Source organism: Grampus griseus (assembly GCF_964374135.1).
Source record: "Grampus griseus genome assembly, chromosome: 10".
Classification (NCBI taxonomy): Eukaryota; Metazoa; Chordata; class Mammalia; order Artiodactyla; family Delphinidae; genus Grampus; species Grampus griseus.
In genome coordinates, this window is record NC_139004.1 from 40,235,408 (window position 1) to 40,304,900 (window position 69,493).

The window sequence follows — 69,493 nt, forward strand, 5'->3', positions numbered from 1 at the left end:
CACAAAGCACCGAGTTGATCTCCCTGTGCTATGCGGCTGCTTCCCACTAGCTATCTATTTTACATTTGGTAGTGTATATATGCCACTCTCTCACTTCGTCCCAGCTTACCCTTCCCCCTTCCCAGGTCCTCAAGTCCATTCTCTACGTCTGCGTCTTTATTCCTGCCCTGCCCCTAGGTTCATTAGAACCATTTAAAAAATTTTTTTTAGATTCCATATATGTGTTAGCATACGGTATTTGTTTTTCTCTGTCTGACTTATTCACTCTGTATGACAGACTCTAGGTTCATCCACCTCACTACAAATAACTCAATTTCCTTTCTTTTTATGGCTGAGTAATATTCCATTGTATATATGTGCCACATCTTCTCGCAGGCTTTTAACGAGGGCTGCCAGAGGCGCGGAGAAGCGGGACTCTGCCGGTGCCCCCTTGCACCAGAAAGACTGTATCCCGGTATCCATCTCCGCAAGAGCGCTAGGAGCGCTCAGGCCCCACCCACCTGTGGGCCGGAAGCTATGATTGGCTCTCTGGAACGCCAATCAGAGCTCGGCGCTCTGAGTGGGGCGGGGGGAACGCAGCCCTGCCCTCCTGCTTGAACCGGGCCTGGGGGGCTGTCTGTGCTCTCCCGGAGGAGCCGTTTCCCTGGAGTCCCTTAGTGCGGTCCCGTGGTGACCTGAGATGTCCGGCCACACCTCAGTTCCCCACGCACCTGCTCACCGCTGCGGCAGGGCCCGTGAAAGGAGCAGGAGGGGGATTTCTAGTAGCGTTAGCGGGTTCCAGATGCCACTGCATGAAACAGCAACCTAGACCCTAAGTCCACTCCAGCTGACTTGGTAAATGTGAATCTTGACTAGCCCTGGAGTCTTCCCCATAGGCAGGTGGAAAAGAGGGACGTCAGCTGCCCCTGTACAGAAAAACTGAAATCGCAGGTACCATGGATGTGGAAATGTGGGGTCCTGGGAATCCTCAGCACTGATCACGCTCCGAAGTCCACTCCCAAGCCACATCCACGACCCTGAAAGCCTGTATGTATCTGTGTGTGTGTGTGTGTATATATATATATTAGTGGACTGGAATAAATAAGATATAAATATATAATATAAACGTATATAATATTTATATAAAATACATTTATATATAATATATAGTAATATATAAAATATATAGTAATATATGTAGTAACATGTAAAACATGTAGTAATGTGTAGTAATTATAAAAATGTATATGAAAAATATGTTTACATATGTGTATATAAATATAGTGGAATGGAATAGAATACAATAGAATAGAAAATACCAGCCTGCTCCACAGATAGTGAGTGTAACATTAGTTTCATGAAATGTTTCAGTTAAATATATTTGTGTGTGTGTATTAGCAGATATATATATATATATACATACATACATATATATATATAAAAAACATTTAAAAAAAATGTTTGAAAAGCACGGAGCCCTCTCCCTGAATTGAACTCCTGGTGCCCTTGCTCCCAAAGTAACCAAGAGGCCCTCTCCCTCTGAGCCCTACCCCCACCACCCTTAGACTCATCCTTAAGGAAAGGAGCCCTCAGCCAGAGTGACCTTCCTTCAGGACATAGCAGGTTATGGAAAGGGGCTGTGCTCTTTCTTTCTGAAAATAGCTGCTGTCTGGGGTTCCACATGATGATCAGCTCATCATTTTTCAGTTACATCAAATCCTTCATTTTAATAATCATCTGCAGAAAAAATTGAATTGATCATTGACTATCTTCACACAAAAGAAACTCAAACCCTAATTGCTACATCAGTAAGTTGTACCAAACACTTAAAGAAACAACAATTCTAATCCTACAGAAGTTCTTACAGAATATAAAAAGAGGATATATCCCCTACTTATTTTAGGAGGCTTGTAATAACCTTTATACTAAAAATTTGACAGACAGTACAAAAAAGGAAATTTATAAGTCAATCTCACTCGTGGATATAGATACAAAAACCCTAAACACACAGTTCACATGGACTTTCACACAGGTAGAATAAATCTCACACTCAAATAAAAGGAGAAATCATTAACTTCTTGGAAAAACTAGAGATTGTTCTACTGTACTTTCCTTCCAAGGAAAAGAAAGAAAAAAATACATTCCATCTAGAAGAGAAAAAAAAATCACACAACTTTCCTATGTTTCCTTTAAAGAAATATTTTGGGGTGGGGGGTTGTGGATCTCTTACTGAGGAAAAGCAACCTGTTGGAACCTCTGTGTTCTGCATCGTGTACTTAAACCCAGGCTGGGTTATTCTCAACTCTCTCTATGGAGACACTCTCCATCTCAGCCTCATTTCTCACAAAGAATCCCTCACTTAGAATCAGATGAATTTTTAACACAACCAACTTAGAAAGATGAATGATAGAACATGTGCTGGAATTACAGTTGTTCTTCTACTCCAGTGGTTCTCAAAATGTGGTCTTTGGATCAGCAGCTTTTGAAATGTATTTAAAAGGTTAATTCTTAGGTCTGAACCCCAAACTTCTGAATCTGACACTCTGGATGTGGGACCCAGAAATCTGCATTTTAACACGCCTTCCAGGGGATTCCGATGCATTCAAGTTTGGGAATGCCTGCTTGGATTCAACTGCTAGTACTCTCACAGATAAGAGTGCACCTGGACCCATACCAGTGACATCTGGCAAAAACCTTTAGACAAAAATCAACAACAAAAGAAAATCCCATAATTTTCTTACTTTCTAATAGCTCTGGATTTTCAGTACAAATAATTCTTTAACAACAAAGTTTTGAGCTAGCTAGGGAAAGATCACGGAGGCAGAGAGGCTCCTATTGAGGTCAAAATAGAGATTTGTCTTACTTGATATTTTTAGAACTAAAAACATTTTTTTTTAATTGTTGGCTTATTTTTAGGCTCAGCATGGAATCGCCCTCCTTATGGTTCTACTCTCTGCTTGGTTCACTCATTGAACAGTCTTTCATTCTTTGTTTAATAAAAAGTCCAGTAGAGTCATTTATTCTGTGTGTGTGAGAAGAGGAAAATGCCAATGATGCTTTTTCTCATTTGACAGAAGAAATTCGCAAGTAATTTTAGCTTCCTGCAGATGGAGATGTTAACAATATTATCACTAGAGCTTACATTATCAAGAAAGTTGAGTGGTCAGGATTACAGATGTTTTATAGGTTAAGGGGTATTTTATCCAGTCTTGTCCAAAGTCTTTGATATATAGGGGTTTGACAACTTGTCTTTGTTAGATGTATCATTTACAAAGACAGTGTTATGTTAAAAAAATGCATTCATCATTCTCCCCAGCTTTGCGAGCAGAAAATAACATCTTTTCCTTATTATCTTACAGAGATTTTTGTCACCTGCGTCTTAAGGCTAAGAACTGAAATTCCATCTTTGGCATTGAGTTAAAAAGAGGTAAACCCTTCTAGAGAGTCAAATATTATACTGTGAAATGGAAAATGGCTTAGTGGGGTTACTTAGGCAGAGAATTTGGGACTTTTTAACAACAGCCAAAAGGAAAGAAAGAAAGAAAAAGAAAGGAAGGAAGGAGGGAAGAAAGAAAGAAAGAAAGAGAGAGAAAGAACGAAAGGAAGGAAGAACATAGAAGCATAGGAAAGGAAAAAAACAAGCTTTCATTATGTATAGGTGATATGATTGTCTACAGAAAAAATACCAAAAAAATCTGAGATATAAGAATTAATAATATTTTAGCAAGGTGGTTGGATAAATACACAAAAAAATCAATTGCACTTTTCTATCAAAACAACAAAAAAAAAGGGATATGTGATAAAATGGTCTCTTTTAATAGCAAACTTACAGTAATCAGAAATAAATTCTCAGAAAGAAAAGACAAACAAATTGTCTCATTTCAAAACACAAGAACAGGGCTTCCTTGGTGGCGCAGTGGTTGAGAGTCCGCCTGCCAATGCAGGGGACACGGGTTCATGCCCCGGTCCGCGAAGATCCCACATGCCACGGAGCAGCTGGGTCCATGAACCATGGCCGCTGAGCCTGCGCGTCCGGAGCCTGTGCTTCGCAACGGGAGAGGCCACAACAGTGAGAGGCCCACGTACCACAAAAAAACAAACAAAAAAACCCCACAAGAACATAAGGTTTCTAATGTTATTGTTAAATTATTATCTTTAAGATGATTTAATACACAATTCATTGTTAATTTCCTTTTGCTGCCCAACATCTGCTAATTTCCTTTTTGTGCATTCATGTTTTGGTTGTTCATTTGCTAAGCAGGACTTAGAAGAAGGAAAGTGGCCAGATTCTCTGCCTCTTCTGAATGAGATTTTCACAGCGTTTTAAGTGAACATATACTTATTGCATGCACATTTAAAATATAAATGATCATGATTAGTAATGATATTTGATGACCTTTGTTCCCGTACAAACACGGGACGCGTGTATGTGCTTTTCTTTTCCTTAAGTGAAATCTTTTCATAAGACTTTGAATCTGATTTAAGTAGCTCTGAATTTGAATGTGCTCTCAAATATTTACTAAACCATCATTATTAAGCATATACTTTGTGTGCAGTGTAATAAGTCTCTTGGAATGTAAATGTGAATAACATGTAATCCCTGCTCTTAAGGAAACGAACGTCTAATAGAGGAGGCAAATATGTTGATAAGTGATTATAATAGACTCTAATGCTATACTGTTATATGGTAGTTATGTTATAATGACCCTGGGAGCCTCTTACAAGATTGACTGTAGCTTGGACAATCCTTCACCAAGAAAAAAAAAAAAAAAAAAAAAGAAAAGACATGCAAGATTTAAATGGGGAAAACTAAAAACATTGAAAGGGAATTCTCTGGTGGCCCAGTGCTTAAGAATCCGCCTGCCAACATGTATACAATGGAATATTACTCAGCCATAAAAAGAAACAAAATTGAGTTATTTGTAGTGAGGTGGATGGACCTAGAGTCTGTCATACAGAGTGAAATAAGTCAGAAAGAGAAAAATAAATACCGTATGCTAACACATATATATGGAATCTAAAAAAAAAAAGGGTCTGAGGAGATATATCCAAAATATATAAAGAACTGTTTGTCAATTTTGTTTATCTTTTCAAAGAACCAGTTCTTAGTCTCATTAATCTTCTCTTTTTTTAAAGTCTCTATTTCATTTATTTCTGCTCTAATCTTTATCTCCTCTCCTCTACTAACTTTGGGTTTTATTTGTCCTTCTTTTTCTAATTCCTTTAGGTGTAAGAGTAGGTTGTTTATTTGAGATTTTTCTTGTTTCTTGGGGTTAGGCCTATATCGCTATGAACTTCCCCCTTAGGACTGCTTTTTCTGTGTCCCATAGATTTTGGACAGTTGTGTTTCTATTTTCACTTGTCTCAAGGTATTTTTTGACTTCCTTCTTGATTTCTTCATTGACCCATTGGTTGTTTAGTAGCATGTAGTTTAGTCTCCATGTGTTTGTGTTTTTTGCAGTTTTTTCCACAGTATTTTAAAATATTTATTTATTTGTTTATTATGGCTGTGACAGGTCTTAGTTGCGGCATGCAGGATCTTTGCTGCCGTGTGAGGTATCTTTAGTTGCGGCATGCATGTGGGATCTAGTTCCCTGACCAGGGATCGAACCTGGGTCCACTGCATTGGGAGCTCAGAGTCTTAGCCATGTACTACCAGGGAAGTTCCTGTAGTTGATTTCTAGTTTTATACTGTTGTCCCAAAAGATGCTTGATATGATTTCAACCATCTTAAATCTATTGTTTTGTGGCCTAATATGCCAGTCTGGAGAATTTTCCACGTGCAATTGAAAAGAATCTGTGTCCTGCTGAATTTTGATGGAATGGGCAAAGCAACTAGGCAGAGACATAAGGGTCAGTGATGCGATGAGTCAAGCATGTTGGAGATTAGGTAACGATGCATCCACAGCCCACTTGTGGATGTTCATCCTTCAGATACATATCCTCCTTTTTTTTTTTTTTTTTTTTTTTTTTGCAGTACGCGGGCCTGTCACTGTTGTGGCCTCTCCCGTTGCAAAGCACAGGCTCCGGACGCGCAGGCTCAGCGGCCACGGCTCACGGGCCTAGCCGCTCTGCGGCATGTGGGATCTTCCCGGACCGGGGCACGAACCCGTGTTCCCTGCATCGGCAGGCGGACTCTCAACCACTGGGCCACCAGGGATGCCCACATATCCTCCTTTTATCCAGGGAGACTTAAGGAGAGGAATGTGTACAGATCCAGCGTATATTTCTGCAATTTCACTTCAGCTAAGAAAAAAGAGTGTATATCTTTATTATCAGTGTGTGTATCTCTTCTCAAGTTTCCATCATTCCTACCATAATGCTTCTCAAGTTTCCATCATTCCTACCATAATGCACCGCAATTGTTCACTTTCAGTAGGAGTACATCTCAGGCCCATTTTCAGAAAATCAGATTACAGGAGAACATAACCAGGAAAGCATTACTCAAAAGAGCAGATACCTATCATCTGGTGTTCATGGAGCAATTAAACCTCAGACTGATCTACTTAATAAATATTTGTAGCTGCAAATGGGCTACAGCCTTTGATTTTTGGCTTAATAAGTATTTCTTTTTGCCCTTCAGGTTCAGACTAATATTGATTGTAATTCTCTACTACCACCTAGTGGAAAATCCATCCATTAAAAAAAAAGGTCCCATTTTTTGTTTCTTAAAATTCCACAGTAAATACCTGATCATGTTATAAAATATCTTGTTATAAAAAGTTCCAACCATATAGAAGAGTGTAAAAAGGGTAAAAGGTCTCCTTTTATCACTCCCCTCTCTCCATTTCGCTCTGCTTCCCAAAGGTAACTGTGCATTGTAGCCTGTATCCTGCTAGGACATTCCCTGTATATTCAGGTATACAGCAGGAAAAATTCTAAGACATCAACTAAGGATTGTTTTGTCTTTCTGCTATAGAGACAGATAAGGCATTTTACCCTTCATGCCTTGGGTGGCCACAGCAAAACAATGATGATCGAAAGGTTAAGCTCTTGAGCTTCAAATTTACCTTTGAAAACTATGGTAGAAGCAAGATGAGTGAAAGGCCTAGATTAGTAAATATCTGGTCAATGCTTATGCCATAAGTGGTAGATTTGGGAAGGACTCCTGATGAAGTTAGGGCCGGTTTTCTTGCCTGGAGTTGATACAGAATCCAGGCTTTGCACCCTGTAATCCTTCTAAACTGTGTCACAGATGTTTTTGTTTTACTTTAGTTTACATAATTTAAATTTAAAAAAACCTGATCTACTAAATTAGGAGGCAAAAAAGGAAACAGGATATTTGATTGTGCTATGCTTGACCTATGACCTACTTGGTTTTCTATTGCCAAAGCCCACAAACTCCACAACTGAAATTTCTGATCTCATTTTGTGGTTTTTAATAAACTTTTTGGAGGTGTAATTTACATAAAACCAATGGAAACATTTAAAGCAGGGTTCCCCAACCTCTGGGCCACGGACCTGTAGCGGTCCGTGGCCTGTTAGGAACCGGGCCACACAGCAGGAGGTGAGTGGCAGGCAAGCGAGGCAAGCTTCATCTGTGTTTACAGCTGCTCCCCATCACTCGAATTACCACCTGAGCTCCGCCTCCTGTCAGATCAGCGGCAGCGTTAGATTCTCATAGGAGCGTGAAACCTACTGTGAACTGCGCATGCGAGGGATCGAGGTTGCGCGCTCCTTATGAGAATCTAATGCCTGATGATCTGAGGTGGAGCTGAGGCGGTGATGCTAGCGCTGGGGAGCGGCTGCAAATACAGACTATCATTAGCAGAGACCATAATAAATCAATTGCTTTCAGACTCATATCAAAACCCTACCAGTGAGTGGCAAGTGAAAAGAAGCTCAGGGCTCTCATTGATTCTGCATTACGGTGAGTTGTATAATTATTTCATTATACATTACAATGTAATAATAATAGAAATAAACTGCACAATAAATGTAAGGCACTTGAATCATCCCCAAACCATCCCCCCTGCTCCCGTCTGTGGAAAAAAATTGTCTTCCATGAATCTGGTACCTAGTGCCAAAAAGGTTGGGGACCGCTGATTTAAAGTATTCAGTTTGATGAGTTTTGACAAATGTATACACTGTGTAACCACCACCCCAATTGATACATAGAACATTTTTCATGTCTCAAAAAGTTTCTCCTTGCCCTTTTGCAGTAACTCTCCACTCTAGACACCTACTAATTTGATTTCTATCACTTTAAATTGATTTTGGGGAAAAAAAAAGAAAAGGATTTGTTCCCCGTTCTCAGATTTTTTTTTTTTTTTTTTTTTTTTTTTTTGGTCACTGCCATGGGGCATGCAGGATCTTAGTTCCCTGACCAGGGATCAAACCCGTGCCCCCTGCAGTGGAAGCACAGAGTCTTAACCACTGGACCATCAGGGAAGCCCCTCATTTTGCTGTCTTAATTTCTGGGAAGAAAACCTAAATGTAAACATATGTATTTAATCTAATTAACACAGGACATGCTTTTATTCTGTAAACTGTTAGCTCTTGTGGTCTTTAGACAATGCTGCAAATCATTGACTTAGTTACTCCACTTACTTTCTCAGTAAAAATTAAAACTTTCACCTCTGAAAAACTTCTAAGGTCAATAGTGGTTATTATGTTCAACTTCGTAGTCTTACCTAAATGATTTTATAAGTTTGGACTAATTTAAATTGAGTTAAGTAAGAAATGACTTTTGATTACCTGCAACATTCTTTAAAAAAATTTTATTTTGTTTTAATTTATTTACCTTTGGCTGCGTTGGGTCTTTCTTGCTGCACGCAGGCTTTCTCTAGTTGCAGTGAGCTCGGGCTCTAGAGCGCAGGCTCAGTAGTTGTGGAGCACGGGCTTAGTTGCTCCGCGGCATGTGGGATCTTCCTGGACCAGGGCTCAAACCCGTGTCCCCTGAATTGGCAGGCGGATTCTTAACCACTGAGCCACCAGGGAAGCCCCACCTACAACATTCTTAAAAGAAATAATAATTCATAGAGACAAAGAAAAAAATACTGAATCACCAAAAAATACTGAATCAGCTTCTATGTATATATACTCTTGTCCATATTTACTTTTTGCAAAACTAAAATAAGATGGTAAACTCAAGTCCATTGACAAATGAATGAATAAAGAAGATGTGGTGTATATATATATATATATATATATTTACACAATGGAATATTACTCAGCCATAAAAAAGAATGAAATAATGCTATTTACAGCAACATGGATGAACCTAGAGATTATCATACTAAGTGAAGTAAGTCAGACAGAGAAAGACAAATATCATATGATATCACTTATATGTGGAATCTAAAAAAAATGATACAAATGAACTTATTTACAAAACAGACTCACAGATATAGAAAACAAACTTTTATGGTTACCAAAGGGGAAAGGTTGGGGGGAAGGATAAATTAGGAATTTGGGTGTAACATATACATACAGTACTATATTTAGAATGGATAACCAACAAGGACCTACTGTGTACCACAAGGAACTATACTCAATATTTTGTAATAACCTATATGGGAAAAGAAGATGAAAAGGAATATATATATATATATATATTTACATATATATGTAAAACTGAGTCACTTTGCTGTATACCTGAAACTAACACAACATTGTAAATCAACTATACTTCAATAAGAAAAGATGGTAAACTCAATGTGGTATACACATTAGTGTATTGTATTAATAAGATTAATTATATTTTAAAGCTAAAGTTGAAAGCTTTAAATAATATTGTCATCTAACTATACACATATTTGAAACACACACATAATGATGACTTAAAATTAATAAGCAAAAAAAGAGAGGGGCTTCTCTGGTGGCGCAGTGGTTGAGAGTGCGCCTGCCGGTGCTGGGGACGCGGGTTCGTGCCCCGGTCCGGGAAGATCCCACATGCTGCGGAGCGGCTGGGCCCGTGAGCCATGGCCGCTGAGCCTGCGCGTCCGGAGCCTGTGCTCCGCAGCGGGAGAGACCACAACACAGAGAGGCCTGCGTACCGCAAAAAAAGAAAGAGAGGACTTGTTCAAATTTGGTCTTGGAATATTCATTGTACTCTTTAAAAGAGATAGAAAAAGCTTTTATTTCCTTGAGTGTAATCAGCTCAGCAAGCAGCCATTTTCTCTCCGAATACTCTCACTCAGTATCCTGATAAATTTGAGTGCTTTTGCTGATATTTTCATGGCCTTAAATATTTTAAAAACAAATAACAAAAACCCTTTGAATCGTGAGAGACCTACAGGCTTCTATAATTATTATGTTACCTTCTTTATTTATTTTAAAATGTTTTATTATCACTCTGGTTATTGGGATAGCAAAAACTTTAACAATTGACCACTCATAGGTACCTGTCCACTTATATGAGTTAAGTGACCAGTTTCCTCTGACAATTCTTTTTTGTTGTTGTTGACTTCCTGAAGACTAAACTCTTAATTGAAAATATTAAAATTGTCAAGCTATCTTTTACTGTACTCTAAAAAAACCTTTTTTCCCACTAGATAGCCACTACCCATATGACCACTAGGTGGCCCCAAAGCCTTAATCTGTCACAATATGAAACGCAGGAGGCCAGAAGTTAATTAGGTGCATTTTGCATGCCTTATATACTTTAAATTAATTCTATACTCTCAAAAGAGCTACCCTGTGTATCAACCCCACAATGCTGAAAAAGCTGACAAAACACAGGAGCTCACCCTTTCCTTTATTAATCTTGTCCAGGTAAAAATATTGCGAATGTGTGTCTTAATGACTGTAGATGTTTCAGGAAGGGTAAAAGCATACTCTTGTTCGTATTCCAAGTCTGGATGGGTGATTTTAATACTTTTTTTTTTTTTTTTTTTTTTTTTTTTGCGGTACGCGGGCCTCTCACTGTTGTGGCCTCTCCCGTTGCGGAGCACAGGCTCCGGGCGCGCAGGCCCAGCGGCCATGGCTCACGGGCCCAGCAGCTCCGCGGCATGTGGGATCCTCTCGGACCGGGGCACGAACCCGTGTCCCCTGCATCGGCAGGCGGACTCTCAACCACTGCGACACCAGGGAAGCCCCAATACATTTATTTTAAAGAAGGTTTTGTTTCTGGGTTTAAAATACCCTTGTCAATCAGTAGGAATCCTAGTCCGCACTTTACAGGCTGAATTAGAAGAACACAGAAAGTTGCCAAAGCCCCTCACTGTCTAGAATGTGTACTTACCTTCAGAGTAATGACTCATAAGTCTTTGTGAAATTGTGAGATTTCTAGATTCTACTCGTCTATTCTGATATTGTTGGCTACTGTGATAAATTAAACTGCACCATCTGGCCAAACAGATGTTTTCTGTTTTTCTCTCATACTTGAAGAAGCCCTCTGCTAGAAGCTATCACCAAAAATTGGGTCTTCTGAGAGAAACAACAGAAAAGGACAATCTCAGGGGCTCAGTGGAAATGATGACCAGGATTTCTTGATTCTTGCTATTGCAGAGAATAGAATTATGAGAACAAATTTACCAGTTTATGCTGATATGGTCACCTATTGACACCTGTCAAACTGTATCGGGGACTTAAAAATTGGAACTTATAGGACTATTTTAGTACAGAAGCAGAGAAGTCATTAACATAGTCTGCTAGCCCTAGATCAGTGGGACAGGAAATAAGACTGAATGAAACTGTTAACCAATATTTAATTATGGTGATTTATTTCAGAACGTTGTTTTAAATGTTCTATTTTCTGATGAGCATGTAAGCAGACCATTTTATTTTCTTCTTATCTATCTGTAATCCTCAGGTTTCACCTATGCTTATGGAAAATAAAACCCAGTGTTCTTTGAATGATGTCTTGTTCCATTGGAACCACAGAATTCAGGAAAAAATATCCTGTAGTAAATCTTAATATAGACTGCAAAGTATAACTACTCAGGAAAAATGAAAGATAATCATGACCCTATTCCTAATTGGAATTCTGACAAATGCTTTTACAATTTTTAAGCTTAGAAAAATCCCAGCTATCCTTTGTTAAAGGACAGTGAGTCAAATTTTGCTTTTTATAGCTACCATAGCTCTATAGACAATCAAATATTTTTGTAGACAGCATCACTGGTGGAATATATGATAATTCTATAGAAAATTTGGTATATAGTTCTTCTCTGCAAATAGTGTTCAAAGTGCTTTTGTGGGTTGCTTTATGTTTTTATGGCAGTGTAGTGATATGCAGAGGTTCACATCTCCAAATTTGGAATGCTGAGCATGCCAGAAGTGTCATATAAAAAGGAAAATCTCATTTCATTAATCTCATTAATTTCTCTAATAAGAGAAAGAACTGCAGTTTGTTTGTGGAAACAAGGCCTACAAAATCCTCTGAGCACACTGGTTCCTAGTTTATTGTCCCCACCCGACAGGTGGAAAAGGATGTTAATTTCTGATGAGCCAGAATCACTGATGAACTTTGAGCATCTCAGAGAAAATGGGATTTCATCCTCAGTGAAAGGCCCTACAAATGAAGCTCTGAGATGGTGAGTCGGGGAGGGTTCTTGGGATAAGTAAGCTCTTGCATGGCAATAAAATGATTTCTGGTTATCATAGGAGTAATTAAAACTATGACCTTATGGGCTAAAGCCTTCCAGAAAGATGTGAACTGTTAACATCATTAAGACCTTTGTTTTGTTAACTACATGACAAGGAAGTCTTCACATCTTAATACTAAAACAGGCCAAATAAAAGAGCCTGTCAAATTAAGGATATTGAATTAGAATATTTCTGGAAAATCTTATTTGGTCAATTCATTACTTTAGGGGTAGGAATCATGTAGGGAAAATGTTCCAAAATTTGGAAATAAGGCAAACATCTGCTTTCTTGATTAATATATGTGAACATTTTCTTATAATCCTGCCTGATTATAATCCTGTTTCAGGGATTGTAAATTGACTAAAAAGAACCCAGCTGGCCCTGTACTATGAGATGTTAATCTGTAGAAAGCTGATAAGGTGTGATGCCTTTGCTTTTTATCTGGTAAAGGAGATAACTCCGAGGTTATGATTTTATTGCTTTGTAGTACATTAACCATTTTGAATCTCTAACACAGCGATTTCCCCTGACTATGTGCAACTTTGTTTTGCAAATACTCTTTGAATCTAGTCTCTTGTATTCTTCCTGGTTCCCTCGTTAATTTTTGGCAACACTTTAAAAAATCTAACAAATACATTTCTCCAACATATGGTAGGCTCATCATAAACAGATAACCATCCCCCCCCACCAAGCCAGAACAGGTCTCATAAACCACTTTACTGCTGCTTCCAGGTGCTGCTGCTTCCAGGTGTTGCTCTTTCATTAGGAATTAGACTTTATTGCAACCACCACTGAAGATACTTCGAAGCCACTTTGGTGGCAGGAACTTAGCCTTTTTTTTTTTACCACTGCTTCCCTCAAAGCCAGTTGCTTTTCCTGTCACCTTTGCCTCGAACTGAATGCAGGGTAGATGCCCATTTCCTCCTGTCACTCAGTTGTGAATTGAAGTCTGAGGTGCATGAATTTGATTTTTTTAAAGGTGGGACTTAGGTCTTATATTGGTGCCCTGGCTTCCAAGAGGACTGGGAGAAGTGGGTTTTCTGAATTGTTCTATGGGGAGGCAGGACCCATAAAGTCGGGGAAATTTTTACAGTATTCTAAAGGTGTTCAGATCTGATGGGACAGGTAACCAATGTCCTTACATGAAATGTCAGGGATTGTATGGATCGGCTGCCGTGATAAGTGCTTTGGTTCACGGGCTACATCAGTGGTTCTTCAAGTTCATTTAACCCCCAGAATAACAAGAAACCATAAAATGATTGTTTTTGTTTTAAGCCACAAAGTTTAAGGGCAGTTTGCTCCACAGCAATAGATAACCGAAACCTATATATATATTTTTTTCTTTCTCTAATTTTATTGAAGTATAGCTGATTTGCAATGTTGTGTTAATTTCTGCTGTACAGCAAAGTGACTCAGTTATACACATATTGTTTTCATATTCTTTTCCATTATGGTTTATCTCAGGATATTGAATATAGTTCCCTGTGCTATACAGTAGGACCTGGTTGTTTCAAAACATATATTGTGTAGTTTTGTGTGCATCTGGCTTCTTTATTCAATATTATTTCCGTGAGATTTATCCATCTTGTTGCATTATCAGTAGTTATTAGTATGCATTGCTTATGCAGTATTCTATTGTATTAATAAGCTACATTTTATTTATCCATTTACTATTGAGGATCTATGTTGTTAAGCCATTTGAGAAAATTTGTGGATATATGACATTTTACCCTAAAATAGTTTGGAATGTGTATTTTAAGAATAAGAATGTTTCTCCTACAAAACCAGAATAACATCATCACCTCTAAGATACTTACCATGGATATAATATTATCAAATACACAGTCCGTATTTAAACTTCCCCTGTGTTCCCAATTGTAAATGGTTGTTATTGGTTGTTATTTTAAGCTGCTAAATTTTGGTGTCATTTGTTACACAGCAATAGGTAGCTAATGCAGTGAGTATGAGACAACAATAGAAAATTAATTTCCTTCCTTCTTATTTCTTTAGGTTTGCTCGATTGTTCTTTTTCCAACATTTTAGGAGAATTTTTAAGTCATTTATTTTAAACTTTTTTTGTTCTAAGAAATGTATTTGAAGCTATAAAATTCTAAGTATTCCTTTGTGTCCCACAGAATCTGATAGGTAACGTTTTTACCACCTGGTTCTAAATGAGTAAATTTCTTTTATGAGTACCTTTTAACTCTGTTATTTATCAATATTGTTTTAGTTTGAAAACCATCAGAATTTTAGGTATCCTTTTGTTATCAAGTTCTAATTTAATACAATATGGATGCTGAATGTAGTTTCAAAGATACTGATACTTTGGAATTTATTGGCGTTTTCTTTATGGCATGATGCATATTCTATTTCAGTTAATGTTCTATGTGATTTGAAAAACTATATATATATATCTATTATATAGATATATATATATTGTTGTTTTTGGATGATTCGCTTTTTAAATGAATCTTTCAAATCTTGTACCTGATTTCATTTCCTTTTTTGCTTTCACTACCCTGTAGCTCAGAGCCAGTTGTTTTTCACCCATGGATAGCTGGCTGATCAACATGTGGCCTGTTAAACTGGCTTTCTGGGGAAAAAACCAAAAAAGTTCTGATGCGTAGCATTGCTGGTTTCTGTAGTATAAATGCTTTCACCACGGTCAATGTCAAGCTACCAATGGTTAACAGTCACCTCTCAAAATTCCTGAATGTTTTACAATCTGCTCCTGTTAGGCTGTTCAAGACAGCTCCAGCACATCTCTTTTCTTTCTTTCTTTTTTTTTTTTTTTTTGGCCGTACACGGGCCTCTCACTGTTGTGGCCTCTCTCGTTGTGGAGCACAGGCTCCAGACGCGCAGGCTCAGCGGCCGTGGCTCACGGGTCCAGCCGCTCCGCAGCATGTGGGATCCTCCCGGACCACGGCACGAACCCACGTTCCCTGCATCGGCAGGCGGACTCTCAACCACTGCGCCACCAGGGAAGCCCTCACTTTTCTTTTTTAAAAGGAGATATTCATGTTGTATATTGTTTTTACCTCTTGGCTTCATTTATTTCTTAACTTTGTCTTTGCTCTAATTATTTTCTTCCTCTACTCCCCCTTCTCCCCCTCCCCCTCCTCTTCCCCTGCCCCTCCCTCTTCTCCCCCTCCTTCTCCTTTTAAAATTGTAAGCCATTATTTTGGAATGAGGGGCATAAGGATGCAGTATTTTGGCCAATAAAGAAAAAGACCACCATCTAATTTTAAAAGGTTTACATCTTAATTCAGTCCTCAAAGTCTTTGCTGTTTTGTGCTGGTTGTGTCATATGTGCAGCTCAGGAGTAACCCGGCTGTCATGAGGATTCATACCTAGAATTAGGGAGCCCCGTCCCTGGCTCTCTCATCTGGGAGATTCCCCTACACTCTCCTGCCCACGGGGGCCTCTTTTCTCCAGCCAGAACGGCAGTGGAGATTCAGTTCAGAAGTGTAGCTCTGTAGCTGCTGCCTGACTTCAGGGCAGAGCCACGAGAAAAAACATTGAACCCTCTTTTTCCCCCCAGAGCGTTGCCTCCCCAAGTTTTGACTCCGCAATCCCCCTGCTTTTGTTTATTTTTCAGAGTGGTTTAGTCCTTGCTTTTGTCTACTCTCCAGAGTTCGAGGTGGGGAGTTGTGATCAGCAGGAGAGATAGGCTCTTAAACTATTATGTTAAATTGCAAAATAGGTTAAATCTCGTGGCTAGAAAGAACTCAAGGCTCTAGTAATTTAATTTATTTTTTATTTATTTTTCAGTTTAAACGGTTGATCTAATTTTTATTTGCAATGTACAATTTATTTATTTAACATCTTTATTGGAGTATAATTGCTTTACAATGTTGTATTGGTTTCTGCTGTATAAGAAAGTGAATCAGCTATATGCATAGATATATCCCTATATCCCCTCCCTCTTGAGTCTCCCTCCCACCCTCCCTATCTAGAGGGCTAGATGGTCACAAAGCACCGAGCTGAGGCTGCTTCCCACTAGCTATTTTACATTTGGTAGTGTGTATATGTCAATGCTACTCTCTTTGTCTCAGCTTACCCTTCCCCCTCCCCTAGGCTCTAGTAATTTTAGATTATTTTTCTCCAAACCAAATACACACTACCAAGGACACAGGAATGTCTTAGGGTACTTTGAATTTGTATGTTGAGCCTGAGCTCCAGAAAGAAAAGCAGACAGAAGCTTCCTGGGTAGCCTACTAGGATTTCTGTTAAATACACCTCTTAACTGCTCACTTATGAGCAAAATGGCATTGAATGTCAAAACTATAAACCATCTTAGAAGTCACTCAACACCTTCATTTGACAGAAGAGAAAATGAGGGCTTAAAGAAGGGGAGTAATTTGTCCTCTCACTCAGAAAGTGCCTGGCAACGATAGGACCAGAACTCAGCCTGTTTCGTACAGTTACTCAAATATCTAGTGACGACTTCGAAAGTGTCAAAGCATGGGCTGGGCTAATTACTGCAGATTTCAAGGAGGAGATGCTCTATGAAGCTTGCGGGAATAGAAGGTTTCATGTTGTGGTAGAGGAAAGGCATATGGTAAACTAAATCCCACATCTCAGCTTTTGAACTTGCCATGGCTTACTCTTCCTAAGTTCCCATCTATCCGTACACAGAAGTCGTTGTCCTACCTACATAAGACTTTTTTGTTTGGGTTCTAAGAAATGAAGTTTATAAGCATGTAGCTAATGCCTGGTTCAATACATGTAGCTTTTTTGGTTCTTGTTATTATTCTTTGAAATTCACAAGTACCCCCCCACCAAATATTTAAGTACTTATCAGTTTTTCGTCTCTAACGTGAATGAATGCATTATGAAAGGAATTCTCTTCCATGTGAGTTTGCTGGTGCTCTTAGCTAATTCTCCTGTGTGTAGCTGTCTTAGCTACCTATGACCTGTCCTGTGTAGAGCTCTTCCTGGTTCTAGTATACACCCCGCCTCCCTGCCCACCTCTCTCTCCTGTGGGAAAGATGTTTTAGACCTGGGGACAAAAGAATAAAAAAGATATGCTAACACCTGGGTGGGAAGAAGCCCCCTTCCCAAGCTTCATCTCCCTGAGTGACCATGACCATACCAGCTTCCAGTCCCAGAAAGTTTATTGTAAAATAAAGAAGGGAAGTCTGAGAAAGATTCACTCGTCATAGAATTTCGGCAGCTCGTTGCCCAAGATGACTCGATGGTCCACACCAGCGGCTGTGATCGTGACCAGGTAGATGACGCCCCCGCTGGAACCATCCCGGTTCATGGCCAGAGCAATAGCTGCAGAGGGTTTCAAGTTGCAGAGAGGAAGAGAGACTGGCTTAGCTTCAAATATCATTTCCCTTCCCTCCTGTCCATATGCCTATGACCACTTTCAGACTTCAGAACCCGTCTCCTAGAGATGCATATTTAGTGGTGGTCAACCAACTTAAAAAAAAGAACAGTCTTCACATGATGTCCATGGTCTCGATACTCCCGCCATGATTGACTTCAAATTATAAATAGATAAATAAGCAGCTCCCCAACCTTGAATATTTAACCATCAGCTCTTAGGAGCGGGCCCAAGCTAGCTCACCACTGGTTTTTGTGGTCACCCTAGATCTTAATTTGGTGTACTTATAACAATCCTGGTTTATGCCTTTTATCCTGAAAGCCCATCTAGTTTAGCCTTTGTCCTGCCGTCTCTCACTCTCAAAAGTGTCCCAGTTTGGACGTTTTCTGTTTTTTTTTTTTTTTTGGCCATGCTGCATGGCTTGCGGGATCTTAGTTCCCCCACCAGGGATCCAACCCGGGCCCCGGGAAGTGAAAGCGAGGAGTCCCAACCACTGGACCGCCAGGGAATTCCCATTGGACATTTAATTAAATGGTCACCCACGTATTCCTATTCCTCATACTCTACCTCCTTCCCACAATTAACAACACCTGCCCCAGGTACCCTTCCACTTGCTTAGTTACCATTCGTGGTGAAGCGCCTGCACTCCTCCGGGGACATGCCTCGTTTATACGCCGCGTCCACGTAACCGTAGATATAGGTGCTGCCAGAGCCACCGATGGCAAAGGGCTGTCGAATCAGCATCCCTCCCATGGTCCCATATACCTGGGGGAGGCATCCTCAGGTCAGACTCTAGAAGCCTCCCTCCTCTGCTCACCACTGAGACAAGCAGGTGGTGTCCACACTCTGCAGTGAAGCCCCAGCATCTCATGCCCTTCTCCTTTGAGACTATCCTACATTTTCGAGGCAGTGTCTTTGGAACTCTTAGTGAGAATGCCATATGACCTCCATCTCCCTCTCTGCGGGAGAGGGGAACCCTGAGGGAGGGAGGACATTGGGAGAGACTCACCTGGCCTCCTTCGCGTCGGTCCCAGCCTGCTACCATGAGATGTGCAGACAGGTCCTCCCGATACTTATAGGTGATATTCCTCACCACATTTGCAGCAGCCAGAACGAGTGGGAGTTCCTCCATTTCCATTCTAAAGGAAGGGTTAGGAATAGGCAGCAATAATGATTTTCCTGAAGTTCCACCCTCCTGGGCCATTACCATCATCGCTGCCGGGGGAACACCCGAAACCTATAGCTGCAAGGATTCAAACTCTAGCTCCCCTCCCACAAGTGCAGGGGAACAAGAGTCTCACATCACCCACTGGGAAGAAGGTTTCAATTGCTAATTGTTCTCCCTCCTTTACTCTGTCCCACCCCCAGCCCCCAATGACATAATTCTCCTGACTGCCAGAGCCCTGCCCATGTGGGTCAAAGCAGGTAAACTTTACTTCTGCCCTAATGACCTTGGTTTCCCCTATGGTCACCACCTGATATTATGGTGGCCCACGCCCTAATCTTCGTCCCCACTATTTATATTAGGGGAGTGATTTGCCGTTTTTGAACTACTTTCACTCATATGTTTTGATTCTGGAAATAACCATCTGGTGAGGTAGGGCAGGTACTATTAGTCATCTCTACTCTACAGGTGCAGAAACCAGCTTCGAGAGATCCAAATGCCAGTTCAACACCAATGAAAGCCGGAGGCAAAGCAAGAACTTTTCATTTTCCACAGCACTGCTCCTGGAACAGGACTCTGTATAGGGGTTCACTGGTTGGGGGAACTCTAGGTGGTGTGGACTGGGGACCCCAGAACTTCATACCCATGGAGCTCCAGCTGGTAGGCAGCCATGTCCGCTATGGCCTGAGCATCAGCAGCTGAGCCAGAGAGAGCACAGTAGATGCGCTGGTGCAGGGGGGACAGCTTGTCAAACACTCGGTTCACCACCGCCTCTCTGTCAGGAAGGAGTCAAAAGTCATCAACGTTAGAGATGCCAATTTTTTACGAAATTTTATTGAAGTATAGTTGATTTACAATGTCGTGTTAATTTCTGCTGTACAGCAAAGTGATTCAGTTATACATATACATATTCTTTTTCATATTCTTTTTCATTATAGTTTATCACAGGATATGAATATAGTTCCCTGTGCTATACAGTAGGACCTTGTTGTTTATCCATCCTATATATACTAGTTTGCATCTGCTAACCCCAAACTCTCAATCCATCCCTTCCCCACCCCTCTCCCCCTTGGCAACCACAAGTCTGTTCTCTACATCTGTGAGTCTGTTTGGTAGATATGTTCATTTGTGTCATACTTTAGATTCCACATATAAAGTGATATCTTTTGGTATTTATCTTTCTCTTTCTGACTATGCTTAATCTCTAGGTCCATCCACGTTGCTGCAAATGGCATTATTTCATTCTTTTTTATGGCTGAGTAATAGTCCATTATATATATACACCACATTTTCTTTTTTAAAAAAAATTTTATTGGTGTATAGTTGATTTACAATGTTGTGTTAGTTTCAGGTGTACAGCAAAGTGAATCAGTTACATATATACATATATTCACTCTTTTTTTTTTTTTTTGTATAAAGACAACCCTCAGAATGGGAGAACATATTTGCAAATGAAGCAACTGACAAGGGATTAATCTCCAAAATATAACGGCTCATGCAGCTCAATATCAAAAAACCAAATAACCCAATCAAAAAATGGGCAGAAGATCTAAACAGACATTTCTCCAAATAAGACATACAGATGGCCAAAAAGCACATGAAAAGATGCTCAACATCACTAATTATTAGAGAATTGCAAATAGAAACTACAATGAGGTATCACCTCACACTGGTCAGAATGGCCATCAACAAAAAATCTACAAACAATAAATGCTGGAGAGGGTGTGGAGAAAAGGGAACCCTCTTGCATTGTTGGTGGGAATCTAAATTGGTACAGCCACTATGGAGAACAGTATGTAGGTTCCTTAAAAAACTAAAGATAGAACTACCATATGACCCAGCAATCCCACTCCTGGGCATATACCTGGAGGAAAACATAATTCAAAAAGACAGATGCACCCCAATTTTCATGGTGTACCACGTCCTCCTTACCTGTTCCTCTGTCTATGGACATTTAGGTTGCTTCCATGTCTTGGCTACTGTAAATAGTGCTGCTATGAACATAGGGGTGCATGTATCTTTTCGAATTATAGTTTTGTCTGGATATATGCCCAGGAGTGGGATTGCTGGATCATATAGAGAGTTGCCAAAATTTCTGATGTTCATCTTTCGGTGTTTCTCAAATTTATTTCACAAGAGAATGGCTTCAGAGTACATGAAATTTAAAGCTTGGATTAAAGCAGGAAGCAAAGAATTGTCTCAAACAAACGAAACACTGCAAGTAATGATCAAAATTAGATTTATTTTCAGGCTTAGATTTTTTTTTTTTTTTTTTTTTTTTGGTGGTACGCGGGCCTCTCACTGCTGCTTCCTCTCCCGCTGCGGAGCAACAGGCTCCGGACGCGCAGGCTCAGCGGCCATGGCTCACGGGCCCAGCCGCTCCGCGGCCCGTGCGATCCTCCTGGACCGGGGCACGAACCCGCCTCCCCTGCATCGGCAGGGACCACTGCGCCACCAGGGAAGCCCCTCAGGCTTAGATTTTTATAGTAACACAAAAAATACTAAATTAAGCTAAGATTAATCTTCGCCTTATTAATTTTTCTTTGTTATTAACCATATTGAGGAAGTTACGTGTTCTGTGGAACATAAAGTAAGTAATATTGATCTAATCCTGTATGTGAGGAAACTGGCCAGAAGGGAGAAAGACAAACTTAGTTCAACACGTGATGGATCAGAAACCAGAATATCTGCTTGGCAGGACCATCTTTTCTATCTCTAAACATAGATGGAAGGTGGGCCCCTGACATCTCTATCTCCTAAACCCTTTTCAGACCCAATTCTGTGACTCCCTGGGACGGGCCACATTAGCATCCAGGCCCCAGATTCTTCTCCATGAATTCAGAGACCCAAATACCCACCCAATATCTTATCACAGTGGCCTTTCTGAAAGGTTCACTCAGTTTCTCCAATGCTTCAGTTTGCCAGTCTCTTTATGAATGGTTAAGAAAAATGTGCACTCGGGGCCATTAGCTTCCTTCCAAAAGAACACACTGGCACTGCTACTCACCCTGCAGACACCCGGGAATCAGATCCCACCACGACGCCCCCATCAAACTCTACCGCCATGATGGTTGTCTGCAGAGACACAGAGGATGGAACGTCAGAGCAGCAAGAGCCTTGATCCCTTCATGTTACAGATGAGGAAACATTCTCAGAATGGGGAGGCGCCTGGCTCAAGGTTATACAGTAATTTAGGCCAGAGCTGACTCCCAGAATGGGATATTTTTCTTCATCTTTCCATTTTCTCTCTTGTCTCTCCCAGCAGCAAGGGAATGTCAGAGCCTGGCAGTGGTATCACACAGAAAGAATGGCATCCCTAGAATCCTTCCACTGTAAAGAGAGAGAGGTGGGATGAGGCTCCTAGGGGCATAAGTGCTCCCTTTGAGTGAAGGGCTCAGGGCGGGCACTTCCAAGTCCCGGTGATGCAGTTCCACAAATGAATTACCTCCGCATGCGTTTGTTGTGTGTACAGATGTGCTACAGACCTCCCCACACAGCGAGTGACTGTGACCTTGGGAAACAAGCTCAAGCCCTTCTTTTGGGCCCACAATCATCCACCCCCCCCCCTTAATCAGAAGTGAGCTCTTTCAGTTTACTGAACAACAGAAAACATCTCAGGGGTCAGTGGTTAGCATGGCCACGTGTCAAGGAAGGAGGAAAGCAGCAAGAAACACATGGGACAGTTTAAAACAGAGGTCTCATTTAAGGATTTCTTATCAAGAGGTAAACAGCCAGGGGAAGAGAGTAGCCAGGGAAAGAGATCTGCACCAAAAGAGGATTTGATTGGGGAGTTTGAGCTGACTTTTTCAGGTCAAGAAAAGAAATTAAACAAAAGAATTAAGGAAGAGTGAAGGAGGATAAAGCTACATTTTAAAACTCCTGTTGAACTGGAAAAAGCCTTAAAGATCCTACAAAAGAAGAAACTGAGTCACAGAGAACGCAAATGACTTGTCGAAGGTCACACAGGACTAAAACCCATGTCTACCTCCCATGCTTTGTTTTAACTTCTACTTCTTATTTTTCACTGCTCATCTGGCAGTGAGGAGAGATTTTCTAATTTATAAATGGTTTTACGGCTATACTTCTCACCACTCCATAAATTACTCTGGCTTCCAGGGATGCTGGCCGAGTGTTCATTTTGACATACTGATTCATCATGAATAGCACAGCAGAGAACAGAGGCAACCCCATCCAAGAGGTTATTCCTATATAACAAAGCTGCCCCAAAGCTAAGCTTGGTGGTAGAAGTTTGAGAGCAGAAGCCAGCCTGCCTTGGGCTGCCATCTGCCCCACGGGTCCAGCCTGGGCAAAAGTCGTCCAGCAGGTTGTGGAGGTGGGTGGGGAAGACATAGGGAAGGGAGCACGGTGGCACCTGGGCCAAGTAGGAGCCTTCCTGGGCCAGGCTGGGGAAGGGCCCCTCCAGCTCACATGGAAGCCCCATTATCAGTGCTGGGGCTATGTTACCCACGGGCTAGTTTATCAAAGGTCTGTGTGATGCGTCCCTTCTCAATCAGTGCCCATACTCCCCTCTCTCAAGTGCTGTCCTACTTAACCCAGGGCACCGTTTCCTTTTCTCTGTGCACCTTCTCCAACCCCCTCCCTTGATTTAACCAGCCGCTCTCTCTAGCCCAGAGTGAAAGCGAAAGCGCTTTAGGGCAGCTTCCCCTTAACGCTTCCAGCTCAGAGCCAAAGTACACCTTCTCTGCCTGCCTCCCGTGCCCAGTCCCTTCGCGGACCCCTAGACGACCCCTTCAGAATACAGACGCCCGTGTTCATTTCGGGATGTGAGCACTGGCTGCTACAAGCTATCTCCCCACTTTTGTTAGTCTCCAAATTTACTCTTTGGCGCTTCCAGGGTCCCCCTATCGCTCTACTTCCTCCACCCCTCCGCTAACCCTCAAGCCCAGACTCATTACCCCGGTGTGGACTTCTCTGGCCCGGGGTAAGTCTCCGGTGGGTGCTCCCGCTCGCAGCATCCCTGCGCCGCGCTCCTCGCCGCCTGGTGCACTGGTTTGCGACCTGGGACAGCGCGCCACTCGCTGCCTACAGCTCCTCCCCTTCTCCACGCCCGCCAGGGGGCGCCCGGGTCCATGCCGTGAGGCTTCGCATCCGGGCGCTAACTTGCGCGGGGCAGAACTGCCCGGAGACAGATGACGTAGGCACCCCGCCCAGAGGCTGGAGTGAGAAGGTCGCGGCAAGTGGGTCCCGCAAGTGGAGGCGAGGACCCCAGGGTCGGGTGTTGGGAATGGAGAAGGTGGAGCACCAGGGCTGCTCCCCTAAATCTCGGATCTGATGTCGACGCCCTCCCCCAACATAGTCCGGGGGGGCCGCCTTCGGAGTGGGTGGGTCTGGGGAGCCGGAGACGCTTTCGTTTTCCCTTTACTGTAAACTGCTCACTTCAGGCCAGCGCTCGCGGGCTCGGCGGGTTCCCGGGACTTTCCGAAGCCCCGACCCGGCTCGCCCTGCTCCCTCCCCGGCGCGGTCCGGGGGCCCGCCCTGCTACGACTCCAACAGCGTCCAGAGACTAGACTCCGTCCTGGCGAGGACGGCGAGAGTCCCAGGACCTGGGCCGGCCTCGAACCGCGCGCGCCCATGGCCTGCTCGGAGTCCCCCGCTCCCTGCGGGTGTCTCCGCCTCTCCCGAGCCTCCCTCGCGTGCCTGGGGACAGCGCTGCTGCTCCTCGCCGACTGGATGCTGCTCCGGCTGGCGCTGCCTCGAATAGCCTCCCTGCTGGTACCCCCTGCGCTGCCGCTGCTCAGTGTCTGGGTGGCGGGCCTGAGCCGCTGGGCGGTACTGTGGCTGGGAGCCCGAGGCGTCCTCGGGGCAGCGCTGGGCTTCCGGAGAGAAAGCGCAGGAGTCCGGGGATGGCTGGCTGCTTTGGAGCCGCTGGCGGCGGCGCTGGGCTTGGCTCTGCCGGGACTTGCCTCGTTCCGAGAGCTGCGCTCGTGGGGAGCCCCCGGGGACGCTCACAGCACCCGGCCACTGCACTGGGGGAGTCGCCTGGACGCCTTTGCGCTCAGCTACACGGCGGCACTGCCCGCGGCCGCCCTGTGGCATAAGATCAGGAGCCTTTGGGTGCAAGGAGCTCACGGCGCTTCTGGAGTGGCGGTGAGACGGCTTCTAGGCTTCCTGGGCCAAGAGATACAACGCCTGCCGCTCCTGCTGGCCCTGGTGGTACTCTCCTGTCTTGGTAAGGGGGATGCAGGGGGAGAGGGACGAGGCTAGAGGACTGGGAAGGAATCGAGAGTAATGGTCAGTGAGATAGATTGGTATGAGTTCTCGGAAATGTGGATGAGGGGAAGGGGACCCAGCTCAGGTCTTGAGAAGAGCCCCCACTCCCCACCCCCGTGGAGAGGGAAGAGCCCTGTACTGGGTAGGAGTCAGGAGTCCTGGACTCCAGGGCTGCCCCGGGCGTTGCTTCACTGGCCACCTTGGACAAGGCCTTTCCTCTGGGGCAGACCATCCTATGATCCCTAGCCTTCCTCATCCAACCTCTAAAGGTCTTGTGGGGCCACAGGGTTTTGAGTTCCCAGGTGGCCCATTTAGGTGTAGATTGTCTTTCTGCCACTGCCCTCCAGGATTATGGGCAAAGGTGAAAGGAGGGTGGGCCGGGGGTCGTCTGGTTAGAGCTGACCTTCTTAGACTTGATATTTCTCTCCCTCCCCAGGGGAGATGGCTGTTCCATTCTTCACGGGCTGTTTCACGGACTGGATTCTACAAGACAGGACAGGCGCTGCCTTTGCGCGAAACATAACTCTCATGTCTGTCCTCACCATAGCCAGGTCTGGGGGCTGAAGTTGGAAGGCTGGGGATGGGGGAACCCTGAAAAAGAGGGAGTTGAAAGTTGGGGCTACCGTCTGGAGTGCATTTCTGGGGGGCCCCCTGACCGTGCCTGGCCCTCCTTCTCTGTCTCCTTCTAGTGCAGTGCTGGAGTTCACGGCTGATGGAATCTACAACAGCACCATGGGCCGTGTGCACTGCCACCTGCAGGGAGAGGTGTTTCGGGCTGTCCTGTGCCAGAAAACAGAGTTTTTTCAAAAGAACCAAACAGGTTTCTCATGAAACTCTTTTCACTATCCATCCACTTACTGTTTATATCCCCATACATATTTTTACTTATAACCTTGATCCTCCTCTCACACAAAAACGTCGTCATGTCTTATTCTTGACGTACCTCAAGAGCAAAATACATATACTTCCTATTTGCAGAAAAACCTAGTGTTTCCATCCAAGATTTTCCCACAAATATATCCCTCTGTGTGTATTTAGATAGAAACGACAGGAATCTCAAACCTGGAAATTTTGAGATCACAGAGTCCAACCACCTCGTTTTACAGAGACGGGAACTGAGGCCCAGACCCTAAATGCCAACACTTGCATAGACACGTATGGATAGAGATGAACTTGGGAATAGAAGCCATCTCTTGATTCCCAATCCAGGACTTGCTACAGTTTCCTGGACTGCTTTCTAGCAGCACCTTCGTTTTTCTCCAGCTCTGTTATATGATCAGTTTAAGTTTTTCCTGCCTATGTGCAGGGGATATACAAGTTCTTTAGAGAACAGAAATCTGTCAGAAAATTAGAAATTCACAAGGGCATCAATTTCTTTAGAGTTAAAAGGAAGGTCTTTGACCAGGCTTTTCCTCTGGAACCCATTCTCCTTGAGTTGAGAGTCCAAGCCTCCCTAAACCACTGACCTTGTTTTCCAGACCTGCTTAGAACCCCTCCCCCTGGCACTCTGGCTCATTGCCAGTCCCTCCCATCACTCTGAGTTTCTCACTCACTGACTCTCTTCTCCTCAACCCTTGGCAGGTGCCATCACATCTCGGGTCACAGAGGACACGTCCACCGTGAGTGAGTCTCTGAGTTCGGACCTGAGCCTCTTTCTGTGGTACCTCTGCCGTGGACTGTGTCTCTTGGGGCTCATGCTCTGGGGCTCCCCGTCCCTCACCATGGTCACCCTGCTCGCCCTGCCACTACTTTTCCTTCTGCCTGAGAAGCTGGGAAAATGGCACAAGGTATGTCCAGGGAGTTGCCTCAACCTGTACTGACCCTCATCGCCCAGACTTGGTGGGCTCTCCTCACAGATTTCTTTCCTGGCACCTTCGCTGATTCTTCATCTTTTTGAAACTCCTTGTCCACGTTCCTGGATTGCTCAGTGTTGATCTTCACCTTCTCTGTGTCTTCTAATGTCTGCCTACCGTCTGTCTTTAAGCATATGATCACCGAGGTTGGGATTAACATATACACACTACTATATATAAGACAGATAAGTAACAAGGGCCTACTGTATAGCACAAGGAACTCTACCTAATACTCTGTAATAGCATATATACGAAAGAACTCTGGAAGAGAATAGATACGTATGTATGTATAACTAAATCACTTCACGGTATTCCTGAAACTAATATAATATTGTAAATCAACTGTACTCCAATATAAAATGAAAACTAAAAAAAGGAATATGATCACCAGTCTCAAGAATATGATCCTCTATGACCCTTCTGAGTCACTTTCCTCTTCTCTGTATCTCTTTAGTATCTGTGGGGGATATAGCTGTGTCCCTTTCTCTTCTGTCTCTCTGCCCTTTCTCACCTTTAATCTACAATTGGATAACTCAGGTCCTAGCGTCCCTTATGGTTTGCCAACCACGTGTGACATCTCTTGTCCATGTCTCCACAGGTGCTGGCAGCACAGGTGCAGGAATCTCTGGCAAAATCCAGCCAGGTGGCCATTGAGGTGCTGTCAGCCATGCCTACAGTCCGGAGCTTTGCCAACGAAGAGGGTGAGGCCCAGAAGTTCAGGCAAAAGCTGCATGAAATGAAGACACTCAACCAGAAGGAGGCCCTGGCCTACGCGGTCAACCTCTGGACCACCCGTGTGAGCACCTGGGGATGAATGCCTATTCCCTGGTCCCCTTGGCAGGGGACTGCTTCAGTGCCATTCCCTGTCCCATGACCCTGCTCCACACTCTTCCTCCGCTGGGCAATGGTGGGTTCAGTGTCTGTATCCCAGCAACCAGAGGCTCCATGACCCCACTCAGTGTTCCTAACCCCCTCCCTCTTTAGGCATGCTAGATGGCTTCCTTTCCGTAGGGTGCACAAAATCTCCCCGACCCCCTTTGTAGGAAAGTACCAAGTCTTCCAGTCCCAGGGCCTTCCTTTGCCTCATGGGGGGTGCTCAGGGAGCTATGCATTCCTGCACCTGGGCCTGCTTCATGCCTGAACTATGCGGATGTACTCCTGAGAGCCATGGGAACAGCGGAAGCCAAGGATGCGGGGCATCTTGTGATATAATTGACAGAGAACTAGATCAGCGATCAGAAGTTCCTGCCTTGATGCTGCCATTTACTAGCGCTGGGACCACGGGCTAGTAACTTACTTTCTCTGAGACTTTTTTCTCATTTTAAAAAAATGGGAGTAATATAACCTAGTTTATAGGGCTGTTGATATGAATATTAGATGACATTACATTCATAAAAGCCTTTTGTGAAGAGCAAGACGCTCCCCAAACAAGGCACTACTGGTGATGGTGATGGTGATAGTTGACTTCTATCGTGGGTGACCGAGTGAGACTCCATGGCACGCTATGGTTCATTCTTTAATACCTATTGAACCCCCTGAGTTACTGGTGGAAATGGGACGCTCTCTCTCCTTACTGTTAATGATTCTGGATCTTTGCACCAGAATTTTAGGTTTTCCTCCCACAGTCCCTTTTCTCTGTGGTCTCCACAGATCTCAGGATTGCTGCTGAAGGTGGGAATCCTGTATTTTGGTGGGCAGCTGGTGACAAGTGGGTCTGTAAGCAGTGGGCACCTGGTCGCCTTTGTTCTTTACCAGAACCAGTTCACCACAGCTGTTGAGGTGAGGTCCTTCCGTTCTCACTCCCCAGTGCTTTTCCTTCCCCTGTGCCGTCACCATCTGAATCACTTTCCTTCTCTCCTTTGCCCTTCTCACATCACATAACCCTGGTAACAGATTGGGTCCCTCCCATCCCCCGCCTCACTATTCATACCTCCCCTCCAGGTACTGCTGTCCACCTATCCCAGGCTACAGAAGGCTGTGGGCTCTTCAGAGAAAATATTTGAATACCTGGACCAGATCCCTCACTGCCCAGCCAGTGGTGTGTTCACTTCCTTAAAGTTGCAGGGCCTCGTCCAGTTCCAGGGTGTCTCCTTCGCCTACCCAAACCGTCTAGATGTCCCAGTGCTGCAGGTACAACCTACCAATCCCTGTATTCTACCAACCTCACCCTCAACTCGACCACCTTAAATTTTCTCCCTGCCTTCAACCTGCTTAGCACCAGGTTTAGGTAGAGCCTCCCTCACCCTTCAGAGGCAAAGACAAGCTCACGCGTTCCATAAAACTGCCCCTGAGCTCAAGGACCAGGCTGGATTTCCAAGAAGAATGGAAGAGGAGGCTCTCAGGGAGAAGGCTCTCCTGTCCTAAGGCATCATGGAAGCAAAAGCTGTGTCTCCAGTCTTCCTTTTTCTTTCCGTCTGTGGTTTGGAATGTGATTGTTTTCGTTTTTCTCATGCTCTCTGAGATTGCGTGTGTGGCACAGTGGTCTTAGTGTTTGCCTTTGTCTTTGTTTCATCTTCCGTCTCTACTCCATGGGGAGGTGTCTGTGCATGTGGAAGGGGAGTAGTTGCTGTACTTCACCATTTTCCTCCTCTCTTCTCTGGGGGAAGACATTGACAAGACAACGTAACAAGACAATGACTGACAGGTCTCAAGCGTAGGGACCTCCGGCTGCCTCTTAGTGTGTGTGATTCTCTGGCTTCCAGGGGCTGACGTTCACCCTTCGTCCTGGTGAGGTGACGGCGCTGGTGGGGCCCAATGGGTCTGGGAAGAGCACAGTGGCTGCCCTGCTGCAGAATCTGTACCAGCCCACCGAGGGGCAGGTGCTCCTGGACGGGGAGCCCCTTCCCAAATATGAGCACTGCTACCTGCACAGACAGGTGAGCTAGAAGATGGCATGGGGGAGGGCAGGGAGCCTCAAGTCAGAAGAGCATTCTTACCGAGCACTCTGAACAGAGTGTTAGGAGACCTTAGGTGGAGGTGAGCGCGTGGTCAGGAGAGAGGCTGTGTAATTTTGTGATATGCTTCCAGTAGAGATTCTCAGTCTTCAGTCTCTAGAGAACCACACTCCTGTGTTCCTTGTTCTATGACTCTGCATCGTATTTTGTCCCAGGTGGCTGCTGTGGGACAAGAGCCACAGCTATTTGGAAGAAGCTTTAAAGAAAATATTGCCTATGGCCTGGTCCAGAAGCCAACCATGGAGGACATCACAGCTGCTGCAGTGGAGTCCGGAGCCCACGAGTTCATCTCTGTACTCCCTCAAGGCTACGACACAGGTGCTCTCTCCACTCACATCACCACCCAGACATCTTTACCTTCCTTGTAACCCCAGTAGTCTTGCCTTGATTCCTTAGCTCCCCCCACCCCACTGACATCAGTTTGAAGTTGTAAGATCTTGTTCCTATGGCTCTTTTATCCTCATGTCCTCAGAACTCCTTTACCTTCCCAGAACCTTCTCTATCTTGCTGCATCCATCAGTCCTTGGTGTGCGTGTACGTGTGCGTGTGCGTGCGTGTGCTTATTCAGCTCTCACCTTGGCCCTTGTCTCTGCAGAAGTAGGTGAGGCTGGGGGCCAGCTGTCAGGGGGTCAGCGACAGAGAGTGGCCTTGGCTCGAGCCTTGATCCGGAAACCGTGTGTACTCATCCTGGATGATGTTACCAGTGCCCTGGATATAAACAGCCAGTCCTGTGTAAGAGAGTCATCATCTTCTTTTTTTTTTTGCGGTACGCGGGCCTCTCACTGTTGTGGCCTCTCCCGTTGCGGAGCACAGGCTCCGGACGTGCAGGCCCAGCGGTCATGGCTCACAGGCCCAGCCGCTCCGCGGCATGTGGGATCCTCCCGGACCAGGGCACAAACCCGTGTCCCCTGCATCGGCAGGCGGACTCTCAACCACTGCGCCACCAGGGAAGCCCGAGAGTCATCTTCTTAATGCCTATTTCCCATCCAGTCCTCCTTCCTTCACTCATCCTTTGTTATTATATTAACATCATAATTCTCCAAACTGGTCCTTGCAATTCTCAGTTCCCGTTAGCTTCTCCCCAAGATGCCTAAAACCAGTTAAAAGAGATGATCTATAGACCCTGAATCTGTGAAGCCAAACATAAGCAAAAGACCGCCCTCATAATACTAATATGAATTGAACTTTTACTATGTGCTGGACGTGCTGGATGTAGTCTCTTGCTCACTTATTCATCATGAATGCTTGTGAGCTGGGTGTTGTTACCCTCATCCAACAGATGATAAAACAGAGGCTAAGAGAGGTTGAATAACATGCTCACTGTCATTCAGCTATTGAATAGCAGAGCCTGGACCCCAATTCAAGTCTGCCTGACTTGAATGCTCATGCTCTTTACTAGTAAGTTATATTTCCTTAAAAGAGAATTTAAAAATTAGAGAGGAGAGACTATTCAATACCTTTCACTCTTTTCTTACGGGTTTCACCTTAGGGCTCTTTCTTTCATTACTTTAAAAAATTTTTTTTTGTTGGAGTATAGTTGATTTACAATGTTGTATTCGTTTCAGGTGTACAACAAAGTGATTTTTTTTTTTTTAGATTTTTTTTCCCATATAGACCATTACAGGGTACTGAGTAGAGTTTGCTGTGCTATATAGTAGGTTCTTATTAGTTATCTATTTTATATACAGTAGTGTGTGAATCCCAATCTCCCAGTTTAGGCCTCTTTCTTTTATTCCACCGTTGCCACCTCATGTAAACAGCCCTTCACAAATCAAAGGTTTGACAGAGAAGCACCCAGAAGGAGAATCTTCAGTTTCCTTTGGGTTATTGGCAGAGGTGGCAATGATCCTGGCGAGGTCTGTCCCAGCTCTGGAAACACAGATGTCTCCCTGAGCTGGGAGTGGTCCCCTGGTCTGACAGAGTGTATGTTTTTTCTCAGGTGGAGGAGCTCCTGTATAAAAGCCCTGAGCGGTGCTCTCGGTCTGTGCTTCTCATCACCCAGCGCCTCAGCTTGGTGAAGCAGGCTCACCACATCCTCTTTCTGGAAGGAGGCACCATCATTGAGGCGGGAACCCACCAGCAGCTCATGGCGAATAAGGGACGCTATTGCACCATGGTTCAGGCTCCTGGTGGGTCAGGTGCTCCAGAATGAAAGACTCCTCAGATCTGCACACTCCATCTCCTTCCCTTTTTCCCTCCTCTCTATAGTGGAGAGTTTGAGAACAAAGGTCTTACCAGAGTTGCAGAGTGGGCAGCTGCTACTGGGAGGGGTGACATTCTAAAACGTAACCCCTGAGGTGATGCCTGAAATTTTGCCATGAGTGTTAGCTGCTCTCCAAGCTCCTCTTGGTTATACAGATTTCCTGGAAGAAAACAGGCTTCAGAACTCCTTGGTGTAACTGGGTTTGGAGCCAGGGTTGGTGTGGCTAGCATGAGAAATATTTAGAATACACAGAAATGGAAGGTCAGCTCCTTTTCAACCTCACCCGAGGCATATGCTGGCCCATAAATACCCTGTGGTTTCTTGATATTTATAATAAAATTGGTGTCTTGTACTGTGGTTTCTCGTGTTTTCAGTGGACCAAGTGGCCCACCGACCATTGCAGCGCCATTTTCAGGAGCTGGGTCCCTCCCTCCTTCAACATCCTCAGTGTTTCCCAGCCCTGAGTGTGCCATCTTTTCCCTTAAGTTTTCTATTTCCTATGGTTGCCCCCTTCACTTCTCCATCCCCCTGTGCCCACCCGCAAGGATGAGCCAAACGGGGATACGGTGTCCTCCAGCAGGCACCAGCAGCTGCAGTGCCTCAGAGCCCGGAGATGGAGGATGGAGGATGAGCACGTCTAGAGGAAGTTCACCACCTCGTTCGCTTGCCCACCCCGGTCCGTTACAGCAGGGCTCGCCGGGTTCTGCAGTGGCACCTGCCCCGGGAACTCGGCGTAGTGGGCGGGGTGGTCTAGTAGATCTCTTCCATTCAGGGAGGGCCGTGGTCATGTGACGTCAACAGTTGCCGGGCAGATTAGGCCAACTCAGGTTGCAAGGAGAGGCGGGTTTTAGAGACGTTGAACAAGACAGTGCTCAGTCAAGCAAGAATTACGCAAGTAGGTGCGGTCAGAAAGGGCAGTTCTTGTGGGTGGCTACAGGTCAGGGAGACCGTCGAACTGGGAGAGGCCCTAGGAGGGACTAGGTCGAAGGATTCAGAGGCTGCACCCTCTCCTTGGTGCTCCCTTCCCCCAAACGCTGCAGGTGTATTCTATTGCCTGTCTCCCCAAGACCTGTCTGTCCTCAAGACTCAGTGCCCCCACGTACTCCTATCCCTCCCCTACTTCTATAAAGCGATGCTCCTAGGCACACCCCTCCCCCATTCCCGGTTTGAAACTGCTCCCAGGTTCTCACTGACTTCCAGATTTCTGGTTAAGGCTACGCTTTTGATGCTATGACCCCTGCCCACCCCATAACTGTCCCCGGAGGATGCCCCAGCCTGTCGGTGTCTCTTACAGTAACCTCATCGCCCAGGGAGCTTTCGAGCTGCTCGCTCTCTTTCTTCCTTTCTTCTGGCAGTCTATCACCCCCGTTTCCCTAATTTCCATGAAGGCGGATCAGAGAAGCCTGTCCCCAGCATAATACTCCTGGTCCCCATACGCCCACTGGACACTTCTCGAGAAGGGCAGGGGGATGTGGAAAAAATTCTGGTTCCCTCCCCTTAAGGCTTCGGGCTTTCGCTTTCACTTCCTCCTCCGAGAGCCGCCAGATCTCCGGGTGCTGGGCGGTCATGGCGCTGCTGGACGTGTGCGGAGCCCCGCGCGGGCAGCGGGAGGACTGGGCTTTCCCTCACGCGGGAAGCCGGCAGCGCTCGGACCCCGGTCACTACAGTTTCTCTCTGCGATCTCCGGAGCTCGCCCTCCCCCTGGGAATGCAGGTCAGGGCTGTAAGAAAATCCCGTGGGAGGCGGGCAGGAGGGAGCAGAGTAATGGAGGGTCTTCCTTGAGACTGTCCGGAGGCGGGGAAATGCGGAGGGGGCCATCCTTTAGTCTAGCAGAGCCACGTCCAGGGTCTAGGGCCGGAGCCAGGGAAGAGGCCACGTGGGACTTGGGGGCTGGCCGCCTGAGGGTTAGGAGGTGCAGATTAGGACAAAGAAGGAGAGGTGAGCGGGAAGGGGGCTCCCATCGGGCGACCGGAGAGCTTTCCTGCCCGTTCTCCATCACAAACAAATCACGAAGCTTTTCTCATGGGCCTATCCTATGATACAGGGGCTGTGTAGTGTCTTGCAAAACCTATGAACTCGAGCGTTTAGCCTGGGCTCAGCCACTCACAGTTGTGTGCCTTGGATCAAGTCCCTTAGTCTAGGTCTTGGGTCTCTCTTCTGTAAAATGGGGATAATATTCATAAAACGTTTTTCCTGAGGGTTAAATGACCTATGAATGGAAAACCATTACAGTCACCCTTAAAATGTTTAGTTATGGTAGCACTTTTTTTTTTTATGTATCAGAGATGTCAATTTATTGTAAAACACAATTAATACTTTCCAGAAACATGGTTTTATCATCAAGTAAGAGTCACAATCCCAGCTACGAATGAAGGCTTTATCAAATCACCTTTATTTTAAGCTGAATTCAGAATACCTCTACCTGTGTACCAGGTGTGTTCTTTTTCCAGTTTTCTAGGAAGGAAGGTACACAGAATTTGTGTTCAAAGTTGGGAGAGTCAGTTTAGCTTATAAACAGATGGACTAAATTTTCGCCGTTCATTCATTCATTCAACAGATATTCATTGAGTACTTACTATATGCCAAACTCCACTCCTTGTGCTAGGGATAGACACATGTTAAAACAAGACAGACAAGATCTCTGTTTACATTTTGCAAGGAAGCCAACAAAAAACAAATGAAAATAAGACAATTTCAGGAAATTAAAGTGTTTTAATGAAAACCTTTAAAAACAATGAGATAAGAAATTGGGGGAGGTATTTTGGGAGACACTCACAGACGGTCTCTCTAAAGGAGCAACAGAGTGGAAACCTTAATAAAGAGAAGAAGCCATCCAGGCAAAGCTTCAAAGTATTGCAGGCCAACAGCAAAGACCCTGAGGCTAAGATGAGCTTGGCTCATCCTGAGATTTAACGTTTGTAGTTAATACAACTGATTGTATATTTTATTTTAATTAATTAATAGTTCAAATATGTTAAAAATTAAACTTGAAACAAACTTGAAGTATTTCCACTGAATGCTGCTGTCTTACAAGACACAGTCTGCCCTAAATAAATGCATCTATATCTCGGCTACACATTAACATCAATTATAGGGCAATTAAAAAAAATACCAGTGTCCAGGTCCCACCCAAGACCAACTGAATCAGAATCTCAGGAGGTTTTAAAATTGCCCAGATAATTCTAATACAAAATGAGAGTTGAAAGCCATTGTTCTAAGTTAATCTAGTGTAGCACTTAGTCTATTGTGCTGGCATGTGGAAAAGGTTGGTGTCATGGCCTCTTCTTTCCCTTCTCCCAAACCATTTCCTTGTAGAGCTAGGTTATTAACTGTTTCATTTATTGGTGGTTGGAGAATTTCTGGGTATCTCCTTCCTCTACATTCTTTTCCTGGAGTGTCCAGCTTCAGAAGTTTTCAGTGGCCCTTTCTCTGCCTTTTCTATCTCCTTAGCCCACTGAATTCTTCCGGTCCCTGGGTGGGAATGGAAAAAGGAACATTCAGATCGAGATGGCTCATGGCACGACCACGCTGGCCTTCAAGTTCCAGCACGGGCTGATTGTGGCTGTGGATTCTCGGGCCTCGGCCGGGAATTACATTGGTGAGTGTGTGTTCTCCAGCTGGCAGAATCTGGGGAGCTGGGTCCTCCTCTCAGCAGGAGCCCAGCATCTACACCAAAGTGGGACCAGATATTGTTTTAGGACACACAGGGAGAGCTGTGGGGTCATTCCTCCTCTCCCCAAACTCCATCTTCTTCCAGGCACATTAACGGTGAACAAGGTGATTGAGATGAACCCTTACCTGCTTGGCACCATGTCTGGCTGTGCAGCTGACTGTCAGTACTGGGAGCGTCTGCTGGCGAAGGAGTGCAGGTAGGCCTAGCCCCTTACCTCCCTTCTAAGCCTGGATTCTTCATCTTCCAGATCACTGCTCCTAACTGCCCCCAGCATCTTAGTGCTAATGTCATATTTCACAAAACAGCCTTTTGGTGGTTAAAAACCTTCTCCCAAATCTCAGCCTGTGCTCCTGCCAAGAAGCCAGATCATTTGTCAATTATCAATATTTAGCACCAATAGCATCGACCCTGGTGGGATCCTATCATTTACTGGGATTTCTTTTTTAAAATTTATTTATTTATTTATTTATTTTGGCTGCATTGGGTCTTCGTTGCAGTGCGTGGGCTTCTCTCATTGCGGTGGCTTCTCTTGTTGCAGAGCACGGGCTCTAGGTGAGCGGACTTCTGTAGTTGTGGCACGCAGGCTCAGTAGTTGTGGCGCACGGGCTTAGGTGCTTCGCTGCATGTGGGATCTTACTGGACCAGGGCTTGAACCCATGTCCCCTGCATTGGCAGGCAGATTCTTAACCACTGCGCCACCAGGGAAGTCCCTACTGGGATTTCTTTATGTGTTTTTTTGTTGTTTTTTGTTTTCTTTTTTCCGGTACGCGGGCCTCTCACTGTTGTGGCCTCTCCCGTTGCGGGGGTCCGGACGCGCAGGCTCAGCGGCCATGGCTCACGGGCCCAGCCGCTCCGCGGCATGTGGGATCTTCCCGGACCGGGGCACGAACCCATGTTCCCTGCATTGGCAGGCAGGCTCGCAACCACTGCGCCACCAGGGAAGCCCTCTTTGTGTGGTTTTGACGACTTCCCTGGTGGTCCAGTGGTTAAGACTCCGCCTTCCAATGCAGAGGGCGCAGGTTCCATCCCTGGTAGGGAACTATGCTTCACATGCCACATAGCCAAAAACTAAAGAAAAGTTAATTCTATATACATTCCAAATCTTTCCCCATCCTTAGATCCTACAAAACCACTCCTTTCAAATGCTTATCTCTTCAATCATTTTCTGCCCATCAAGTGGGCTGCTAGGAGGGCTAGCCTTCTCCTGTCACCTCTAAGTCCTCTCCTGGAACCTTCCTGTTCTCACCCAGGCTGTACTATCTGCGGAATGGTGAGCGTATCTCTGTGTCTGCAGCCTCCAAACTGCTCTCCAACATGATGTGCCAGTACCGGGGCATGGGCCTCTCCATGGGCAGCATGATCTGTGGCTGGGACAAGAAAGTGAGTCCCCTCCCTTCTCCATATTCCCACATGTGGATGAGAGGTCAGTTTCCCCACCTTACACTCCCACTCCCTCCCCTACAGGGTACGTGGCGCAGAGAACACTCGGTTATAGAACTGTTACCCACTGGCAATTTCTGGGTCTGGATGTGGACCATTGTTCCATAAGCTTGTCCCTTTGGATCAAATAGCTGATTCCAAGTTTGTTTTTCCTCCCTTAAGTTCTATGATTGTTCCCACAGTGTGCTCCTGGTTCAGATGTTCCTGGGGTCAGCCTAAGTCTTTGGTCCACTTCTCATGGCTCACACTTGAATCTGGATGTTACCAACAACTTCCTTTCCACTTCCAACCTAGACCCTTCTTGCATCCTATAGGGGCCTGGACTCTACTACGTGGATGCAGATGGGACTCGGCTCTCGGGAAATATGTTCTCCACCGGTAGTGGGTGCTCCCATGCCTATGGGGTCATGGATACTGGCTATAGACCTGACCTTAGCATTGAAGAGGCCTGTGACCTGGGCCGAAGGGCAATTGTTCATGCCACCCACCGAGACAGCTATTCTGGAGGCGTTGTCAATAGTAAGAAACCAATGCCCTCCTCCCCTGCCACGCCCCTGGGGAGTGAGGAAGAAGGAGGGGGGTTGAGATTGGGAGACATGGGGGAGGCTGAGTGGCAGGGAGCGGGTTTTCAGAGCCTGAAGGGGGCATTGCAATCCCCGTAATAAGGGCTTTGAGAGTGTGTGTTGCTGTTGTCGCCTTCAACGTAACATCATTAGCAGGATCTTGCTGAAGGGAAGGTGACTCTGTTCTTTTTTTTTTTTTTTTTTTTTGTGGTACCTCACGGGCCCAGCCGCTCCGTGGCATGTGGGATCTTCCCAGACCGGGGCACGAACCCGCGTCCCCTGCATCGGCAGGCGGACTCTCAACCACTGCGCCACCAGGGAAGCCCGACTCTGTTCTTTCTCCTTTGCCTGCAGTGTACCACGTGAAGGAGGACGGTTGGTTGAAAGTGGAAAGTACAGACGTCAGTGACCTGATGTACCAGTACCGTGAGGCCAGTCAGTAATGGTGGCAGTGGTGGACTTGGGGACCTGGGCCAGGTTACACCCCAGGAGAAAGGGGGGCCTGACCTGACCCAGAGATAGAGAACCAGGGGCCACTGGGAGGCAGCGTGTAGTTTATCCTTTTGTGTGTTCTCTGTCTCCGTGAGTATCACCCCCAGCCCAACCTTCTGGGTGTCCCACCAAGCACAATAAAGGAAAACGGTTATAAAAGCCTCTGTGTTGTGGCCTTGTGAGGGCTCTGGGCTGGGCTTGTTGGGAGGAGGGATCAGGAAATAAAGACAGACTTTTCCTGAGAAAAGAGACTCAAACCCCTACCTAAGAAATGGGGTCTCATCAAATATTCCTCTGGGCTTTCCTTCCACTTTCATCTCTCCAGGACCTCGGGAAGGTTCAACATTGTCTGTGGACACTTAGGTGCAATTTAATTCAGGTTAGGCACACAGCCTGAAGGCTCCTGTGTAGTCAGTTGTTAATGGTTTGGGTATCTGGGTGTAGTGTGCTTAGAACAACTGTTTTTGACTTGGTAAAGTAGGATGAACAAGCTTCTTCCTCACGTGTGTGCGGTAATCGTAAACACGGTCCCATTTATCTCAAATAACCCCGTGGAGAGATTGGATATTACATGGAAAGATGGACGTTAGGGGTTCCATTTCATGATGGGTCACACTCCATTGCAAGATGACACGACTGTGATTGAAGTGGAAGAGGAGATAAGGAGGACTCGCTGAAGTTGGAAATATGAGGAAAAGGTAACCAGGTTAGAAAGATGAGACAGAATGAGATTTTCTGAATCACGCTGGGATTTCAGGAAGGAGCAGGACACTGTCACCTCTCCAAGGAGAGTTCGTCAAAGGAAGAGCTTGTAAGTAGGAAGCAGCTGAACATGGAGCTTTTTCGTTAGAGAGAGATCCTTAAAATCCCAGAATGGACGGGGTTGGAGAAGTTTTAGTAATCCTCTAACTTCAAATCGAAATTTGAAGTGACCCATGGAAGCCGTGCCAATAACATTTCAAAAGGGTGCATTGGAATCCACGTGGCCCTCCCTTGGGGAATATGTTGAGTCTGGGAGGTGGTTTCAACCAGAAGAGTTATTTCTGGAATAAACCAACCTACCTGCCCCATAGATGGGCTCTGGGTCTGGCAGGACCTATAGAAACCTGACTACTGTGCTGATCAGTGTTAAACTAAGAAACAAAATCTACTTCCCTCATATGAGGAAGGTGGTTCCACCATAATCTGAAGCATAAATCTAGAGGCGTCTGAACACTTTCTCTGCTCAGGAGCTGTGCTGAGAAAGACAGGGAAGATGTGCAGTGGTGGGGGGCCTTCTCAGCTCAGAATCTGTAAGTGGAAACTCACTTAGGTCCTGGTGAGAGTAGCTGGGCCTTCTGTATAGAAGTCCTGTGTGTTTCTCGCTTGGACTCTGGCTCTGTTTCGTGTGTGTGTGTGTGTGTGTGTGTTTTGTTTGTTTGTTAGTTGTTGTTGTTTTAAACCCCAAGATCCTACATCTGGAACTTGGATTGGGAAAGAGGGCAGTTCTCAAAATAGGTTCAGAGCTGAGGTCTGAAAATCCAGCGGTTCTCCAATTACAAAGCATCCCAATCCTCGAAACAGCTCTATTTTACTTAGTGGCAATTTAAAAAACTGCAGCCGTTTCCTATGACAGAGTAACTGTTGCTGAGGGTGGAGACTAACCGGGGCCTGGCACGTGGAGCAGGACTCAGGGGTCTGTTCCGCGGGCTGCAGGTGTCGCGCGCCGCCTGCTGGCCGCCGGGCCCAGCACCGGGCACCGGCTGCGGAAGCGAAAGCGAAAGCCGAGGGAGCCCGGCCGCCCTGGCTCGGGGATCCTCGCCCGCCGACAGAGGGGAAACGAAGCGGAGGCGGCGCGAGGGCACTTCAGAGCTCGGCCCCTGGCACGTAAAGGAAAGACCTCCGAGCTGCAGCCCAGAAGTCCCCTCCGGTGAGTTGGTGCGCGTGGGAACCTGGAGCTCTAACTGGGACGCAGCCCATCCACCAGCCACTCCGCGTCCCAGGCTTCCAGCCCTTCTGGACCCCGGGAGCAAGGGAGCGGGGCGGGACCGCCTGGCCCTTTGGAACTCGGCGGGGGCGGCTGGCGGGGGCGGGGTGGGGGGAGGGGGTCACGGGTCTTTTTTTAGAGGATGAGGCTGCAGGTGGTCAGGCTTCCCAGCTCCCTCTGTCAGGCCGAATGCCTGGGATCCTAGGAGGGAGAGGACCAAGCACTTTTCAGGCATCTTTCAGGGTAGCACTGGGTAAATAAAATGGGAAGCCCGTGGACGCGTTCGGCGGAGTGCGAGTGGGGAGGAGTGGGGACAAGGATTGGGACTCACCTCTGTCGTTTCTCACCTTCTACCCCTAGATCTCGCCATGCGGCTCCCTGACCTGAGACCCTGGGCCTTCCTGCTGCTGGCCGACTGGGCGTTACTCTGGCTGCTGCAGGGGACCCTGGGGGCTCTGCTTCCCCGCGGGCTTCCAGGCCTGTGGCTAGAAGGCACCTTGCGACTGGGAGGGCTTTGGTGGCTTTTGAGGCTGGGAGGGCTGCTGAGGTTTGCGGGAGCACTGCTGCCCCCCCTCTGCCTGGTGACCCCTCTGTTTCTCTCCCTGCGGGCCCTGGTCCCGGGGACCTTGAGTGCTCCCCCAGCCAGGGCGGCTTCAGCCCCGTGGAGCTGGCTGCTGCTGGGTTACGGAGCGGCAGGGCTGAGCTGGGGCGTGTGGGCTGTGCTGAGCCCTCCAGGAGCCCGGGAGAGGGAGCAGGGCCAGGAGAACAACAGAGCCTTGATGTGGAGGTTGCTGAAGCTCTCAAGGCCAGACCTGCCTTTCCTGGGTGTGGCCTTCTTCTTCCTCGCTGTTGCCGTGTTGGGTGAGTCGGGAGAGGGCGCTGTGACTTGGAGGTGGGAAAAGGCCCTGGGCACCAGCACATTCACTGTTGTCTTCCCGCAGGTGAGACATTAATCTCTTACTATTCTGGTCTTGTGATTGACATCCTGGGAGGTGATTTTGATCCTGATGTCTTTGCCAGCGCCATCTTTTTCATGTGTCTCTTCTCTGTTGGGAGGTAGGTGATGGTGATTTGCTAGCTCCCAGTTTTTACAGGGGCCCTCACTTTCCTAACTGTTTTCAGACCCTCTTGTGCCCAAAGCACAAAATACTTAAACTAAAAAATCTGTATTTGTTCATTCACCGTTCTATGTCATGCATCCACTCATTTATTCCTCCGTTCACCACGTGGCTCCAACATCTTCAGAGTTTATATTACTTATTATAGTTACGGATAGGAGTGAATGTAGTACAAAAGGTGTTTATGTGTCGAATGGAATGTCTCTCAGTTACCTCTCAACATTTTTATCTCCATGAAGTTCCATTTCTCTTTTCTGTCTCCAACCTCCCACCCTGTGTTTGTTTCCACAGTTATCCAGTTGTCAGGGTGGGCATGTTTCTTCCTCCTGACTCTTCGTCCTTAAGTCATCTTGTCTATCCTGGAAGATCTTACTCTGAGGCTTGTCACCTTTCTTTCCAGCATCTTTACTCTTTTCCACTTCATTTACTTTTCCTTCTGTTTTAAGACGTAGCCAGGAGTCCGCTGTCTACAAACTAAGTAACTAATTAACTAACTGCTTGATAGGGCTGGGACTAGGATCAGGTGAGTCAGGCACCTAGGCTGCAGAATTTAAGAAGGTGCTCATTCTCAGGGTCGTGCGAGTACCTCACTAGCCTTCCCCAAATACCAGCTGGCTGCTTGATCCTGCTCCTTTGATATGGTCATACTTCATTTAGAATCCCTCAAAAACCAGTTCTTCATTATTTCATACTTACTACTCTTTGCTGAAACTACTTAAAAGTGAACTTCTTAATGATCAAGCTGCTGCTTTAAAAAAAAAAAATCAGCCCTCAGCTCTCTATGTGTCTGTAGCATCTGGCATCAGAACAATCTCTCTTTTTTAAAAAAATTATTTACTTATGTATCTTATTTATTTGTCTGTGCTGGGTCTTAGTTGCGGCATATGGTCTCTCAGCTGCAGCATGCGGGATCTAGTTTCCTGACCAGGGATCGAACCTGGGCCCCCTGCATTGGGAGCTCGGAGTCTTAACCACTGGACCACCAGGGAAGTCCCAGAACAATCTCTTATGATTGATCTTGTTCTTCAGGTAGCTTTTATGAACTCCCTTTCTACTTTCCAGTCCACTCTGCCTCTTCTGGAGAACCGTCCTCCTCTGGATCCTTAATTATGGACTTTTCTCAGGACTCAGTTCTTTGATCTTTAAGAACATTTTTCCTGTTGAGCTAATGCAGCTCACGTCTGCAGGACATTCCCACATCCACATTCCCACATCCAGCTCCAGTCTTGTAATCCAGAGGCCTCCTTGACGTTCCCACTGGATGACGCCCTGTCACCTCAGACTCCATGCACCCAGAACTCCAAGTGCATCCCACTCCCTCCTGGTCTCCTTGAAAATGCCTCCCTCTTCTTATTCCCATTCATGAAACCATCAGTATCCTCAGCTCCAAGCACCAGCGTCGTCGCTGCCTTTCTCACGTTCTTGCATTTGCCACACTCAAAACGTGCTCCTATGGCTCCTTTCTCTCCGTTCTCACTGTGATCACCAAAGTCCAAACCCTCACCATTTGATGTCTGAGTATGCCAGCAGCCCTCTCAACATGGTCATTAGATTTGTGTTAGAAACCCATATTTTGTACAGTTCCTGCCTTTGTGCTTTCACAGTTTTCCTTTGAGTTTGACTGTAAAAATTCACTTGGTCTAAGAGGAATTTTCCAATCCCAAGGACAGTGGAGAGGGAGAACAGCAGGATCCCAGGGCTTTGGAGATGGGAGGGCAGGGAGTCCATTGCTACAGTTCCCACAAGAAAGTATCAATATCTGGAAGTAGGAAGAAGGACGTTAGGGGTGGAGGAAGGAGACCAAGACCAAGGGGAAAGCTGGAGGGATGGCCCTGAGAGAGACCAGGTCAGAAGGAAGCCATAGGCTCTTTCCCTTCACAGCATCTTTCCATTTCTATTGTACTGTTCCTTCCTGTCTAGAACAGAATGAACTAGTGATGCTGGTGAATCTGTCTGTGTTATGATGTGGTTCCCACAGCTGGCTCACTGTGTCCTCTTTTCTCTTCGTCTGTTGATTCCTGCCCCTTGTGTCTCCCTCTCTCTTATTTGTTTCTCTTCTGCTCTCATGATATACTGCCCCCAACTTTGTATTTGTTTTCTTCGTATGCTTTCTCCGCTGCTTCTCTCTCTCCCTCCGTCCTTCTCTGCATCTCTCCTCTTCATCCTCTGCCGCCCTCCTTCCCCGCAGTTCACTGTCTGCAGGCTGCCGAGGAAGCACCTTCACCTTCATCATGTCCAGAATCAACCTGCGGGTCCGGGAGCTGCTTTTCTCCTCCCTCCTGTGCCAGGACCTTGCTTTCTTCCAGGAGACTAAGACAGGTAGGGCCTGGAGTCCAGGTCTGGGGTCCCCCAGGATTTCCTTTCCCCTCCACTGCCCTCCCCCTGCATCCCTGGTGCCAAGGCCTGGAGCTGTTTTTCTCTCTTTGGGGACCATGTAGAGAGGCAGTCTGCAGGGAGGGAGGGCTGTGTGAGATTGGGAGCTCAGGAGGGAGTTTCTGGGGGTTCTGCATTACAACACGTGGTTTCCTCACCTGCTTTGTCCTGCCCAGGGGAGCTGAATTCCCGGCTGAGCTCGGATACCAAACTGATGAGTAACTGGCTTCCTCTTAATGCCAACGTGCTGTCTCGAAGCCTGGTGAAAGTGCTGGGAGTTTACAGCTTCATGCTCAACCTGTCACCTCGACTCACCCTCCTTTCTCTGCTTGAGGTGCCTCTAATGACAGCGGCTGAAAAGATGTACAGTGCTCGCCATCAGGTACGTGTGGATGCTAGGGAATCCCCAGGGAAGAAGAAAGTTCTCCTAGAGGCCTTCTCCAGGCCCTTAGAGGCTTCAGAAGGTCCATGACCCTCTGGGACTTTGTGTGTGTGTGTGACAGAGAGTGGGGTGGGAAGAGAGGTGGCGGGGAAGAGAGAGAGAGAGATTTTCAGGTTATTTTTCATTATAGGTTATTAAAAGATGTTGAATGTAGTTCCCTGTGCTATATAGTAAATCCTTGTTGCTTATCTATTTTGTGTTAGTAGTTTGTATCTGTTCATCTCAAACTCTTAATTTATCCACTTCCCCCTTCCCCCAATTTTGGTAACCATAAGTTTGTTTTCTACGTCTGTGAGTCTGTTTCTGTTTGTATGCAGATTCATTTGTATTATTTTTTTAGATTCCACATGTAAATGATATCATATAATATTTGTCTTTCTCTGTCTGACTTACTTCACTTAGCGTGAAGAGAGCGTTCCAAGGGCTGGAATGAGACGTGGGGGTCGGCTGTCTTCTGCCGAATCAGCCCCTCCTATCTTCTGCCCCACTTTTCCAGGCAGTCCTTCAGGAGATCCAGGATGCTGTGGCGAAAGCAGGACAGGTGGTACGTGAGGCAGTTGGAGGGCTGCAGACTGTGCGCAGTTTTGGGGCGGAGGAGCAAGAGGTCCGTCGCTATAAGGAGGCTCTTGACCGATGCCGGCAGCTGTGGTGGCGACGAGATCTGGAAAGGGCCCTCTACTGCCTCTTAAGGAGGGTGAGGAGGCTGAGTGGCTGGAGGAAGGGCTCAGGGAGGGGGCAGGGAAAGTGATGGTCCTCTTCCTACAGCTGGTCTGGGGGTTGCTCAGTGTCATAGGGGCAGGGAGGCCAAAGAATGGAAGATTCTCAGGCTCCCTTTCCTTCTCCCTCCAGATGCTGCACTTGGCAATGAAGGTTATATTGCTGAGACGTGGGCTGCAGCAGATCCTGGCTGGGGACCTCACCCGGGGCGGGCTGATCTCCTTTCTGCTCTACCAGGAGGACGTGGGCAACCACGTGGAAGTGAGTCAGGAGCTGTGCAGGCTCTCTTTTCCCGCTTTGTCTTCTATTTGTTCCCCTTAAAAAAAAACAACAAACTGAAATAACCCCAACTCATTGTGATAGAGAATTTCAAACATGGGCAATAAAAGAGAAAAAAACTATAATGTGAACCCCCATGCACCCAACATCTGTTTTTTTTTTAACTTTTTTTTTCTTTATTTTATTTAAAATTTTTGTTTTATATTGGGGTATAGTTGATTTACAGTGCTGTGTTAGTTTCAGGTGTACAGCAAAGTGAATCAGTTATACATATATCCACTCTTTTTTAGATTCTTTTCCCATGTAGGTCTTTACAGAGTATTGAGTAGAGTTCCCTGTGCTACACAGTAGGTCCTTATTAGTTATCTATTTTCTATATAGTAGTGTGTATATATCATAGGATATTGAATATAGTCCTCTCTGCTATACGGTAAGACCTTGTTGTTTATCCCCCAGCATCTGTTTTAACAGTTACCAATTCATGGCCAATCTTATTTAATCTGTAACCCCACCCTCTTCCCTCCCCCCATATTATTTTGAAGCAATCCAAGATATGGTTTCATCTGTAAATATGTATCACTACATGTAAACATTAAAATACATGTAACCACAAAGCCATGGCCACAGCAAGAGAATTAACAGCAACTTCACCAAATGCAAGTCAATGATCAGATTTTCACATTTTTCATAGAGGTATATATTACACTGATCTCTTTCTCTCTCTCATATACATCTGTGGTGACAGCAACCAGTAAAGCTTAGATCCATTAAATCATTTGCGGTGGCAAAACGGTGACACTCCCCCATTCCTTATTTATCAGATGCATGTCTCAAGGGAGATGTGTCCTCATCTACTGTTTGGTTGCCAAGTGGTACAGTTTGATTAGGAAAGGCACAGTAAGTGTTTAGTTCCTTCCTATATTTACCAGTTTTCAAAAATAATTAGTTACTGGATCTTGGGCTTTATAAGTTTCGTAGACACGGATTAAACATCTTTTATGGGTGGAGAGCTGTGCAAAGCAGTCTGGCATCTGCAAAGAGGAGGTGGGCACAGCACCCGCTTTTAAGGAGTTCCCTGTGTAACTCGGCCAGACAGAGCTGTGTACGAGTAACTGGAAAGGTCTGGGGATGGAAGGACTCTGGTCTCCATCCTTTACCTGGCAAATTGGAATAATGGGGTATTGGTGCCCCTTTGAAATTCAAGCAAATTGCACATTAAGGGGACTTCCCTGGCGGTCCAGTGGTTAGTACTCCATGCTTCCACTGCAGGGGGCACGGGTTTGATCGCTGGTCAGGGAAACAGGATCCCACATGCCCTGTGGCACGGCCAAAAAAAAAAATCGCACATTAACAGTAGGGAATCAGGACTTCCCTGGTGGCGCAGTGGTTAAGAATCCGCCTGCCAATGCAGGGGACACGGGTTTGATCTCTGGTCCGGGAAGATCGCACATGCCGTGGAGCAACTAAGCCCATGCTCCACAACTACTGAGCCTGCGCTCTAGAGCCCACGAGCCACAACTACTGAGCCCACGTGCCACAACTACTGAAGCCCGCATGCCTAGAGCCCGTGCTCTGCAACAAGAGCAGCCACTGCAATGAGAAGCCTGTGCACCGCAACCAAGAGTAGTCCTCACTTGTCGCAACTAGAGAAAGCCTGTGCGCAGCAAGGAAGACCCAATGCAGCCAAAAATAAATAAATATACATATCTATATATATGTGTATATATCTATATCTATATCTATCTATCTATATATATAAAAGGTAGGGAATCTTTTTTGGATGAGGGGAGAAGCATGGCTGGGGTGGAGTGTGACAGGGAGGGTGTGAGGAGTTGGGAAGTTGGTTCCTGGTGGAGCTTCCTTTGCTTGGCTGACCCCTGCCTTCCTGTTTTGCAGACCCTGGTGTACATGTTTGGGGACATGCTGAGCAATGTGGGGGCTGCAGAGAAGGTGTTCTGCTACCTGGACCGAAAGCCAAATCTGCCTCCAACTGGGACACTGGCCCCGCCCACTCTGCAGGGCCTGATGGAATTCCAGAACGTCTCCTTTGTGTATCCCAATCGCCCTGACCAGCCTGTGCTCAAGGTGCCCAATGGAGACCCCAGGGAGGGAATCTGGGCCCCTCACGCCCTGAGTGATGAGAAGCTTATCCTTCTCTGATAGAAAGAAGAGGAGAGGGAGGGCAAACAGGCAGGCCCCTAACTCTTTCCTGGCTTTTCTAGGGTCTGACATTCACCCTGCCTCCTGGGAAGATGATCGCACTGGTGGGGCCCAGTGGATCTGGAAAGAGCACAGTAGCTGCTCTACTGCAGAATCTGTACCAGCCCACCGAGGGACAGGTGCTGCTGGATGGGAAGCCCATCTCCCAGTATGAGCGCCACTACCTACACCAACAGGTGGGTGGGGAGGAAGGAGAGGGATTGCAGATTGGATGGAAGAAGTATGTGCGGAGAGCAGGGGGTGGAGACGGGGGAAGAAACACAAGGGGTCCATTGTGAGGTAGGTAGGCGAGGAGGAAAGGAGGGTCCCTGCCTTGGGGGTTTCCACATGGTCCTCTGCTCCTGTCGCCTCTGCCCAGGTGGTTTTGGTCGGGCAGGAGCCTGTGCTGTTTTCGGGTTCGGTGAGGGACAACATCACTTATGGGCTGAAGGGCTGCAGCGATGAGAAGGTGCTGGCTGCTGCACGGGCGGCCAGAGTGGAGGAGTTCATAAGGGAAATGAAGCATGGACTTGATACAGGTACCTTCTTTTTTTTTTTTTTTTTTAACATCTTTATTGGAGTATAATTGCTTTACAATGATGTGTTGGTTTCTGCTTTATAACAAAGTGAATCTGCTATACGTATACATATATCCCCATATCCCCTCCCCCTTGCGTCTCCCTCCCACCCTCCCTATCCCACCCCTCTATGTGGACACAAAGCACCGAGCTGATCTCCCTGTGCTATGCTGCTGCTTCCCACTAGCCATCTGTTTACATTTGGTAGTGTTTATATGTCCATGCCACTCTCTCACTTTGTCCCAGCTTACCCTTACCCCTCCCCGTGTCCTCAAGTCCATTCTCTACATCTGTGTCTTTATTCCTGTCCTGCCCCTAGGTTCTTCAGAACCTTTGTTTTAGATTCCATATATATGTGTTAGCATACGGTATTTGTTTTTCTCTTTCTGACTTACTTCACTCTGTATGACAGACTCTAGGTCCATCCACCTCACTACAAATAAATCAATTTCATTTCTTTTTATGGCTGAGTGATATTCCATTGTATAGATGTGCCACATCTTCTTTATCCATTCATCTGTCGAAGGACACTTAGATTGCTTCCATGTCCTGGCTATTGTAAATAGAGCTGCAGTGAACATTGTGGTACATGACTCTTCTTGAATTATGGTTTTCTCAGGGTATATGCCCAGTAGTGGGATTGCTGGGTCATATGGTAGTTCTATTTTTAGTTTTTTAAGGAACCTCCATCCTGTTCTCCATAGTGGCTGTATCAATTTACATTCCCACCAACAGTGCAAGAGGGTTCCCTTTTCTCCACACCCTCTCCAGTATTTATCGTTTGTAGATTTTTTGATGATGGCCATTCTGACCGGTGTGAGATGATACCTCATTGTAGTTTTGACTTGCATTTCTCTAATGATTACTGATGTTGAGCATCCTTTCATGTGTTTGTTGGCAATCTGTATATCTTCGAAGAAATGTCTATTTAGGTCTTCTGCCCATTTTTGGATTAGGTTGTTTGTTTTTTTGATAATGAGCTGCCTGAGCTGCTTGTAAATTTGGGAGATTAATCCTTTGTCATTTGCTTCATTTGCATATATTTTCTCCCATTCTGAGGGTTGTCTTTTGGTTTTGTTTATGGTTTCCTTTGCTGTGCAAAAGTTTTTAAGTTTCATTAGGTCCCATTTGTTTATTTTTGTTTTTATTTCCCTTTCTCTTGGGAGGTGGGTCAAAAAGGATCTTGTTGTGATTTATGTCATAGAGTGTTCTGCCTATGTTTTCCTCTAAGAGTTTTATAGTGTCTGGCCTTACATTTAGGTCTTTAATCCACTTTGAGTTTATTTTTGTGTATGGTGTTAGGGAGTGTTCTAATTTCATTCTTTTACATGTAGCTGTCCAGTTTTCCCAGCACCACTTATTGAAGAGGCTGTCTTTTCTCCATTGTATATTCTTGCCTCCTTTATCAAAGTTAAGGTGACCATATGTGCGTGGGTTTATCTCTGGGCTTTCTATCCTGTTTCACTGATCTATATTTCTGTTTTTGTGCCAGTACCGTACTGTCTTGATTACTGTAGCTTTGTAGTATAGTCTGAAGTCAGGGAGCCTGATTCCTTCAGCTCCGTTTTTCTTTCTCAAGATTGCTTTGGCTATTCGGGGTCTTTTGTGTTTCCATATAAATTGTGCAATTTTTTTTTTCTTGTTCTGTGAAAAATGCCATTCGTAGTTTGATAGGGATTGCATTGAATCTGTAGATTGCTTTGGGTGATATAGTCATTTTCACAATGTTGATTCTTCCAATCCAAGAACATGGTATATCTCTCCATCTGTCTTTATCATCTTTAATTTCTTTCATCAGTGTCTTATAGTTTTCTGCATACAGGTCTTTCGTCTCCTTAGGTAGGTTTATCCCTAGGTATTTTATTCTTTTTGTTGCAATGGTAAATGGGAGTGTTTCCTTAATTTCTCTTTCAGATTTTTCATCATTAGTGTATAGGAGTGAAAGAGATTTCTGTGCATTAATTTTGTATCCTGCTACATTACCAGATTCATTGATTAGCTCTAGTTTTCTGGTAGCATCTTTAGGATTCTCTATGCATAGTATCATGTCATCTGCAAACAGTGACAGTTTTACTTCATCTTTTCTGATTTATATTCCCTTTATTTCTTTTTCTTCTCTGATTGCTGTCACTAAAACTTCCAAAAGTATGTTGAATAATAGTGGTGAGAGTGGGCAACCTTGTCTTGTTCCTGATCTTAGTGGAAATGGTTTCAGTTTTTCACCATTGAGAACGATGTTGGCTGTGGGTTTGTCATATATGGCCTTTATTATGTTGAGGTAAGTTCCCTCTATGCCTACTCTCTGGAGGTTTTTTATCATAAATGGGTGCTGAATTTTGTCGAAAGCTTTTTCTGCATCTATTGAGATGATCATATGCTTTTTCTCCTTCAATTTGTTAATATGGTGTATCACGTTGATTGATTTGTATATATTGAAGAATCCTTGCATTCCTGGAATAAACCCCACTTGATCATGGTTTATGATCCTTTTAATGTGCTGTTGGATTCTGTTTGCTAGTATTTTGTTGAGGATTTTTGCATCTATGTTCATCAGTGATATTGGCCTATAGTTTTCTTTCTTTTCTGTCACATCAACAAAGATGTGACATCTTTGGTTTTGGTATCAGGGTGATGGTGGCCTCGTAGAATGAGTTTGGGAGTGTTCCTCCCTCTGCTATATTTTGGAAGAGTTTGAGAAGGATAGGTGTTAGCTCTTCTCTAAATATTTGATAGAATTCGCCTGTGAAGCCATCTGGGCCTGGGCTTTTGTTTGTTGGAAGATTTTAAATCACAGTTTCAATTTCAGTGCTTGTGATTGGTCTGTTTACATTTTCTCTTTCTTCCTGGTTCAGTCTCGGAAGGTTGTGCTTTTCTGAGAATTTGTCCATTTCTTCCAGGTTGTCCATTTTATTGGCATAGAGTTGCCTGTAGTAATCTCTCATGATCCTTTGTATTTCTGCAGTGTCAGTTGTTACTTCTCCTTTTTCATTTCTAATTCTATTGATATGCGTCCTCTTCCTTTTTTTCTTGATGATTCTTGCTGATGGTTTATCAATTTTGTTTATCTTCTCAAAGAACCAGCTTTTAGTTTTATTGATCTTTGTTATCGCTTTCTTCATTTCTTTTTCATTTATTTCTGATCTGAACTTTATGATTTCTTTCCTTCTGCTAACTTTGGGGTTTTTTGTTCTTCTTTCTCTAATTGCTTTAGGGATACAGGTACCTTCAGCCAAACCCACTCACCTCCCTCCCCAGCATCATGAGTTCTGTAGCTGCCTGTCCAGCTCAGGAGCCTTTGTTCCTGGAGAGCAGGGCAGGGTGATGATGCTCTATCTACACGGGCAGCCCTAGAGGTCCCTCCCCTACTCCGGGCCCTCATCCGCCTAATTGTTGGCTGTGGAAATACCAGCTGTGCTTGTGAGGAGGATGTTTTCGTGGTCACCTGTGTGTGAGGAGAGGGATTTCTCGGTTTCCTCAGAGGTTGGGGAGAAAGGGAACCAGTTGGCTGTGGGACAGAAGCAACGTCTGGCCATCGCCCGGGCCCTTGTGAGGGACCCCCGGGTCCTCATCCTGGATGAAGCCACCAGTGCCCTGGACGTGGAGTGTGAGCAGGCTGTGAGTACTGGGCTCGGAGGGGCAGGGGCGGTGGGACCTTTCTTAGGGCTGGGATGGAATGGAGGCTACGTGGGGGTGGTGTGGGGACATCCCTGATGCCGCCATGTCTCCCGTCCCATCCTCCAGCTGCCACAGCCCCTCTGAGAGAGGAGGGCAGCACAGACCTTTCCCTCCCGTTCTGTCTTATCTTCTCGTGTTTCATGCCTTCTCTACCCTAAGTCACTAGAGATGGTGCCCAGTGGGGCCGTGGCGTCCATCTCATTCTTATCTTTCTGAGGTGTTATGATCCTCCCCCTTCAGCTGCAGGACTGGAAAGCTCGCGGGGACCGCACGGTGCTCGTGATCGCCCACAAGCTGCACACGGTTCTGAACGCCGACCAGATCCTGGTGCTGAGCCAGGGAGAGCTGAAGGAGCATAAGCAGCTCATGGAGGGGCAGGACCTCTACTCCCGCCTGGTGCAGCAGAACAGGAGGACTGAGACCCCAGAGATGCTGGAGCCTTCTCAGGGCCATCTCAGTGACCCAGAGTAGCTCCTGCTTTGGCTTTCCCTGGGGGTGTTCCCCTGGGTGGTTGTTTTTGGAGCTGGAGGCCCGATGATGGAGATTTAGACCATGTGTACTTTTTTTGGGGCCATGGGAGGGCAGGAGGTTGCTTTCTGTATCCAGGGACCTTATTTCCTTGATGAACAGAGCTTTGCCTGGTGCTGAGTACTGTACTGTGGCATCATAAGTACATTTCAAAATATTTTTTCCTTATATAAATAGCACACATTCATATAGGAAATGTAGAAAATAGAGACAGGTAGGAAGGAGAAAAGCAAAGCTGCACACTGTTTCACATCCCAGAGATAATCACAGGGACTATTTTGCTGGCTGTCTTAGCCTTTGAATTGTTCTTTGAGATACATGTTAACCAGTATGACATAAGTATTCATGAGTTTGCCTTTCTGTATCCTTCCCTATTCCCACCAGGACCTGATATTTTGTTGGGGAGCTAGGGTATGGTGGGACAGAGGACTGTTCCCTAATTAACAGTATGAATAAAGTATTGATGAGTTACTGTGTACTGTGTACTGTACTGTGTACTGTGTACAGAGTAGGAACTATGCTAAGCCTTTTTCATGTATTATCATTTTTAATCCTTATCCTCAGCCCTTTGAGATTGTTAGTTATTATCCCCATTTTATGGATGAGAATACTGAGTCTCAAAGAGATTAAAGGACTTTCCCAAGGTTGCACAGTGGTGGAATTGGACTTGGAATCCAGGCCTGACCCCAGAGTCCACGCTCTCAGCCAATACATTATGTTGCATCTTGTGTCATAATCTACTTTATAATCAGATCAAGTAAAGCTTTTTCACTTCTAGCTCCGAAAAGCTCTGAATCCCTTATCTTCTCTCTGATCTCGTTCTTGTAACTTTCATTCATAGTGTGAGATGATCTCATATTCAGAGAGGTTCCCCTACCGTTGGTGCACCTCTTCCAGCCATTGTTCACAAAGTCATTCTTTCTAAAAGACGCATAAGACGATGTCACTCCTGTAAAATCCTCCCTGTGTCTTCACCCCTTTTTCTGCTCAAATCTTCCTCAGAGACAATTTTTCTAGCCCGTTTGTCTCACCCTTTCTTGTTGGATTAAGTTCTATCCACAACAAACTTCCTGCCCTCCTGATGCCTTTGTGCCTCTGAATATGTTGTTTCCTGCCATTCGGTGAACGATGCTCCTGGATTTGCCCCAGTTCTTTAAGATTCAACTCAGGATTCAAGTCTCCCAAGAAGCCTTGCTTTATCTTCTCAGTCTGGAGAAAGTGCCCTTTCTACATGCTCTTGTTGCGCTGCTGCTGGGGCTTACCTCTCACAGTCCCTATTAAACTCTCCACCGCCCACTGTAGACCTCTGTCTTTCCACGAGACCATGAGCCCTTGCGGGGGAGGCTGTCTATCTTATTAAGCTTTATATCTACTACCTGGCACAGGGCTCCATTCATAGTGGACAATAAATAAATGTTTGTTGGGTAAATGAATAAATCTCCTTCCTCTACTGTCTTCCTTCTTAATCCTCCCTACACATACAAATCGTGGAAAGTCCAAAGCTGTGCACGTCACTGGTTATTGGAAGGGTCTTAAAGTGGACGGTTCCTATTCTAGGAAGTTGAAACTTTCACTTTCCCAGAAATAGCAGGTACTTTGCCGGCTAGCAATGAACTCACCAGATATTTTTGTTTTTGTTTTTGTTTTGTTCTTCTGCCTGGCCACTGTTGGGAGCAAGGTGAGGCCAGAGTAAGGAACTTCTGGTGCAGATAAACCTTTGCTTCATCCTGCTGCTGTCCTACTTCTCCACACCTGTTTATCTCTCAAATTTCACCAAGGGTGAAATAAGCATTGGGAGAGAGAGAAGGCTGGCCTGATTCCTTCCCCTCCCCACCAAATGTCCTCCTTCTATTTATAAAGTAGGAATGATAATTTCTGTATCTCCCTACCTTATGGAAACTATAGTCCTCACAGAAGAAGATGTATTAATCTTTGATGTCCTCAGTACAAATTATACCCATTGACTCAAAATACTTTAAACTTGGAAGACATCTTAAAAATAGTATAGCTGTCAAATCTTACTTTACAGATAGGGAAAGTGGCCTGAAATCACACAGCTAATCAGTGACAGAGCTGGGAGGAAAACTCAGGCATCCTGATGGGCAGTATGGGAAGATACAGCAGAACTTAGGATCATAAGCGGTCGTGAAAACTTGTTATCTCAGGGAAACTTCCAGGTACGCCTTATTTCAGGGACACAGAACAATGTTCCCCGACAGAGTGTTCAACAAATCCTTACAAGTGTGGTCTGCCTGGTAACCACGACATTAGTAATTCTGATTTGTCCAGAGTTCTTTTCATTTCCCCCTCCTACTACCCATCACCATTGACTTCCGCCCCTCAATTTCCCCTTCTTCTTGTCACTTACCTTCAGTGCCTTTCCTGCTCAGCCATGTACTACTCTTTCCAAAGCGAGATATGAATGGAGAGGAGGAACCTTAGGAAACTCTCAGATTACTTTGGAGCCCCAAACAACCTCCCACCCCGTCTGCTCTGACCAGTGCGGGAATAACATTGAACTTAAAGTACTTTACACTCCAGCCGAGTGGGGCAGCCACTTGTAGTCTGCACGGCAGTCGAGGTTCAGAAGGAAGTGTGGAGTCAGAATTTGCGGGGGAAAGGACAAGGGAATAAGGAAAACAAAAATCTGTTTTGGGGGCTGAGTGAAAGGAGCATCCGTTCACTTGGGTCCGATGCCACCTGCTGGCCCTAGGAAAGACTGAGTCTTCAACCTAGAGTTTCAAGGGCTTTTATGAATTGTAATACTTCAGTATCAACGATAGTCATTCACGGAGTGCCCTCTGTGTGCTTCTGCTGTGCTAAGTGCCTGCCATATACCATCTTACTTTATCTTTAAGATAATCCCATGTGGCAGGTGTCACTATCCCAATTCTAAGAATGAGAGTGAAGATTTAGAAACATTTACTCACTTGCCTGGGACACAGAGCTAGGAAAAGGTGGACTTTGCTTAACTTTACAACAGAACTCCTCAAAAGAGTTTGCTCTACTGCCTGTATCCACTTACCCTCTTACTATTCTCTTTTTTAAAGATACAATTCATGTGAATAAGCAATACGTTAATTAATGTGGTTTACAATTCAAAAAGCACAACATGGTCTATGGAGGAAAGCTTCACTCCCATCCTTCCCCACAGTTTGCCAGTACCCCTTGCTTTGGCGATCCATACTTCAAGCTTTATCCTTCCAGAGAAACAATGTACTGTATATTTAAGCATATATATGTATATATTCTCGCTCCCTGTTATTACAAATAGCAGCTCCCTAAATTCCCAGTTCTGAAATTTACTTTTTTAAAATAAATGTATTTATTTTATCTACTTTTGACTGCTTTGGGTCTTTGTTGCAGCATGCGGGCTTTCTCTAGATGCAGCGAGCGGGGGCTACTCTTCGTTGCGGTGCGCGGGCTTCTCATTGCGGTAGCTTCTTTTGTTGCGGAGCGTGGGCTCTAGGCATGCGGGCTTCAGTAGTTGTGGCATGTGGGCTCAGTAGTTGTGGCACATGGGCTTAGTTGCTCCTTGGCATGTGGGATTTTCCCTGACCAGGGTTCGAACCCGTGTCTCCTGCATTGGCAGGTGGATTCTTAACCACTGCACCACCAGGGAAGTCCTGAAATTTACTTTTTAAACTTTAGAAATATATGGCTCTAATGTATGCTATTTTATGGAAGTACCATATTTCATTTAGCCTGTCTCCTTTTATTGATGAGTAGTTAGGCTATCAGAAGTCTTTTGCTATTATAAGCAATGTCTTGTATAGACATTGTTATACACATGTGCGAGAATAGGACTAGGATAAAGTCCTAAAGAGGATGTTGCCAAGTCTAAATGTTTATGTATTATTAATATTGATAGATATTGGAAAATTACCGTCATGGAGATTGTATGAATGCAGAATTCCATCAGCAGTATATGAGTTTATCTCTTTCCCCGCATTCTCATCAACACAGAATGTTGCAAAATTTTTAGATTTTGTGACTCTTATAGATAAAAAGTGGCATCGTACTGAAGTTGTCATTTGGTTTATTTTTGTTACCACTTAAGGAAGAAGGATACTGAACCCAGAAAGAAAAACTGGGATGCAATAAGCAAAGATGAGTAAACACACACACGTGCGCACACACCACCACAACCATCGTTAACTGAAACCTGTCTAAAATATTGGTAAATCAGACTGAGGAATGAAAAATGACTATAACTACGAAAATCACTGGCAATAATGACAATTAAATTTAAGAACATGATGGAATAATCAGAAATAACATGAGAGTGAGGGCAGATAAAGTAAAAGAATTCTAAAGTCTTGGTCGTATTTGGCAGGAGGGCAGAGATATTGATTAACTTCGGATGTTGCTAAATTAGGCAGTCATGTTAAAAATGTAGGGGTAAACCTTAATTAATAAAAACTAAAACTCCTAAGCCAGTAGGGGGAAATTAGAGATTACTTAGAATATTTAATTAGTTTAATGTAAGTGATGAAAGGACAATAAAGGAAGCAAATAACATAGCACAATATGTGATAATAGAAACAAATCCAGACAGCTTAGTAGTCACAGAAATGTAAATAGCTTAAATTTAGAAGTTAAAAGAAAGAAGTTCTCAGATTGGATTAATACTATCACAAAATCTAGTTATAAGCCCTTCACATGAGTCACAAAGAAAACTTAAATACTTGAAAAGGTTAAAATCAAAATGTGTAATACGATGTGTAAAGCTAACACTAATAGAAGATAGTTCATGTACATTGACATCTAAAAATATGCATAATGGGACTTCCCTGGTGGTCCAGTGGGTAAGACCGAGCTCTCCCAGCCCAGGGGCCCAGGTGTGATTCCTGGTCGGGGAACTAGATCCCGCATGCTTGTTGCAACTAAGAGTTTGCACACCACAACTAAGACCTGGCACAGCCAAAATAAATAAATAAGTAAATATTACAAAATAAATAAATTAAAATATGCATAATGATAGCAAGAAGTCACCAGGACATTATACTAAAACTGAATGAGTCTGCACCTAGTAGTAAAGTCAGATATAGGTAAGAAAATATAGACCACAGGTATTCCCTGGTGGTCCAGTGGTTAGGGCTCCCCGGTTTTCACTTCTGAGGGCTGGGGTTAAATCCCTGGTAGGGGAACTAAGATCCCACAAGCCGAGCAGCATATGGGCAAAAAAATATCTATATCTATATCTGTATGCCAAATTATAGAAGAAATTGACAAATAGAAACACATTGCTTAATAATTACAGATTAAGTGGAAAAATGAGTAAGGACATAGAATAAGCTTGCTGATGGCCTAGTCTTTAATATCTGAGAGTCAAAAGATAGCCCTAAGACTGATAAATCAAGTAGTTGTATTTAGAACAGATGTAAGAGTACAAAGTTATACACAAAGACAGCGGAAGAGAAAGGGAGAGAATATAAGCTTGTTTTCTGATGTTTATAGTAGAAAACTAATAGGAACTATCTAAAGAAGAGAGGAACTAACTGAAGTATATAAAAATAAAATTATCAAGACAATCCCAACATATACACTTTCCTAAATAACTGAAAAACTGCAATTTAGAAAACCACAAAAAGACATAGTGAAAGATTTTAAAAACGAAATAGTCAGGGCTTCCCTGGTAGTGCAGTGGTTGAGAATCCACCTGCCAATTCAGGGGACACAGGTTCAAGCCCTGGTCCAGGAAGATCCCACATGCCGCGGAGCAGCTAAGCCCGTGTGCCACAACTACTGAGCCTGCACTTTAGAGCCCGTGAGCCACAAATACTGAAGCCTGTGCACCTAGAGTCCGTGCTCTGCAACAAGAGAAGCCACCATGATGAGAAGCCCGCGCACTGCAACGAAGAGTAGCCCCCACCCGCCTCAACTAGAGAAAAGCCTGCATGCAGCAATGAAGACCCAACGCAGCCAAAAAAATAAAAAAAAAGAAATAAAAAAGAAATACTCATATAAACATCATATTTAACAGAAAATAATAATCTCCAAATTACACTGAACTATTTGCCATATTAATAATTGTAAACGAACTTAACTCATTAAAATAAAAAATATTTTCAGATTAGATTAAAAGAAAAACTCTGCTGCTTGCAATATACAAAAGATATGCTTAAAAATAAAGTGACTCAAATAGATTCGTTCATTTATTCAATAAATAAAATGATGGACAAAGGCATAAAAAGAGAGTGCAAACATAAAGAAAGCAGAGGTCACAATCTTATTAAACAAGGTGAAATTCAGACCAATCTCCCCAGATTGGTTGAGATAAGAAGACACTTTATAATGTAAAGTGTAAAACTCAAAATGCATATCTAAGAAATATATAAGTTCTAAATAGCATATAAGTAACCCTCACAAAGCAGAAATGAAGGTAGATACCAGGAAAATATTCAGAAATGTAGTAATAGGTGATTTTAATTCACTTTTCTTAGGACTAACAAATCAAGTAGACAAAAGATAAATATGAACACAGAAAATATTACTAACATAGTCAAAAATTAGATCTGATGGCTCTATATTTAAATTTCTTCTTTGAAAATTGAGAACATAATTTTTCAAGTTTCAGCAAAATATTAATGAAAATAAACCACACATTCTGGCACTCAATCATTTCCTCAAAATAGGAATGATACAGGTACTATTCTCTGACTATAATGGAGCAAGTTTGATAATATCAGGTCAGAAAAGGTAAATGCCCTTCCACATAGGAACTTAAAGAAATGGTCTTTCTCTTGGGCCAGAGAGTGAGAAAACAAACAAACAAACAAACAGCTGAAGATTTTCTAGAAAAATGACAATTAAAAATTGTTACCAAGTCACTCTGCTTGCCGCACAACAGGCCAATAAATCGGGAGACAAGGTGTTGAGGCAAGGAATAGTGACTTTATTCAGAAAGCCGGCAGACCGAGAAGATGGGGGACTAGGGTCCCCCCACAACCATCTTATCAGGGTCTGGATGGCAGTTTCTTTTGTAGAACAGAGAGGGGGAGGAGGTGAGGAAGTAAAGTAAAAAGGCCATTAGTTTTGCCTGGCTTGGCCAGCATCGGGAAGGGGATGTGTTAATTTCTTCTTTTCTGCAGCCATTCACAGGTGGGCAGAGTCGGATTGTCTCCCTGGGAGCTGAACAAAGGCACTTTATTATAACATTCAGGCAGATGGGCAGGGTTCCCTGAGGCAGGCCGTTATATATGATTATAATAACAAAAGCAACGAAAAACAAAGTTTAAAATCAAAGAAACAGATCCAACATGGAGTCCGACTTTGCTCTTCCCTGTTACAATTAAATCACATATCAAGCTTTTGGGATATAGTTCCTCAGTGTTCAGAGAAGAATTCATGACCTCAGTTACTTACATCCATGAAAGGAAAGAATGAAATGAAGTGAATTAAGTGAAAGGAAAACAAAATCAAACAAATGGAAACAACTTAAGTGTCTATCGATAGATGAATGGATAAAGATGTGGTACGTATATACAATGCAATATTATCCAGCCATAAAAAAGAAATAAAATCGTGACATTAACAACAACACGGATGGACCTACTGGGTATCATGCTAATTGAAATGTCAGAGAAAGACAAACACCGTATGGTTACAGTTACATGTGGAATCTGAAAAACAAAACAAGTGAACAAACAATTACAAAGCAGAAAGACTCATAGATACAGAGTGGTTGCCAAAGGAGAGGAGGCTGGGGAGAGTAAGTGAAATAGGTGAGGGAGATTCAGAGATATAAACCTCCAGTTACAAAATAAATGAGTTACAGGAATGAAATGTACAGGGTGGGGAATACAGTCAATAATATTGTAATAACTTTGTATGGTGACAGATGGTAACTAGACTTATCATGGTGATTACTTTGTAATGTATAGAAATATCAAATCACTATGTTGTATATCAACTAACAGAGTGTTGTAGGTTAATTATATCTCAATAAAAATTAATAAAGTCACCAAGATAGCAGTGGAAGATATATATATATTTTTTCTTTTTTTTTCTTTTTTGCGGTACGCGGGCTTCTCACTGTTGTGGCCTCTCCCGTTGCAGAGCACAGGCTCTGGACGCGCAGGCTCAGCGGCCATGGCTCACGGGCCCAGCCGCTCCGCGGCATGTGGGAGCTTCCCGGACCAGGGCACGAACCCGTGTCCCCTGCATCGGCAGGGGTACTCTCAACCACTGCGCCACCAGGGAAGCCCCACCCCGCTGAAAGAGATATTTTTGTCAGGTAATAAGGAGAATGATTTTTTACCACCTCAATGAATAACCACATCTACCACACCCAACTTCTCTCACTCCCTAGGGAATGGGGAGGGAATGAGAAAGAGGGATGCAAAATATGAGTTTTGGGGAAAAATCACAGAAAAGCCCATGTCTCTATTAGGTAGGGCTCTTGGCTGAAGTCAGACGGGAAGAGATAGATGAAAATGCCCCACTTTAGTTTTCAAACTCATACAAATAGAACACAAAAACAAAAATGTGGGAGAAAGAAACCAGGGCATGACCTTTCCCTTTATTAGTTGTCTCCCCAGAAATGTCTATTTTCTCTGATGAGCCTCTGAAGCTCAGATCCTTCCACTGTAGACATTGACAAGAAGCACAGAAAATGACTCAACAAAGTTTCCAACTGGACCAATCAGAGGCTTCGATTTATTCAAGATGTATCAGAGGCCATTGTCAAGGGAGATTCCCAGGTTGGTATTGCTTCCTCTTCTCGGTTGACATTGCTGCCTCTTCCTACAGATGGTCTCCATGTCATTCCTTGCTTGTGATATACGAAACCACTGACTTCTTTTGAAGAGATGGGGATGGAAATCTGTCCTGGTACCAAAGTTATAATACAATTCTTCAGTTATTTTGACCTCTACGCATCTTATCATTACAGGGATGTTAAAGGTGTAGAAATAAAGTTTCCAGGGTTCTCAAGTAAGAAATGTAGTGCAATGGAAATAGCACAGCCTGTGGATTTACTACTTGTGGTCACTTTGGTTCATTCTTTCATTACTTCACCTGTAAAAGGGAGGTCATAATGGTATCTACAGTGAAGCGTTGTTCTGATGATTCTGTCTCTCTTTCTCTCTCTTTCCCTCCTCCTGCCCCACACAGTCATATAGTGCTTAGAAAACTGACTCATAACAAGAAATCAAAAAGTATTAGCTCTTACTGTTACGATGTAGTCAAGTCAGATTTCAGAGTTTAGGGGCTTTAGGCACATTCACACCGGAAGAAGTAAAAGGGAGCCCTCCTAAATTTCTGGTTCAGCATCCATATCTTCCAATCTTCCCTCACCACCACTTGCCATCTAATAACTCCTCTTCCCTCTAAATCCAAGCACAAGCCCCAATTTAATCTGTGTTCTCTGGGCCCCAGAGTTCTCTTCTCCTCATGGGCTCTCGTTCATCTCCGAGAGAATCTGCAGAAGGCCAGCCGGGGTACTGCCTGCAGAGGAGCGGAGACAGGCTTAGGCATAAGCAGCCTTGTTATCTCCTGCTTTTACTGCTTCTGATCACCCCCATATCATGTCCTCATTCACTTAGCCTCAAGTAAAACATTTTTCTCTATTTCCAGATGAGATGAGATACACAGGAAAGACTGAGGTAAGTGTTTGTATGAAGAAAGAAGGAAATTAAAATTCAGTGGCTTGCGTGCCTTCTGATTGCCACCTTTCTACTCAGCGTCACACACACCCTTCCAACTGGGCGCAACACAACCATCCACTTCTAGAAAAAGCACTCACAACCATGGCTCATACATCTGTACACAGAGTTGAATTTCTGGCCTGTGGTCAGGCTTCTAATTCATGAATATTCTAATCTACCTGAGGGATATGCGGAGGGGGGTACATTCTGGTTCCTGTCCTATTAGCTTAAGTGAGGCTGTAGTAACAACCACCACCAGTGCCTTTTTTTTTTTTTGGCCTCATCGCGTGGCTTGCAGGATCTCAGTTCCCTGAACAGGTATCGAACCTGGAACCCCTGCAGTGGAAGCATGGAGCCCTAACCATTGGACAGCCACGAAATTCCCACTACCAATTATTAATTAACTTGCTCAATTAAGCAAGTTATTTCTCATTCATGCAGTGTCTCTTGTAGGTTCAGGTGATTCTCTAGCGCACCTTCTTTCCCTGATGACTCATCTAATTAGACTGCTTTTATATTCTGGTTTCAACATTTTATATAACACAAGCCTGTCTTAGTTGACTTGGTAGTGTTGCCGAAATTCGACCTCTGTACACTGGTGCTGGATTAAATCTCGGGGACAGAGTTTTGGATGAAGTAGAAAGAAATAGCTTTATTTCTTTGCCAGGCAAATGGGGAGACAGCGGGCTAGTGCCCTCAAGCCTGCGTGTCCTGCCTTGGAGCGGGTGGTGAGGAGTCTTACAGTGTTCAAGGAGCAGGGCGTGGTCAGCTCGTGGACATTCTTCTGATTGATTGGTGGTGAGGTAATTGGAAGTCAGCATCATCAACCTGGTTCCAACTGGTCTGGGGTCTATATGCTTCTGGGCAGTGTACAGTTAACTTCTTCCACAAGGTGGGGATTTCAGTATCTGCAAAACAGCTCAAAGGACACGGCTTAGAATATTATTTATAGCCCTTGAGGAAGAACTAAAGGTCCTTCACTTCGTTTAATGGCTAAAATATTATTGTTTTGTCTTGCTTGACTATCTTCCTTTTTTCCCTGTATTTTCTCACTTCTGTGATTAAATTTATTCTTTGACTAAAGTTTTTCTAAGACCAAAGGCAGGCAGAGGACAGTATTCTGAGTACAGGTCTCTTGCCTCCTTATGTGGGTTTATCCCTATGTATTTTATTCTTTGTGTTGCGATGGTAAATGAGATTGTTTCCTTAATTTCTCTTTCTGATTTTTCATTGTTAGTGAATAGGAATGCAAGAGATTTCTGTGCATTAATTTTGTATCCTGCAACTTTACCGAATTCATTGATTAGCCCTAGTAGTTTTCTGGTGGCAACTTTAGGATTTTCTATGTATAGTATCATGTCATCTGCAAACAGTGACAGTTTTACTTCTTCTTTTCCATTTTGTATTCCTTTAATTTCTTTTTCTTCTCTGATTGCCATGGCTAGGACTTCCAAAACTATGTTGAATAATAGAGGTGAGAGTGGACATCCTTGTCTGGTTTCTGATCTTAGTGGAAAGGCTTTCAGTTTTTCACCATTGAGAATGACGTTTGCCGTGGGTTTGTTATATATGGCCTTTATTATATTGAGGTAGGTTCCCTCTATGCTCATTTTCTGGAGAGTTTTTATCATAAATGGGTTTTGAATTTTGTCAAAAGATTTTTCTACACCTATTGAGATGATCATATGGTTTTATTTCCTTAATTTGTTAATATGGTGTATCACATTGATTTGCATATATTGAAGAATCCTTGCATTCCTGGGACAAATCCCACTTGATCATGGTGTACGATCCTTTTAATGTGTTGTTGGATTCTGTTTGCAAGTATTTTGTTGAGGATTTTTGCATCTATGGTCATCAGTGATATTGGTCTGTAATTTTCTTGTCTTTGTGATATCTTTGTCTGGTTTTGGTATCAGGGTGGTGGTGGCCTCATAGAACGAATTTGGGAGTGTTCCTCCCTCTACAGTCTTTTGGAAGAGTTTGAGAAGTATAGGTGTGAGCTCTTCTCTAAATGTTTGATAGAATTTGCCTGTGAAGCCATCTGGGCCTGGACTTTTGTTTGTTGGAAGGTTTTTAATCACAGTTTCAATTTCATTACTTGTGATAGGTCTATTTATATTTTCTAATTCAGCCTTGGAAAGTTGTACCTTTTGAAGAATTCGTCCAATTCTTCCAGGTTGTCCATTTTATTGGCATATAGTTGTTTGTAGTAGTCTCTTATAATCCTTTGTATTTCTGTGGTGTCAGTTGTAATTCTCCTTTTTCACTTCTCATTTTATTGATTTGCATCCTCTCCTTTTTTTTCTTGATGAGTCTGGCTAAAGGTGTATCAATTTTGTTTATCTTCTCAAAGAACCAACTTTTAGTTTTATTGACATTGCTATTGTTTTCTTTGTTTCTATTTCATTTATTTCTGATTCTTTATGATTTCTTTCCTTCTACTGACATTGGGTTTTCTTTGTTCTTCTGTCTCTAGTTGCTTTAGGTGTAAGTTTAGATTTTTCATTTGAGGTTTTTCTTGTTTCTTGAGGTGAGATTGAATTGCTATAAACTTTACTCTTAGGAAGTCTTCTGCTGCATCCCATAGATTTTGGGTCGTCATATTTTCATTGTCGTTTATTTCTACATATGTGTTAATTTCCTCTGTGATTTCTGCAGTGATCTCTTGGTTATTTAGTAGTGCACTATTTAGTCTCCATCTATTTGTGTTTTTTACAGTTTTTTTCCTGTAATTGATTTCTAATCTCATAGTGTTGTGGTCGGAAAAGATGCTTGATACGATTTCAATTTTCTTAAATTTTTGAGGCTTGACTTGTGACCCAAGATGTCATCTATCCTGGAGAATGTTCCATGTGAACCTGAGAAGAAAGTGTATTCTGCCGCTTTAGGTGGAATGTCCTATAAGTATCAATCAAATTTATCTGGTCTATTGTGTCACTTAAAGCTTGTGTTTCCTTATTTATTTTCTGTCTGGATGATCTGTCCATTGGTGTAAGTGGGATGTTAATATCCCCCACTATTACTGTGTGTTACTGTTGACTTCCTGTTTTATGGCTGTTAGCATTTGCCTTATGTATTGAGGTGCTCCTATGTTAGGAGGATATTTAAATCATATTTATTTTATTTAAATCATAAATATTTATAATTGTTATATCTTCTTCTTGGATTGATCCCTTGGTCATTATGTAATGTCCTTCATTATCTCTTTTTTTTCTTTTTTTTTTTTTTTTGCGGTACGCGGGCCTCTCACTGTTGTGGCCTCTCCCATTGCAGAGCACAGGCTCTGGACACGCAGGCTCAGCTGCCATGGCCCACGGGCCCAGCCGCTACACGGCATGTGGGATCCTTCCGGACCGGGGCACAAACCTGTGTCTCCTGCATCGGCAGGCGGACTCCCAGCCACTGCGCCACCAGGGAAGCCCCATTATCTCTTGTAACAGTCTTTATTTTAAAGTCTATTTTATCTGATATGAGTATTGCTACTCCAGCTTTCTTTTGATTTCCATTTGCATGGGATATCCTTTTCCATCCCCTCACTTTCAGTCTGTATGTGTCCCTAGATCTGAAGTGGGTCTCTTGTAGACAGCACATATATGGATCTTGTTTTAGTATCCATTCAGCCAGTCTGAGTCTTGGTTGGGGCATTTAATCCATTTACATTCAAGGTAATTATCAATATGTATTTTCCTACTGCAATTTTCTTAATTGTCTTGGGTTTGTTTTTGTGGGTCTTTTTCTTCTCTCGTGTTTTCCGCCTCGAGAAGTTCCTTTAGCATTTGTTGTAAAGCTGGTTTGGTGGTGCTGAATTCTCTTAGCTTTTGCTTATCTGTAAAGCTTTTGATTTTTCCGTTGGACCTGAATGAGATCCTTGCTGGGTAGAGTGACCTTTGTTGTAGGTTTTCTCTTTCATCACTTTAAATATGTCCTGCCACTTCCTTCTGGCCTGCAGACTTTCTGATGAAAAATCAGCTGATAACCTTATGGGGATTCCCCTGTATGTTATTTTTTTGTTTTCCCTTGCTGCTTTAAATTTTTTTTCTTTTTATTTAATTTTTGTTAGCTTGATTAATATGTGTCTTGGTGGGTTTCTCCTAGGGTTTCTCCTGTATGGGACTCTCTGCACTTCCTGGACTTGGGTGGTAGTTTCCTTTCCCATGTTAGGGAACTTTTTGACTATAATCTCTTCAAATATTTTCTCAGACCCTTTCTCTTTCTCTTCTTCTTCTGGGGCCCTTTTGATTCGAATGTTGGTGTGTTTAGTGTTGCCCCAGAGGTCTCTGAGACTGTCCTCAATTCTTTTCATTCTTTTTTCTTTATTCTGCTCTTTGGCAGTTACTTCCACCATTCTATCTTCCAGCTCACTTACTCGTTCTTCTGCCTCAGTTATTCTGCTATTGATTCCTTCCAGTGTATCTTTCATCTCAGTTATTGTGTTGTTCATCTTTGTTTCTTTGTTCTTTAGTTATTCTAGGTCCTTGTTAAACATTTCTTGTATTTTCTTGATCCGTACCTCCATTCTATTTCTGAGATTTTGGATCATCTTTACTATCACCAGTAAAGATGAATTCTTTTTCAGGTAGGTTGCCTATTTCCTCTTCATTTATTTGGTCTTATAGGTTTTTACCTCCCTCCTTCATCTGTAACGTATGTTTTTGTCATCTCACTTTTTTGATGGGTGGGGCTGTGTTCCTGTCTTACTGGTTGTTTGGCCTTTGGCTTCCAGCTCTGGAGTTTGCAGGCCATTGGGTAGAGCCGGGTCTTGGTGCCGAGATGAGGACCTCCAGGAGACCTCACTCTGATTAATATTCCCTGGGGTCTGAGGCTGTCTGTTAGTCCAGCGATTTGGATTCGGTGCTGCCACCACAGGAGCTCAGGCCTGACCCCTGGCGTCCTGGGAACCAAGAATCCGTAAGCTGTGTGGCACAGCAAAAAAAAAAAAAAAAAAGCAGAATAACAAAGAATAAAAAATTAAATTAGAAGAGTAAAAAATACATTAGGAAAAAAAATAAATGAAACAACAACAAGGCAAAACAAAACCACAGCAGCAAAAAAAAAAAAAAGAAAGAGGGTCCAGAAAAGTCCTTGGCTGGGGGAGTGGGGAGGGGCTTAGGCAGGGGCGGGACTTATGCTCAGGACCCATGCAAGTCTTGTGAGGGGTGGCAGGGGCAGGGCTTAGTCTCAGCGTGCCTGGAGATGGCCTCGGAGGGTGGAGGTTCAGGCCTGGGACTCCAGCAGGCTCCTTGGGGCCCAACTACATGGGGGGAAATGCTGGACCTGTTCCTTTCCCATCCTCCAATCCCCCAAAAGTCTACCCCATCTCTGCTAATTCTCTTGCTGTAAGTGGGCCCCTCTGAGCGTGGGAACCCCTTCCCTCCCCCATTCACCCCTCAGGAGTGCCGGTCCTGTCCCACCTCCACTTCTCCTCCTCCCTTCCCTCCCTCCTGAGTCCTACCCAGTCGTGCGGGGGTTCCTCCTATCCCCTTAGGTGTCCAAGGTCCCCCACCAGTGCCTGGTAGGTGCCCTAGTTGTGAGGAGACGTGAACTCTGTGTCCTCCTACTCTGCCATCTTGACTCCCCCTGTCATCTTTCTTCTTCCCACACTTCATATGCTTGGAAGTTCTAATCCTTCAGGATTTACAGCTGGCTAGCAGTAAAAGTGGGAACATGAGACCTTGCTTGGGGTCTCATGCTTCGCAGAAGCTTAGCATAAAACTCTTTATTAGAGTATCAGGGATTTGACCAGCTAATAAAGCCTTTGATTTACAATTTGCTATTACATTTATGGGTAGAGCTGTCCTGAGGGCATCTCAGCATATTTGGTAAGGCATAATTCAAGTATTCCAGGCTCACCTGGTCAATTACCATCATAATCCCATATTACGTGTCCATCAAAGCATGTGTTCCTTTAGGGAAATGAAGGAGAAAAAAATTCTATTGTATCTTCTCATTCTATGAAGTAGTGTGTGTGTGTGTGTGTGTGTGTGTATAAAATATATATACATATTTATTTTGGCTAATCAGTAATTTTTTAAGGAATTCCAGATACCCTTTTTGTTTAACTGTTTATTTCCTCTCTTTTGTCCACATGCACATATGTGGAATTATAAAATTCTCTCCTGGCCACATGTATCAAATATCAACTTTATCAATTTCATCATGAACTCTTTCTTAGATGGTTAGAATTTTCTCTTCTTGTGTGCTCAAGCATTACAATGTTGATTTGATTCTTCCTGACATTACAGTGGATTGTTTCCCTGTCACTCCACCCAGGTTTTACATTTCTTGAGGACAAGAAACATGTCTGTTTCATCTTGCACTGTCCACAATATTGGGCCATAGAGCGTGATGCTAATTAAATGATAATGCACTTACAGACCACTTTGGCAAAAAAGGAGTCTTGCTCTCCTTAGTTATCAATTTTTTTTTTCCAGTTTCTTTTTAGCAGAAGATCTTGCCTTGTTCTAAACTGAGTTTATTGAAGCCACACAACTGGAACTTCCTCATTCCCCTCTATCACCCCAAACCTTCCTATTTCATTCATGTATCTGAAAAAGTCTTTCTCTTTCTATTGCCATGTGTGACAATTATTTGGATTCCAATCAACATTTGGAGAGTAATTTCTCTTTTCTTCTCCTTTTTATCTTCATTTTATCCTAAGTACAGTTGACTTTCACTTGACTCAGAAACTTAGGAAGATCTTTTCTAGCTTAAAAGCTATTTTTCCTTAGTGTTGCTTTTCTCTCAAGAGAGAGTCTCATCTTTTCCCTTGTTTTCACTTCCAAAATTCTTGAAGGACTGCTTACATCTGCTGCCTTCATTTTCTCATTTTAATTCACTCTTTACCTTTTTGAAATATTGCTTCTACCTTTAACACTCTGTTCCATTGAAGGTTTTTGGTGCCCCATTACTTATAAAACGCAATAATGCTTTCTTTTCTTTTATCCTTTTAGCCATTTCTTGCAGCATTTTATTCTTTTGAGAATCCTCTCTCCATGTTTTTTTTTTTTTTCTTCCCCCTGTCTTGGTTTACAGGAAATCCTCTTCAGGTAATTCTCAGTCTCTTCAATTTCTTCTCTGATAATCCTTTCCCTAACTCTTCATAAGGTCCATGCTTCAAAATGCTGTCTACTATCTTCTTTATTTACACACTCTCTGTAGGCAATGTGAACGACCCCATAGGCATGGAGATCTATTAGTCACAGCAGGCCAGGGACAGTGCTATATGAGGATAGTAAGATCCATGATAAACAATCTGCCCAGTTCTTCTAAGACCTTTTTCTCCTAGCCGGTTTCCATGTACCTAAACTGCTGCCAGTGATTCTGCAGGTCAACAGTTCTTGAGTGGTAACTACTTTATGAAAGTATTCTACCCAGCACCTAATGACACAAAGCCCCTCTGTCTTGATTGGTTATCCATGTGAGGAGTTTCCAATCCTGGGGAGGCCAGAAAGGTATCTCTATTCTTCATGAATATTTTTGACTGAGTTGTGTGTGGGCAAGCCCCATTCTGAAGAGGTGGACGATTTTTCTGTCTCGCTTGTTTTCTTCC

The 69,493-nt window shown here is 44.3% G+C and overlaps 4 protein-coding genes across 5 annotated transcripts; 3 read left to right on the forward strand and 1 right to left on the reverse strand.

The window, feature by feature from the left end:
- Window positions 1–16,472: 16,472 nt before the first annotated feature.
- PSMB9 (proteasome 20S subunit beta 9) lies at window positions 16,473–24,056 on the reverse strand. Its single transcript, XM_082664487.1, has 6 exons — window positions 23,924–24,056; window positions 22,015–22,082; window positions 19,651–19,782; window positions 18,852–18,981; window positions 18,466–18,607; window positions 16,473–17,790 (listed from the first exon to the last, which is right to left on the reverse strand). The coding sequence occupies exons 1-6, from the start codon at window positions 23,981–23,983 to the stop codon at window positions 17,663–17,665; spliced, it is 660 nt and encodes a 219-aa protein (XP_082520613.1). The 5' UTR covers window positions 23,984–24,056; the 3' UTR covers window positions 16,473–17,662.
- A 366-nt stretch (window positions 24,057–24,422) lies between these two features.
- On the forward strand, window positions 24,423–32,584 carry TAP1 (transporter 1, ATP binding cassette subfamily B member). Its single transcript, XM_082664488.1, has 11 exons — window positions 24,423–25,197; window positions 25,675–25,789; window positions 25,928–26,058; window positions 26,820–27,025; window positions 27,690–27,887; window positions 28,742–28,870; window positions 29,033–29,221; window positions 29,794–29,967; window positions 30,201–30,363; window positions 30,641–30,777; window positions 31,985–32,584. Exons 1-11 carry the CDS (start codon window positions 24,600–24,602, stop codon window positions 32,195–32,197), a joined length of 2,253 nt encoding a protein of 750 aa, XP_082520614.1. The 5' UTR covers window positions 24,423–24,599; the 3' UTR covers window positions 32,198–32,584.
- A 1,185-nt stretch (window positions 32,585–33,769) lies between these two features.
- Window positions 33,770–38,563, forward strand: PSMB8 (proteasome 20S subunit beta 8). The gene is made up of 6 exons (XM_082664479.1): window positions 33,770–33,961; window positions 35,699–35,846; window positions 36,006–36,117; window positions 37,172–37,301; window positions 37,676–37,880; window positions 38,279–38,563. The coding sequence occupies exons 1-6, from the start codon at window positions 33,815–33,817 to the stop codon at window positions 38,365–38,367; spliced, it is 831 nt and encodes a 276-aa protein (XP_082520605.1). The 5' UTR covers window positions 33,770–33,814; the 3' UTR covers window positions 38,368–38,563.
- Window positions 38,564–40,163: 1,600 nt separating this feature from the next.
- On the forward strand, window positions 40,164–52,760 carry TAP2 (transporter 2, ATP binding cassette subfamily B member). Of its 2 annotated transcripts, none has more exons than XM_082664477.1 (12): window positions 40,164–40,325; window positions 40,743–41,243; window positions 41,324–41,438; window positions 43,689–43,819; window positions 44,050–44,255; window positions 44,812–45,009; window positions 45,165–45,293; window positions 47,208–47,396; window positions 47,534–47,707; window positions 47,890–48,049; window positions 51,567–51,703; window positions 52,004–52,760. In XM_082664477.1, exons 2-12 carry the CDS (start codon window positions 40,751–40,753, stop codon window positions 52,232–52,234), a joined length of 2,163 nt encoding a protein of 720 aa, XP_082520603.1. In that variant the 5' UTR covers window positions 40,164–40,325; window positions 40,743–40,750; the 3' UTR covers window positions 52,235–52,760. The 2 variants fall into 2 exon arrangements, with proteins under 2 accessions (XP_082520603.1, XP_082520602.1); XM_082664476.1 differs by lacking the exon at window positions 40,164–40,325 and adding an exon at window positions 40,550–40,635.
- Window positions 52,761–69,493: the final 16,733 nt, after the last annotated feature.

What these genes read in the sequence shown, in the direction of transcription:
- PSMB9 (XM_082664487.1), bottom strand. Translation starts at nt 23,983, where the DNA reads ATGCTGCGAGCGGGAGCACCCACCGGAGACTTACCCCGGGCCAGAGAA. An exon ending in GATTCCCGGGTGTCTGCAGG is followed by an intron (nt 19,783 to 22,014) that starts GTGAGTAGCAGT and finishes CCTTCCTGACAG; the next exon opens with AGAGGCGGTGGTGAACCGAG. An exon ending in ACCGACGCGAAGGAGGCCAG is followed by an intron (nt 18,608 to 18,851) that starts GTGAGTCTCTCC and finishes TGCCTCCCCCAG; the next exon opens with GTATATGGGACCATGGGAGG.
- TAP1 (XM_082664488.1), top strand. Translation starts at nt 24,600, where the DNA reads ATGGCCTGCTCGGAGTCCCCCGCTCCCTGCGGGTGTCTCCGCCTCTCC. An exon ending in GGTGGTACTCTCCTGTCTTG is followed by an intron (nt 25,198 to 25,674) that starts GTAAGGGGGATG and finishes CTCCCTCCCCAG; the next exon opens with GGGAGATGGCTGTTCCATTC. An exon ending in CCCTCAAGGCTACGACACAG is followed by an intron (nt 30,364 to 30,640) that starts GTGCTCTCTCCA and finishes TTGTCTCTGCAG; the next exon opens with AAGTAGGTGAGGCTGGGGGC.
- PSMB8 (XM_082664479.1), top strand. Translation starts at nt 33,815, where the DNA reads ATGGCGCTGCTGGACGTGTGCGGAGCCCCGCGCGGGCAGCGGGAGGAC. An exon ending in CTCGGCCGGGAATTACATTG is followed by an intron (nt 35,847 to 36,005) that starts GTGAGTGTGTGT and finishes ATCTTCTTCCAG; the next exon opens with GCACATTAACGGTGAACAAG. An exon ending in CTGCTGGCGAAGGAGTGCAG is followed by an intron (nt 36,118 to 37,171) that starts GTAGGCCTAGCC and finishes GTTCTCACCCAG; the next exon opens with GCTGTACTATCTGCGGAATG.
- TAP2 (XM_082664476.1), top strand. Translation starts at nt 40,572, where the DNA reads ATGCCTGGGATCCTAGGAGGGAGAGGACCAAGCACTTTTCAGGCATCT. An exon ending in GCCACTACCTACACCAACAG is followed by an intron (nt 47,708 to 47,889) that starts GTGGGTGGGGAG and finishes GCCTCTGCCCAG; the next exon opens with GTGGTTTTGGTCGGGCAGGA. An exon ending in GAAGCATGGACTTGATACAG is followed by an intron (nt 48,050 to 51,566) that starts GTACCTTCTTTT and finishes CGGTTTCCTCAG; the next exon opens with AGGTTGGGGAGAAAGGGAAC.